The following is a 72,089-nucleotide window of genomic DNA, read 5'->3' on the forward strand; positions in this document are numbered from 1 at the left end:
CTACAGTTTCGTATGCAGGATATTTAATTTATGTGTTCACAATATTGGTAAAAATTACAAATCCTAGATTGTATGAAAATAGTATCCGACCAGCAACTGCGATCCTTTTACGTGCGTATTTTATAAACAATGCATCTAATCCTATTGTCTTTTGTCTCATTGACAAAACTTTCCGAAAGGAATGCTTGAAATTGTACAAGAAAACGGTATGTGCAAAGACATTGTATCGAATGCATCAATGATATATGTGATAATATGAGTAACAAGATACTGTAAACACATTTTGACAATATAATATAGCCATGCTGCATTTGATGTGTTTTCTTAAGGTTTATGCTTGGATAAAAAGGAAAATTGAAGGCTATATTTTGCCGATTTAACATGATTTTAAAATCTTGGAAAAGGCGAGTGCGTACCCCCACAGATACGTCTTTGTACCACAAATAAAACAAAAGGCCAATAAATTATGGTTTAATATGCGCATTTAAAGTCACAGTACATATAAAAAAAGCAAAGTGTAGCACCTTTATACATGTAGTCTGTATATATAATTATTCTGTCAACTATGCAAAAAAACAATAAACCCATCATGTATATCGCATCTCTAACTACCATATTATATTAATCAGCAAAGCCCATACCGCACAGTCAGCTATAAAAGACCCCGAAATGACAATGTAAAACAATTCAAACGAGAACACTAACGGCCTAATTTATGTACAAAAAATGAACGAAAAACAAATATGTAACACATAAACAAACGACAACCACTGAATTACAGGCTCCTGACTTGGCACAGGCGCATACATACATCATTAGTAATTACAAAATGCACAGAAATAAGTTTAGGCTTTGTTGTTTATACCATATCATACTTTTATTGTAAACTATATATCGGTACATGGATTAAATAGTCTTAATCACAGATTAGTTAAGGATAGCTGATTTTTGTTTTATTCCATAAAAACATAGTACATTAATTTATCAATTGCGTGTTTTATTTTGTTATGTGTAGTGTGCATTAGTTGTTTTTATTTATTATTTGTTATCCGTATTGTCTTGACATGATACTTTTCTTGGTCAGTCAGGGCAGTCAGGTGACTATACTTCCAAGTGATCATTCTGCTCTCACATGATTATTCTGCTTTCACGTCCTGACTGTTCTGCTTTCAAAGAAGAGGCGAAAGATACCAGAGGGACATTCAAACTCATAAGTGACCATTCTGTTTTTATCGTAACTATTCTATTTACATTAGCATTTTCTACTATTGATCGCTGGTAGATATTTTCCAGGAAACTAGCCGAACCTGAATTACGGTTGAATTCTCCCACAACCTGCTCATCTTAAGTATATATACAAGTATATATAAAAAAAAGAAGATGTGGTATAATTGCCAACGAGACAACTCTCCGCACGAGACCAAATGACACAGAAACTAACGACAATAAGGTCACCGTACGGCCGTCAACAATGAACAAAACCCATACCGCATAGTCAGCTATAACAGGGCCCGAAATGACAAACATAAAACAATTCAAACGAGAAAACTTACGGTCTAATTTATGTACAAAATAATGAATGAAAAAAAAATAGGATACACAGAAACAAACGTCAACAACTGAATTACAGGCTCCTGACTTGGGACAGGCACATACATAATGTGGCGGGTTTAAACATGGTTGTGAGCGCTCAACCCTCCCTTTAACCTGGGACAGTGATGTAACAGTAGAACATAAGAACAAACTATAAAAATCAGTTGAAATAGTCTTAACTCATCAGATGGATACAAATAGGAATACATGTACATCTATTAAAAACACAGAGTGTAGCACCTTTATACATGTAGTCTGTATATATAATTATTCTGTCAACTATGCAAAAAAACAATAAACCCATCATGTATATCGCATCTCTAACTACCATATTATATTAATCAGTATGCATTTGTATCCAGAAACAATCTTACACAGTATGGTTTGTTATGATCATGTTTAACTATTAAGTTTGGAATATCTGGGAAATACTTTGAAGAGAAAAATATTTCACGATGACATTCCCGTCATCTAATTCGGATCAATACTTCCGTTCCCCATTTAACCAATCAATTGATCTGTAGTGCATTTTTTAGAACATTACATTCAAAGTAAAAAATACTTTTACAGTGTAGTGTGCTACGTTGAGGACAAATTATAACCAAATTATAGAAAACTTCATCGGCTCTAACTCTAAATATGGACAATTTTATGTAAAAATTCAACAGCTTCAAGCGTACGCATTTTGACATTTTTCAACTTGACCAAATCACTACTTTACCTTAAAATTCATGACACCATTTTTTCAGTGTAATTTCAACCCTACTTGCTATTTTATGCATAACAAATGAAGAAATAAATTGGGAAGGTGTTCGAAATTTTATTTGTAAGTAATACACTGTCCATACAAGGGACTATATTTGTGTACCGGGCAAATTGGTCACTGGTCAAAAGATATCACTAAAAACCGACATCTTCTCCAAACAACACACCAAAACGTGTTTAAACGAAACAAGATTAGAAAACAAAAACAACAAAAACTTCAAACAATAATGCGCTACAACGATGCTTAAGAAAAATTAAAATACAACTGTATGTCAATAGTCCAATTTCACATGTAAGAACATTTTCTCTGAACCAAAGGTATGAGTAAAACCGAACAATACAACACAACAACAATGTAACATAATTGATTTCATTTGCAAACGGAATTGAGCAATTATTCAAACGTGAAGAAAACAATGTGAATTTTGGAAAATAAAAAATATTACACACTTCACTAGTCATCAATTTTCCTTGTTTTTTCAAGTAGGTATTCTTTCAAAGAATAGCTAGCAATAATGTCACCGAGAAGTGTATAAGGGTCTAGATGGGGTTTACACAATAGAGAATAATGTGTAAAAAGTGCAGAATAAAGGGCAAAACAAATACAAAATAGCAAAAAATCGACAAAAAAAAAATAAAGAAAAAATAGAGTAGAAAGGGGTGCTAAAATACAAAGAATGGAGAATAATAGCAAAAAATACAGAAAAAAATTCCAAAATATTAAAGAATGAAGAAATAAGGGAACCCCATCCAGACCCTCTTGTTTATTGATTTTGCAAAGACATATGTGGGACATATTTCATATTACATCATAAATTGTTTTGTATATATATATATATATAACTCATGCACCAAATGGGTATACATCAGATTCTTCAATTTGATTATTATCAACAGAAATGACTTAATTACTTTGATCATTTATTTTCAACTATCAACTGAATGTGAGACACCGTTCGTTGAAAATAAGTACATTTTCATTCAACGTTCTTTGGTGGATAGTTGTCTCATTGGCAATCATACCACATCTATAAAAAAGAAGATGTGGTATGATTGCCAATGAGACAACTCTCCACAAGAGACCAAATGACACAGAACTTAACAACTATAGGTCACCGTACGGCCTTCAACAATGAGCAAAGCCCATACCGCACAGTCAGCTATAAAAGACCCCGAAATGACAATGTAAAATAATTCAAACGAGAACACTAACGGCCTAATTTATGTACAAAAAATGAACGAAAAACAAATATGTAACACATAAACAAACGACAACCACTGAATTACAGGCTCCTGACTTGGCACAGGCGCATACATACATCATTAGTAATTACAAAATGCACAGAAATAAGTTTAGGCTTTGTTGTTTATACCATATCATACTTTTATTGTAAACTATATATCGGTACATGGATTAAATAGTCTTAATCACAGATTAGTTAAGGATAGCTGATTTTTGTTTTATTCCATAAAAACATAGTACACTAATTTATCAATTGCGTGTTTTATTTTGTTATGTGTAGTGTGCATTAGTTGTTTTTATTTATTATTTGTTATCCGTATTGTCTTGACATGATACTTTTCTTGGTCAGTCAGGTCAGTCAGGGCAGTCAGGTGACTATACTTCCACGTGATCATTCTGCTCTCACATGATTATTCTGCTTTCACGTCCTGACTGTTCTGCTTTCAAAGAAGAGGCGAAAGATACCAGAGGGACATTCAGACTCATAAGTGACCATTCTGTTTTTATCGTAACTATTCTATTTACATTAGCATTTTCTACTATTGATCGCTGGTAGATATTTTCCAGGAAACTAGCCGAACCTGAATTACGGTTGAATTCTCCCACAACCTGCTCATCTTAAGTATATATACAAGTATATATAAAAAAAAGAAGATGTGGTATAATTGCCAACGAGACAACTCTCCGCACGAGACCAAATGACACAGAAACTAACGACAATAAGGTCACCGTACGGCCGTCAACAATGAACAAAACCCATACCGCATAGTCAGCTATAACAGGGCCCGAAATGACAAACATAAAACAATTCAAACGAGAAAACTTACGGTCTAATTTATGTACAAAATAATGAATGAAAAAAAAAATATGATACACAGAAACAAACGACAACAACTGAATTACAGGCTCCTGACTTGGGACAGGCACATACATAATGTGGCGGGTTTAAACATGGTTGTGAGCGCTCAACCCTCCCTATAACCTGGGACAGTGATGTAACAGTAGAACATAAGAACAAACTATAAAAATCAGTTGAAATAGTCTTAACTCATCAGATGGATACAAATAGGAATACATGTACATCTATTAAAAACACAGAGTGGACGTGGACGGGTACTTATACATCTCCACAACAAAAAGACACTAAGTACAGATCTGAGAGTACTCGCAGTTACTGGCAGATAGTTCAAAGCCGATAACAAATAAAACAAATCATGTATCTAAGACTAAAATATCAATCAGTACACATCCAACATCCAATGGATTTAGTGTAAGGACGTCATTAACAGTCAGAGAAAAACATGACCTTGTGCAATGTCAAACTATAGGTATCGACAGATTGTAGTACCGTGAAAGTATTTTTCTTGCGACAAAAGAATTATTAGAATTAAATGTACAAACTTCAACTGTTCGATAAATCACATAGATAATAAACGTAGCAGCAACTGTATAAAAAGATGACAAACTTCGTCGTTACTATGAGCACCTTTGATACTGAGACATTTTTAAAAATCCCGTTTTATACATTATCTTAAATCCCACCCCAAAACGCTTAAACCTTTTTCTTGTCCCATTTACATACAACAAACTTTATAAATAGTAAAAACTGTAGAACTATTTATACGGGTTCTTTATATGTAAATCGTACACTCTAATGCAATGTCTTTGTAACGATTATGTTCATTGGACGATGACAACTTTTTTGAAGGGTTACGCGTAGCTAGGTAAACTCAATTTGCGACAGTAAAATCTACGTTTTACGAAGACCAAGCTTAAAAAACAATACAGTTATCTCCTAAGTCACCAGGGGGAGGGGGAAGCTTATTTCTTATAAAATGAAATAAATACAATACTGATCTATATTCGGTGATGTTAATTACCTTTATTTTTCATTATTGCATATTTGAGAGAGAGATAGATCATGACTTTCATTTTCAAACAGTTATTTATGTAACATTTTACATTTTTCTACTTTATTTGTGATCAGCGTATCACTGCCAAGTCATTTTACTTTTGTTATATATTTTCAGAAAAAATAAAACATGTTAAAAATTCTTTTAATTAATATTGGTTCTTTTCTGCATTAATTTATTATCTGCATGCAAAAATAAATCCCTGTCAATCGATGTCATTTTTCATTGAATACACTATCTAAAGGACGTGTAGGGATATGATTGATTTAGCAGTTATTTATCAACTTTCACTTGAAAATTAGAAAAAAAAATAAAATAAGAAAACACTTATTTGCATATGTAGAAGTATATATAACTATATACAAACACAAAAAAGTGAGATTGCTCTCTATTCAGGTATGACTGTAATGCTACATACGATTTCTTAGTGCTATATAATGTAAAACAAATAACGGAACAGTTGCAAACTATGATCTAATAAACGGGTGAATTGATAATGATAATATTTTTATCTTCATCTGCTCTAAACAATATTAATATGAGATATTAGATTTGAAGTGATAATGATACTTGTAGCTATTTTGACATAATCGAATGCGAAACGATTTATCACCAAATTTGAAACACGACAGTGTCACTGATTGTAAAGGAAGTGCCTGCTCGTCTTGTGCATATGATTTTTACCAACGGGTGTTATTGTCTCCTTGTTATTTCCTTCTTTTGTTGCAAATGTTTAAGATATCCTTGGTGGTTTTCGTGCTTGTGCCATGATTGGGAGATCGTAATTTCGAAACCCAAAACAATTACCGTTGATATTCAAATATAAGTCGATCCGACTTTAAGTCGGTTGCCCTTTTCGGCTTCAAAATCTAAGGGTTCAGTCTTGACCCTCGTATAAGTCAGACAAAATTTGGGCATTTTTTTTGCAGCTGACAATAACTGACCGCCGGTAAAATCAATGCAAAAACCAGGTATTATATTCATTTTCTGCATGAATGTTTGTTAGGTTTGAATTTAATTGATGTTCATCATGATAATTATATTGCTGTTAATAATAAAGATGTATTCATTTCTTGTTTTGTTCACTGTTTGATTAGCCATGTGTTGTTTACGTAGTGCATCAATGATTTTGTAGAGTATGACTAACAACCTATTGTTAGAGAAAAGCGAATATAAGCCAATATGAACCTGAAAATTTAAAAGTCAAACAACACTTACTGAAAATGTTTTTCACAGCATGCATAATTCAGTATTAAATGAGCATGTACACTTCATAATTCTTATTATATTGTGATGATTAAAGGATTAAAGAAATAAAGTGAAGCCAATCAACTTATTAAAATAACTCCAACTCTTTAGTGTCACCTGTTTACCTATCACTGATATTATTCACACCTTTAGTGAATACAACTCTTTGTCTCTTAATTAAGGGTTACCAATGGATTATATTGGCTTGTCAATCAATTCTGTAATTCTTGTTTACATGAAGAATATTTTGATCTTGGGAATGAATCTTAAAATTATTTTTGATTATTATATTATTGATAAGTATTGTATTGATATCATGATATAACAATAATGACACAATAACTCGGTTGCATACATCCTTTTACATATTTGGTACATTGTTATCTCCTTTTTATTTTTGGTTCTTGGCTCTTCTTTTGGGTTTATACACAAACCATGTTACCATGAAAAATCAATACACAAAACGGAAACAGTGGGAAATTCAACACAAATTGGCAGAATATGATTAAAAAAGGATAAATAAAACATAAAGACAGTATTGTAGTCATTTATTTTCAACAAAAAACTTTCTTTGGAGAGTTTTAAAGTAGGTTTAGCTACAACCAACATAGTTTTCCTCTGGAAATTCACATCTGACCACATTTCTCGGGCTTTATTTATTCCTCTCGTCACTGGATCTCGCTTATTTGTCGGTACCCCTCTCTGGAATCTGAATTTTACTCCCAAACTTCCGACTTATGCTCGAGTTCCTACGGGGTAATTACATCACATTTGTGTTGGATGCTGTTCCACTAACCATTCAAGAGTAAAATCATACATTTGAGTCGATTCGGAATCGGAGTAAGTTGTACTTGAAGAATTGATCTGGACAATAAATTTGTGAAATGGCATGTCAGTACACTACAAAGAAAACTTGATATAAAATTGGAAGTTTTGATATGATTGTCAACGAGACATCTATCCAACCGAGTCCAAAATGAAGCAGGTTTAAGCAACTATAGATAAACGTACGGCTTCAACAATGAGCAAAACGTATCTAAATAAAACAAGATTAAAAAAAAACAACCAACCAAAACCTCAAACGCTACAACGTTGCTTAAGCAAAATAAAATTACGAATACATGTCAATAGTTCAATTCCCCATGTCAGAGCATGGTCACTGAACGAAAGTTATGACTAAAACCGACCAATACACCAGAACAACAATGTAACATAAATCATTTCATTGACAAATGAAAAAGAGCAATTGATTAAGCGTGACGAAAACAATGTGAATTTTAGAAATAAACAATATTACCATCTTCACTTGTCCTCGATTTTTCCTGTGTTTTCAAGTAGGTATTCTTTCAAAGAATGGCAATCGAAAAATGTCATCGAGAATTGCTCGAGGGCCTGGATGAGATTTACAGAATAGAAACATAATGTTTAAAAGTGCAGAATAAAGGATAGCAAACAATTGGCAATAAAAAAAAAATTATTAAAGAATAGAGATTAATGGGGTGCTAAAATACAAAGAATGGAGAACAATGGACAAAAAAATAAAGAAGAGAGACAAAATATCAAAAAAATTAAAGAACAAAGAAATAAGGGACCCCAACATGACAAATTGTGAAACAATTCAAACGACAAACCGTCAACAACCATTGAAATGCATTGTCTTGAATTTGGACAGACACATATGGAATGTGGCGGAGCTAAAATGCTCGTAAGCGCCCAATCCTTTCCCCTAAATTTCGTAGGAACAATTGTCAATATACACACAATCTTAGTTTGTATATTATCGTCGGTCATAACAAAATATTCGGTTCTTGTTTTTATCATTTGGCGTGCCTCTGTCGATCTCACAAAATATTTGTTTTTTATGCCTTTTGATAATTTTTATATCCGATACAGCTACACTTTTTCAACTGTCGGTGCATGCAAATTCTTTATATTTCTTTGATTGACTACAATTGTTATTGGATGATGATGATGATGGATGGCTGCTTAACGTCCAGCGTTAAATTGATATGCTATTTAGGACGAGAACATGCTAATGTAATATGAATATTAACACTGCTTTGTACTAGACCGACACGCTGAGCCGGATTTTCAACGTGCTAGTTCACAAGGTAACAGTCCGCAGGAAGGCATACACTTTACCCGGACACATTATTCTGATTCCGCGACGACCAGTCTTTGCTCTTACTCCTAATGCCGCGTGCTTAGCGGAGAAGCTGCAAATACCAATTTTAAATCCTTTGGTTTGACCCGGCCGGGATTCGCCACGACCTCCCGAACTCGTGGCGAACACGCTACCACGAGACCATGCACCGAGACGGTTTAATTGCTATTTGAAGATATAAACAAATCATTCAAAGAGAGGCGAAGGATACCAAAGGGACATTCAAACTCATAAGTCGAAAAAAAACTGGCAAGGCCATGGCTAAAAAAAATACTAACAGAAAAACAACAGTACACAAAACACAACATAGAAAACCAAAGACCGAGCAACACGAACCCCACCAAAAACTGGGGGTGATCTCAGATGTTCCGGAAGGGTAGGCAAGTCCTGCTCCACATATGGCACCCGTCGTGCTGCTTATGTTACTACAAACCCGGTGATAAGTCTAGTTCGGTAGGTCACATAGGTTCTAGGAAAAGGGAACTGGATTGTAGTTACGCCAATTGGAACATATCCGTTGTCATCTGTGAAACAGATATTCCATAACGGTCAACCAACTCGTGATGGCGTCCGTATGTTGCCAACACTTTTGGCAAAACCCAAAAGGTCGAATTTCATTTTTGTCGTTCTTGTATCTAGTATCCATGATATTGTCTATTCCCGTAACCATTAGCTGTATGATTACAACCGCTGTTTCGTACATTGGATATATATATTAGATATAAGAAGATGTGGTATGAGCGCCAATGAGACAACTCTCCATCCAAGTCAAAATTTATAAAAGTAAACCATTATAGGTAAAAGTACGGTCTTCAACACGGAGCTTTGGCTCATACCGAACAGCAAGCTATAAAGGGCCCCAAAAATTACTAGTGTAAAACCATTCAAACGGGAAAATCGTCGGTCTAATTTATATAAAAAACGAGAAACGAGAAACACTTATGAACCACTTTAACAAACGACAACTACTGAACATCAGATTCCCGACTTAGGACAGGTGCATTTTTGCGATATTGGTCAAAATGATAAATTCATAGATGTATCAACACAGTATTCGATCAGTGACATCTACCTATACTGCGGGGATATTTTGTCAGCAAATGCATTCAATCCTATCGTGTTTTGTCTTGCGATACAACTTTTCGACAGGAATGCTGGATTTTGTATTTGAAATTATGTTGTAAGAACATATCTCGACGGAATGAAACTGTTCAAGTTTCTTTCAATGACAACTTATATGTATTTGAGCTCTGCATTAAAGGATTAAGAAACCGATATATTATAGCAAAATTAACATATCATACTCTTATTGGTTGTATATCTTGCTATATTTTGTCTTGCTTGCTTACTATTGACAACATTGAAATATTAGTATGAATGAAAAAAAAAGATGTGCGGTAATTGTTAACTAGGCAGTTTAATTTTTTAAATATTACATTAGCAATGACAGGTCATAATTATAAAACATGTATTGTATCCTTCTTTGATAGAAATAATGCATATGCTGATTGTATGAGGTGTGCAAATACAAAATAAAGAATCATAAAAAAGAATAATAGACAGCACTAGTTTAGCAAATTCTAAAGTTTACATGTAACGCAAGTCATCAACGATTTATCATCACAGCGGCTCTTTTAGTCTCATTAAAGTATGAGAAAATGTATCAACTCTGAATACATTATAAAAAGTATGAAGAATTAGTATCCTGTATATAAGTAAAAAAGGAAATAAACAATGTACTTTGTATTCTTTTCTCTCATTTTTGCTTATGTGTTTGGTCTATATGCCATTTTGTTTTTCTCTGTTGACATATTTGTTTGTTTTTATAGTGATTAAGATTATAACACAATGTTGACTGATGTACCACTATTTTTAACTTTTTTACCTGTTGTATCTGTTTGTTTTGTTCTCACATTGTTGTCAATATAATGGAATTTCATGCAACTGTCATACAAGTGAGAGGATTTTGCTAGCTATAAAACCAGGTTCAATCCACCATTTTCCACATAAGAAAATGCCTGTACAAAGTCAGAAATATGACAGTTGTTTTTTATGGCAAGCCGTTCTCGTCAAAACTATGTTTAAACCATTTTTTCGAAAAAAATACACACTGAGAATTTAAAAAATCACACTGAGATTTAAAAACCTTAAATAACACACTGAGAAATTGAAATTACACACTGAGAAATCGAAATTACACACTGAGATTTTATAATTACACACTGAGATTTAAAAATATGAAAAACACACACTGAGAATTTAAAATTACACACTGAGATTTTAAAAAGACACACTGAGATGAAATAAATTGGAAAACACACACTGAGAATTGTTAATTACACAATGAGATTTCAAAAATACACACTGAGATTAATATTCAAATTACTAATGAATATTCATGAGATGAATAATTCAACAGATTAATATCTTGGTCTCCCGAACTCTTGTCATTATAATGAAATGCGGTTCCTACAACCAACATTCGTAATAAATTTCAAGACTTAACAAATTTTTTTGCTAACTCGTATTCATTAGTTTGTTTGCCTATAATTCAGATTATTACTAACAGTATATCGGGATTTTTGCTTAAAACTGTTTAAGCATGGTGCCTTTTCAAAAGTCTTTCAACTGTTACCCTGATTTCGCAAGGTATTTTTTTATATTTTTGTTACGTATATATGCTATAATAGGCACTTGGGGAAAAATCACTGCATTGTTTGTATTTTTGCAGATTGTTCCAATGTTTTCTTATAATTTTAATAAAGTTTTTCACCATTTGGTTATATTTTGTAATGAGAATAAGTGGGTATTTTTCTTGTTCTATTGGTCTTTAATAACGTAGTTTTTCTATACGTTGTATTTTTAATGTTTTTTATAAAACATTTAGCGCCAAATTGAAGGACTAAAAAGTTCTGTCCCCTAGTTGTTTTAAGCTTGTAATAGATTCAGATTAATTATGCTAATTAGATATGTGCGCACAAATCTCAGTGTGTAATTTTAAATTCTCAGTGTGTGTTTTTCAGTTTATTTCATCTCAGTGTGTCTTTTGGAAATCTCATTGTGTAATTTTCAATTCTCAGTGTGTGTTTTTCATTTTTTGTAATCTCAGTGCGTTTTTATGAAATCTCAGTGTGTAAATTTTAATTCTCAGTGTGTGTTTTTAGGTTTTTTAATCTCAGTGTGTTTTTTTTTAATTCTCAGTGTGTAAATTTTTCGAAAAATGGTTTAAACATAGTTTTGACGAGAACGGCTTGCCATAGTTTTCCATTCGTTTGATGTGTTTCAGCTTTTTGATTTTGCCATTTGATAAGGGACTTTCTGTTTTGAGTTTTCCTTGGAGTTTGGTATTTTTGTTACTTTATTTTTTATTCAATGTCGGACAGCTACTATATAACTAAATACGTTCACAAGCTGCAAGTATTACTTTTTGCAAGATTTGTTGCATATGTATGAATAATTTATAAAAAAAAGAAAAATCATTGTTGCTTGAAAACACCAAGTGATTGGTATCAAACGCGATCCAGCTATAACATCTTGTTTTCTTATAGTGCAGACGCTTTAAAGTACATGTTGGTGTTAACCTGCCTTTTATAAAAATAAATCATACAAACTCTTTATTGTCATAGTACTTTATACGAGGGTGGTAAAGGGTTATTTTCGTGCAACGTGTTTTGCCATTTTTATTTCACGTGCAGCCGTGAAAAAGTTTCGTTATTCACCGTGTTTCGTGAAATCAGTAAAAAGATCAACGTGCAAGAAATTTTTAATTGTTCGTTCATCGTCAAATGGCAATTTTATTTCGCGTTCTTCCGAGCAGATACCCCCCCCCCCCTTACGCCCCTCTTATATCTTTAGCACTTGACAAAACATAAACAAAAACAACAGCCATATCTTTCTAAGTGTTTCAAGATTATACACTTCCTCAATTTTACTGACATTATATACCTACATCTACGATATAGGGTTGAGGGTATATGTCATTTTATCAATAACATTCAATTCTATAAATTATATCTTTCAGTTTATCTTTTGTCTTATAATAATTTCTCAATGTAAAAAAAAATGAATTTCGTTTTCAATTTTTGTATGATCTATCGTTTTTTTTAATTGTATTCCCTTTTCTATTGCTAAATAATGATCGCTTATTCTTAATTTTATAATCAGCTGTATTAATTTCAATTTAGAACAATGAAGATAATTTTCTTTTGAAATATCTATAAATATTCATTTTGCTATTGTATTTTTTGATTCTCCAGAACTTCCATGTAATATTTACGTCACACTACCACCAAATTGTTGGCTACGTTGTAGGCTTGTACAAATACAAATCGCTTTGCGATTACCTAGAATTTGTTAACATCCTTTGTTTTGCTTACACATTGTTGTCAATATAATGGAATTTTATGCGACTGTCATATAAGTGAGAAGTTTAGCTAGCTATAAAACCAGGTTTAATCCACCATTGTCTACATAAGGAAATGCCTGTACCGATTCAGGAATATGACAGTTGTTTTCCATTCGTTTGATGTGTTTGAGCTTTTGATTTTGCCATTTGATAAGGGACTTTCCGTTTTGAATTTTCGTAGGAGTTCGGTATTTTGGTATTTTACTTTTTACATGTGCATATTACTAACTGATCGATAATGAGGTCGCCTTTAGTTACATGGCCGTAAGGATAATATTTGAACTTTGATGTGGTCGATGCCACTACTTGTGAAGGTATCCTCCCCTAGGGTTTCACCAGCTCAGAAGTCAGCACTTTTTTATTGATATGAGTTAGTGTTGATATGGTCATAATTATAAGTTAACTGTTTACAACATTTGAATGCTAAGTCTTTACTACCATAGGAATATATTACCTTAACTTTTGGCAAAACCTTTCGGAACTTTTATACTCCTCAATTTCCTACTTTATTTGATCTTTTTTTTAACTTTTTTTATTGGAGCGTCACTGATGCATCTATTGTCAACGAAACCCGCATATGGCGTACACAATTGTAATCCTAGTATCCATGATTAATTTATGTCGATGTTCCAAAGTCTCATATTGTAGGTGCATTATATTGTATATTCACGTCTGATGTAATTGACGTATCATTAAACATTAAAGTTATACTGTTTTGTTTATATAACAAATTATAGGTTGTTCTATGTTATCAAAAAAGGGGGTTTAACGGAGTTTGAACACTAGATAGGTTGATAACATCAATATCTCTGTTAATGTATTCTGTTTTCAAATAACGCATAATATGGTCTTCATGTTTAAAGATACGCGGAACAGCCTAGTGTGACAAAAACACTGTTTTGATACGCGTACACTCATATTGTGTCGATTTCTCCGGCGCAGAGATCATATCCGTTCCGTTCCATACTATGTAACACTACACTCAGTCATATTAAGTGTAGTATTGCGGAGCATGTAAGGAACGGATATGAACTCTGCGCCAGAGATTGACGTATTGATTGAGATGTGTAAACGCCATACGATTTGAGTATAGGGTATATTGATAAATTATCACTGCTGAGATACTCGAAAGTTGAAATCATCACATTCGTCATAAATTCTAATTTGAAGTTATCCGTCTGTGTCAATATCGGGGAAAAGATTAAGATATGGAGCAGTAGTATCCTTAATCTAAAGTTTACTGGGTTATTTGTGATCCAATCATACACTGAAAGGTTGGTTATTGGGTGACAGGTCATCATCGATATATCTTGAAATGAAATTAAAGAAAACTTGAAAAACGGTTTTTCTTTTTGTCTTTTAGAGGGTTTCCGATCGATTCTGCTTCATATGAGTATACACACAAATCATCCAGTAGAGGTGCACAAGTAGTACCTATTGGAACAAATACTGTCGTTTGCAATATCATTCCATCAAATTCAACATATATATATATATATATATATATATATATATATATATATATATATATATATATATATATATATATATATATATATATATATATATATAAGTGCCTATAAATAGCAGCACATGACATACAAATCTATGGGAGTGTGGATTAATCAGTACAGAGATTAATTCAATTACACAAATAAAATTATAGATTGCCTAACAATGTAATTTTAACACACTATTTAGTATGTAAATATAAGAATGTTTAAAATATTTACAAAATGATGAAAATAAACGCAATATTTCGCTAGACTAACTAGCTTTATCAAGCGTGCATCTATCCAGGTGAAATCGGATGTAGATGATAAGAAACTTTTGCAGCTCAATGTATATGTTGAACCTGAATTTAGCTGCCTTGAAAATAATACATAATTTGGATGAAGTTCAAGATTTTTACAAAATTTGTAGTTGAAGTTAGCAACGTCCATTGGCCAATATTACAGGATAAAAAGGACGATGCTGTGTACTAAATTATTCTTTATCTTTCCTGTATCTTTTCTCATCTTTTTCGTTAAGACCATCAGGTTCTAAAGTGTGGAGTTGGTGGATCCAAAAATTTTCTCTTCTCCTTCTCTCCGTGGTGTCCCACTCGGTGTTGACTTCTATGATTTGGAAAGTAACATTATCAAAAGAATGTTTCGTTGAACGAAGATGTCTTGTGAGAGGACAGTTTTTGTTGGTTTTGTACCATGAACGATGGTTATTGAGCCGAATATTAAATTTGTCCATTGTTTCTCCCACATACTGAATGCCACAAGTGTCATATGTTAATATATAAATTGAGTTCTCCGTTTTACAGTTGGAATTTGAGTAGATGGTATAATTTTGTTTAGTAACGGAGCTGATGAAAGAACTGCTTGTATTGGCAGCTTTACAACACAAGCAGTTCCTTCGACCACATTGTTTGTAGCAACCGGGAGATGGAGTAGGCTGCTTTGCTAATACAGATGTCATTGATGATATTGATTTCAAATGGACAGATTCACAAGAACATCTTAATGAATTTCTAGGACACTGTAACTCCTTCCACCATTCAATAAAATTTACATATGAATCATCTATGGAGAAAATAAACTTCCTCGACACTACGAGTTACATCAAGAACGGAACCATTATAACGGACCTTCATACCAAACAAACGGACAAACATCAATTCCTTTCTCCCAAAAGTTGCCATCCTAAACACTGCTCCCGTGGCATTCCATTCAGCCAGGCATTGCGAATCAAGAGAATATGCTCTACTGAAAATACGCAAAACGCTAGACTTGGACAACTACGTAAACATCTAGTTGTTCGAGGATACAATAACAACATCATTGATAGCGCTTTCGAAAGAGCAAACAAAACTAGTCGCCAAGAACTTCTAGAGTACAAAGATAAGAATAAAGCAGCTAACAGAACACCCCTTGTACTCACTTACCATCCTGATTTTAAAAATGTGTCTTCCATTGTTCAGAAGCATTGGAAAATTATAGAAAATGATTCAAATCTGAAAAAAATATTTTCCTCACCACCAGTCATGGCCTTCAGAAGACCTAAAAACATCCGTGACAAATTAGTGACATCTGTATTAGCAAAGCAGCCTACTCCATCTCCCGGTTGCTACAAACAATGTGGTCGAAGGAACTGCTTGTGTTGTAAAGCTGCCAATACAAGCAGTTCTTTCATCAGCTCCGTTACTAAACAAAATTATACCATCTACTCAAATTCCAACTGTAAAACGGAGAACTCAATTTATATATTAACATGTGACACTTGTGGCATTCAGTATGTGGGAGAAACAATGGACAAATTTAATATTCGGCTCAATAACCATCGTTCATGGTACAAAACCAACAAAAACTGTCCTCTCACAAGACATCTTCGTTCAACGAAACATTCTTTTGATAATGTTACTTTCCAAATCATAGAAGTCAACACCGAGTGGGACACCACGGCGAGAAGGAGAAGAGAAAATTTTTGGATCCACCAACTCCACACTTTAGAACCTGATGGTCTTAACGAAAAAGATGAGAAAAGATACAGGAAAGATAAAGAATAATTTAGTACACAGCATCGTCCTTTTTATCCTGTAATATTGGCCAATGGACGTTGCTAACTTCAACTACAAATTTTGTAAAAATCTTGAACTTCATCCAAATTATGTATTATTTTCAAGGCAGCTAAATTCAGGTTCAACATATACATTGAGCTGCAAAAGTTTCTTATCATCTACATCCGATTTCACCTGGATAGATGCACGCTTGATAAAGCTAGTTAGTCTAGCGAAATATTGCGTTTATTTTCATCATTTTGTAAATATTTTAAACATTCTTATATTTACATACTAAATAGTGTGTTAAAATTACATTGTTAGGCAATCTATATATATATATATATATATATTGTTGATCAAGAGTTAAGTATTTGTATGATATCATATTCGGTGTATTTGTTATTAGAATAAGTGTCTTTTTTTCTCAAAGTAAGATATTTTACAACCTAGAACAAGGAGTTTGTATCTTTGATTCCCACTTTTATACAAAACGCTCTGATTAAAGAGACGATGTAGTCAATTTCTCAACTGCTGGTGGACTCATAGGCCCCGCTTTGGTACTGGCATGAAAATACGGATTTTGTGCTATCTATATTTACTGTTACAAAATTTGGAAATTGGTTTGAATTAAGGAATATATCTCCCTCATGCAAAGCTCTGATTTGGCTATACTATTTTGTCCTTTTTTCGTTTATAGCTCTTCATCTTTTTAATAAGCTTTGGATTTTCAAATATTTGGCATCAAGCATCACTGAAGAGACATTGATTGTCGAAATGCTTATCTGGTGCAGAAAAATTGGTACCGTTAATGTTATTGGATTATGTGGAATAGTAGTATAAAAACTCATCAAAGATACCAGGCTTAGAATTTTTTCTGCTGTTTTATTTCTGTTATTTATTTACTATCAATCTATAACAGTCTTTTAAAAAGCGAACATCCTTAAGTTATTTAAGGAATTACTGTAATATTTTTTCTGTCTATGAAAAAAAAAAACATCGTAGCGGGTTATTAAAAAATGTGCAGCTTATTTTTGAGGTTATTTCGAATGGACAAAATCAATATTACAGTCAGTCCTTATAATTTAATTCTAAATTCCATTTGTAAGGAGTAAATCATAAAAAAACGGTCACATGACAAAATTATGTCTATGAGCAGATTAACGAAAAACTTTTAGCCAATCAGAAGACGTGTCACATCCAAAATTAAATTATTTATCAATGGTATTTTTATTTGTTAAACGGGAGGTAATCAAATCTGAATCATGTTTCATGGCCAATAAGAAATGCATTAAACATCCGATACATACATTAAAGATGTAGTTAAGTTAGGTTTAGGGATTTTTGTCAGATGTTCGGACTCCTTGGGTTTTTCCTACGATACAGGGTAAAAATATTTTGCCCCATAACACCCATTTTACTTTTCATAAAAGACTTCAATAGCTGATATAAGGTCATTTACCAAACTTTACGCAGATTCTAGATTTCTTTTCTTTAATCATACGATTTGAGACCCAAATAATGCCAAGGCAAATATAAGGTAAAAGTCCGAGTCAGCCTTTTTCCCGAAATTTAAAAAAAAAAACCATTAATATCTCGAAAAGGAGTTTCATTACTTTTCAAAATTTTTAGCTTATTTTGTTCCTTGACTAGTGCTCTTCTTACTTTTAGATTCAATCTTAAATTCCAGATTTTTTTTTTATTTCACCCGACTACATTCTTAACTTAACCGTTAAGTATAAATTATATGATAATGTCTGACATCCGAGCGTCTCTAGTATACCTGGTATTACCTTTCAAATTGGGAAATCCGATTACAGTTGAATGAAAAGAAAGTGCTTCGTAACAAAAACCGTCTTGTCGTTTCAAATAAACTCATCATAGATACCAGGATTAAATTTTGTATTTACGCCAGACGCGCGTTTCGTCTAAAAAAGACTCATCAGTGACGCTCGAATCCAAAAACTTAAAAAGGCCAAATAAAGTACGCAGTTGAAGAGCATTGAGGACCAAAATTCCTAAAAGTTTTTCCAAAAATTGTCAAAGGGTAATCAATAAACAACTATTTGCATTCCCATACTGAATGAACAACAGAATCATATCTTGTTGATTGCCCAAATATTTTGTCTTGAATAGCATCATTTGTTATAATTATAAAAAAATAATGATTTGAAAAAAAACCGGTCTGTTAAAATGAGATAACATACTAGTAATAAAAAAGTTACCATTCGAGGTCAACTCATTATGGGAAAACATTCCGTTCTAGAAAAATAGTTTTTAATAAAAACAGATACACCAAATTTATCCAAACGGAACGATGTTTTTTAAATATGTGCTTGAGATTGATTTGTTATTAAAAGTAGTGTCTTAATCTGAACTTCCAATAAATTCAACAATGAAAAAAAAACGAAAAAAAAGAGAAAGTTGCAAGCGGATAAACAATATCTTAAATATACGTTTTAGTCCATTAGGGTTTTTCTACTCGCAGTGATGTTCCGATTAGGCATAACTTTCTGCGATTATATTCGTATTCAATATTTTTTACTTTGTAATTAGAGTGGTCTTCCCTTTGTTTTGATTCGAGTGCAAGTGATGAGTTTTTGGTACACGAAACGTACGTCATGTGTACTAGATTATAACCCTGATATCTGTGATTGTTCTTGGTCGATTATTTTGTGGGCTTAGTATTAACCGGTTGATTTTAAATATATTTTCAGGAGGTGCATCATCGTCTATGGTTTTTAAAAACATGTATTACAACCACAATTATCATTATTTCACATTTTACACAATTGTGTATACAACTTGATGGTATAAAGGTAACATGTTCACCTCTTTGTGGAGGAGTTCAGTGGTTCTGTCAGTGAAATAGCCAAATCAAATACTTAAAATGGTATTTGTTGCTTCTCCATTTGTCATACATCACGAAGAATTTATTAGTAAGGGCAAGGACTGAAAGCTTTTGGTTGAGAACAGTGTATTTTGTTGAACAGCATATCTCTCTATTGACTGTAACCCTATGGGCCAGCACTTAAAAAATCCGCCTCAACATGTCGGTATAGCACAAAGTACAGATATTGATTTTAAAAGACATATTCTCCCAGATATGCATTTAAAATATACTACTCAGCGTTTAGCACGAATTACCAAAAACATGATTTAATGTATAGGATATAAGATTAAGTTATCAACAACTTTTGATATCTAACTATGCAAAATATACTGAGGTAAAAATACTGTCAACCGAAGGCCTCGCGACACACTTTTTCGCGTGCGGAGATCAGCCTGACATGTTTATTCAATAGCTACGCTAAAGTCCAAAGAGAATAAACAGGAATAAATCGATTCATGCAAGTAGGTGGGCAGTGAATATGTTTTGACAAATTTGACACGCCTGCGAATTAGGTAGAGTTTTTAAATGTGTCATGGAATGTATCGTACACATGCTCCAGGATAGATGTTGATCATATTTCTTTAGTATAGAAACGGCTTGCAATCTCATACACGTGTTTCGGATTTTACTTTCCCATTCTTTTCGGACGTAACTGCGTATATTTACATGATAGACAGTCAAGTAGAAACTACCCCCCCCCCCCCAGTTTCAATCCCATTGCCGACATCAAAAGACATCTTTATACAACCTGATAAAAAATTCTAATTTTTACCAAGTTTTGTTTTTTCTATATTTGAATTAAGTGACTTAAGTACTTAACATACAGTAAAAATCATCAAGAACAATGGTTATATCATAAAATAAACTTCCAATTAAAACACAACACTAAACTATGTATAAAAATATATTAATTTGTCGTTGGATATACTATAGGATGGGTGTATTGTAATGTGATTGATCTAACGACAATATATATGAACTTGTTACTTGAAGACTTGAAAACAAAAGTAAAATTTACATATGTGGAAGTTCAAACAACTATATGAAGACTGGAGAAGACTTTATTCAGGTATGTATTTTATGCAAAATAAGATATCTTAGTGCTATATTAAAGATAACATATAAACGAATAATACAATAATATGATTGGATACATGAGTGAATGGAAACAATGGTATAAAACGGGTGCCACATGTGGAGAAGATCTGCTAACCCTTTCTCGGAGCATCTGAGATCACCCCCTGTTTATGTTAGGGTTTGTGTTGCGCAACCTTTAGTTTTCTTTGTTGTGTTTGGTGTACTGTTTGTCTTTTCGTCGTTTTCGTTTTATGCGGTGGCATTGTCAGTTTGTTTTCGCCTGAGTATGAATATTAGACCTGTTGGTGACCTTCTGCTGTTGTCTGTTCTATGGTCGGGTTGTTGTCTCTTTGACACATTCCCCATTTCCATTCTCAGTTTTATTCTTTGGTATCTTTTGCCTCTCTTTTACATCATCTGCACTAAACATTCATAATATGGGATGTTAGATGTTAGATGTGAGGTAAAAATAGATTCAATTAACTATTTTAACATCATCGTATCAAACCTACCACCGGATTTCTACTTGAAATGAGGAACATGAAGGCTGCCACTAGGAGAATTCATGTGTTCAATTAAGTTTTTGTTGAGTTGCTCACTGTTTGGTTTCTGTTTATTTTTTTTGGTTTCTGTTTGTTTTGTTTTTGTCCATCATCATGGAGGTTACCAAAGGTCTAAGTACTTTATCTACAGTGTGCACTAGTCTATCTACACTCACCGGGTGGTAGGAGGACTGCCATTTTTTTCTTGCTGAAGGTTAGTGGTTCTTTCCGTGTCCTCCTGCTTCTTCCACCAATAAAAAACAGACCTCCACGATATATACAGAAGTGCTGAAATTTGTCAGGCAATCAATATATGGTATTGTTTGCCTTTCTTCGACATTATTGTTTAATTGTTCCCTTGTTATCTTTTTCCCTTTCCCTTAGCAACTTTTCAGAATAGAAAGAGAATGTAATGAGGTCACGGAAAATAGCGATAAACACTGTATATAGTTACTAGAATAGCGTATATGCACGTCGTATTTCTTGTGCATGTACATTTTCCTTTTCTGTTGTTATTTTGATGTGGGTGATGTTTCAATGAAGGTATTATGGATGAACAACTGCATTAAATCATTATTTGTTTTCATTTCGTGAAATATTGGCATAATACGACGAAAGTAGGACGTCATAGCATTTTACATATTTACTAAATAAATTCATTAATATTTTATTTTATGTTATGTATTTTCTTTTATTAAGAGCAAATTAGAAGTGGTTTTCAAAAAACGTCATTGTCTTTGGTCAAAAATGGGTCTTAATGCCCTTTCTCATTTGTCATACACATTCACGTGAATACCCAAGGATAACCTTCTTTTATGTTAAAATGATAAAGTGATCTGTTTAACTTTTAAAATGCTTTCTGACTCATACCATATGCTATTAAAAAGATGTTTAGGCAATAACATATCATCCAGCCAGAATTTGTTTTGCATATCAACTAAAAAGCCTTTTTGAGATTTAAATTGTTTTTCTTCGGTTGATGTAATCATGAAAGGAGAAAATTTCTGAATCTCTTGCATTTGATTCTTTATAACATTTCGATAAAAATTTGGTAGCAATAAGTCAGTGTTCAGTATTTATAGACTTATATTTCCAGTAGAAATCTTATTAACGTACTTTGTGTTTGCTTGTTTGCTTGTTTGTGTTTAGAAAGTATGGCAACGCCCCTTTTAGGTTACTGTCATGCGTACGTAATTATAAGCCTTGAATTCTTGATGAGTGTTTGCAACCAATAGATCAATGTCACTGATGGTGGACGTGGTATCATGCTTATTAGCTACCTGAATGTATACTTTTGGGTTGAAGATAAATGTATCTATATAAGTTTAATCTAAAGAATTGTATATTTTCCTGTTTCAAAATATAAAAATTAACTTTTCTCATAATGCTATTAATTTCTGAAAGCAAAAAGAAAGATTTTTGCCTTCAATATTTGTTTGGCATAAGATATTGCTCATTGATATTTTATCCTCCCCTTTTCTATTAATAAATTGTGTTCGCTTTTTCCTAATTGCGTTAGAAGTTTCTAAAATCAAAATTTATAGCAAAAACATAATTTTCTTCTGAAATATTTGACTTTCACATGTTTGTAAATATTTAATGTGCTAATGTCCTCTATATTTTTTTTTATACTAAGCGGGTACCAAACACTTTGACTAAAATACATTTGTCTCGTTTAATTTTAAAAATATTTTGACAAAGCATTCATTTGGACATATTGACAAAGATAATAAAAAATTAAGAAATTTTAATCACACAATTTACACTTTATATTAGGAATAATTTTATTGGATATATAGCAGTTTAACAAACACTAAATTTGATCATTGAGAAGCTTAATTTCTCTTTACTTATAGTGTGTGATTAAAACGTTCAGCTGAATTTTAAAGAATTTACGCCCTAAAGAGTTCTGTACCTCTTTAATTTTTCATACAAGTGGTTCAATTTTAATTCTTTTTGTTATCGTATTGTGTATCTTTTTTAATGAAAACTTTTGGAATGTTTTTAAATCCTGACAAGGAATAAATGTTTTGGCTGTCGACATCATGTTCGGTTGTTAATTTCAGGCAAGAATGTTATGACGGTCTACATTTTATGGCTGCAGAAATTTGTTATAGAAGCTTATGAATGCCTAATGCCAACTGTATGCTTTTGTTGAAATGGTGATTGTATCTATGCATTGAACATTCTACCTTAGATCGTGATTTTGACAATTTATATTAGATATTGAATAAAACCACTTATTATTATCGACCCCACTGCTTTCTATGTTAAATTCTCCAATACCAATCATTCATAGGTCTTAAGTTCAAATAAAGTGACAGTCATTCCATGTGAAAGCAATCCATTCTGGTTATTCTTGCAGGAAAAATCAAGACACCTTTAATTAAATAAAAGAGCGCACGGGTAAGTTTAAACTACAAAAACAGGTATTTCAGATCTGAAAAACAGGCAAAATATGTTCTCCTGTATCAATTTAAACAATATTTGTTAATTATCAAATTCAATTATTCTACAATGATCCCCAGTCCTTCAACTTTCAGTTGATACCAAATCACCCACATGGTTTACATATATTGAAAATGACAGCTATGCGTAGGAACTAATTTGTTTGATATATGTACTACTTTCTTGTATGTTCTTTATTACCGGGTCCAAATATTGATTCCATACCATTTTTTCAGCTTTATTTGTTATTAACGTGGTTTTGATTGAAAAATTTATTTAAATGCATGGATTGATTGATATCTTAAATGTTTTCCACCAAGTGTATAGAAATGAAGCTAACTCACAATTCGATGTATTATGTCCACTCAATCTTACCAATTTTCCACAAACCAACCTAGATCCCAGGGTATTCGGACTGTTATCTTTCCAACAAGCACGATTAAATCAGTCTAGTATCAAACATGGTTAATAATCATATCAGATGTCCCTTCGGTATCTTTCGCCTCTCTTTATCAGATAACATTTACTCGTCTGAACTTTGTATGTGTTTATTGCCATTTGATGTAAAACAGCCACCCATCCATATGATACGCGTTATTTAGCTCGTGACATAAATGGTTCGTAAATCACGTATTGGCTGCTGTTTTAATTATGAACTATAAAAACCGTGCTAAGATACTCTTTCAAGTTAATGGAAAGATCGTTTTTGGGAAAAGGCAGTCATCTTTTGTGTTTCAAAGTTTTGTTCCCAATCCTTTTATGCCGCATTTGCTTGTAAAGATGCACAATATACTGTCAAATATTTGTGGTAAAAAATAAAAAAATGACCAGAGGGAGGTAAAAATATTCTTGACACAACCGAAATGAAAAAAAAACCAAAACAGACGGCATCAGAATATGCAAAAAGAATTCAGTTAGAGGTTAGTTATGGCATACTGCATACTGCAAATTAAAAATAAGTTCAAGGTTTCATTCTAAACTGGCATTTATTACTAAAGACGCTTTGATATCGCCTGACTCTCTTCTATTTTTACATCGTTTATAAAGGTCGAATACATTTCACGATTAAACTTTTATGGGATTTTTGCTAGATCCAAAATGCATAGCATATCGGCACAGAAACAAAAATACATGCATAAAGGAAACAGTAGTATACCGCTGTTCAAAATTCACAATTTGATTAAGCAAAAACAAATCCGGGTAACAAACTAAAACCCAGGGAAACAACGGAACAACAGTAACACTGAACTGCAACAAAAGCAAACACCAACATAAATAGAAACGGATTGTCATACAAGAGAAGTATTTAAAAGCCGTAAAATCGTTTTAATCTGCCAAAATGTTACTGTAATATATAGAGACCTAGTAAGATATCCGACAGTAATTCTCTTGTTGTTCCAATGGAAATTATCTTTAACAGATAATTCCTAGAATTGGTTAGTATATACTAAAATTAGATTTGAACGCGCGTCTACCGTACGAGATTATAATCATCTAATCCCTGATGGTTAAGGATGTTCGCTACTCTGTTTCAAAATAACAAGATTTTTAAAAGACTGTTATAAATTGATAATTTATAAATAAAAGAACTAAAAAAGCAGAACAAAATGAAGGATCTGTGTGCTTGTTTTCGAGATATAAGCCATCGAAAATTTGGCGGGAAATTATTCTCTCTAGATTTTTTCTACATTTAACATTGGCACCTGTTTTCTTTCTAAAACTATGAAAAAATAATAAGGATTTTTTTCATATTTTCAAATATGGCTTTTTAAACTATATGTATTAAAATTATGAGAAGAAAAGTGGGGGTTAGCAGGCAAATTTTTTTAATGGCACTACATGGATAAAACCAGAGGATTCCGAACATCTGGCATAAATTCAAAAACAAGAGGAGCGACCATCCTTAATAAAGTTAATTTTGTGGATATGTCTATAATACACATTAGTATTCCACTTTTATTCCGGAATTCACACTAACAGTGTTTCTGAAGGGTAAGTTGTGCATTTAGCACAAAAATGTATTTAATCTGCTTCACGTTGAATTGGAAAGATTATGCTTTTCCCCAACATCGAAACTTTTCTAATTATAGTACAAGTATACAAGCTATAAACACTCCTTTACAAGTAATCTTTTATGGAACGCCTGCGATAGTAGTTCTACCCGCTTGCGATAGTAGAATGACATTATGTTTCCAGGTTTGTTGGTCCGTCTGTTCGTCTGTTCGTCAGTTCATCTCGTCGTCTGTTCGTTCGTTCGTCTGTCCGTGAAACATCAGTTTGAATTTTTTGGTTAGTTAAGCATGACGTTGTAATCACAGAAACCTGATACGAAGTTCATTATGATGTGAACTTTTATAATTGATGCCAAAAAAAAAAACGGTTTCCCCCCTATTTCATGGTTCACTGAACATATGAAATAAGTACATTATCATGTTAACATTTTTTCGCAAAGTGGATTTACTATAACGTTGTAGTCACATCATTTTGAAACTTTCTACATATGTTCATTATGATTTGATCTACCCTATATATATGTATATATACGAAATTAAGGGATTGACCACATTTTCACACACAGTTCACTGAACAAAGAACTAGTAAGAGTGCAAATGGGGTATAGTGTCATATGGACACACATTCTTATATTCAACTAATTTTTAAACCTTAAATGTGGAGATTTTATTTTCCCTGTGTAGAAAAAAAAGTTTTTAGTTTCTGCTCAAAAGAACCTTATGTATTCCCATACTTACTTAATAACAATATATTGTGTTGTTCAATTTTCTGTTGTCATTCCAGAAAAGAAAATGATTGTGCCCTAACAATATGCTTTTTCACAAACGGAAGAGAAAAGATACATTTGTAATAAGAATGCATAAGAAAAATTGCCCATTTATCGATTGTTATCTTCAAAGTTAAGCATTCAAAAATTTAAGATTTAAATGGAAAGAAATTCGTTCCAAGAAAAAATGAGTAAAAAACAATATATACTAAATTTTACAAAAAAACAGGAAGATTTTGAACATGTGCTGGAGATTAACTTGTAATTACGACAAACTTAGGAGTGGTCATATTGCTCTGCACTTCCAAAACATTTAGAAAAGGAAATAAAATAATTTTATCTATCAATCATCAGTTAAGCAATAATCAAAAGCATTTTATTAACAAAGAGCAGGAAAAAGGAAACATTTCTAGCGGAAAAACAATATCTTTATATAGAATACAAGAAATAGGTTTAGGTCGATGAGTTTTTTTTACTTAAGGAAAAAAGGCCGTAGTCAAATTTTGAAAAACGGTTGGATTTTAAATGTTCATTATTTGTTTACAGCTGCTTTGATTCGAGCGGAAATAATGAGTTTTATGTAGACGAAATGCTTTTCTGGCGTATTCAATAATTAAAATGATATATTTGAAAGTTATTTAATCGATTATTTTCATTTTTAAATATTGGCTGGTTTATTTCAAATATATTTAAGTTTGTTGTATAATGTCTGGATTTCAAAATGTTTTGTGATTCAAAATATATCATTCTTTTACATCTTAAATCGCCTTCGTGGTATACAGGTAACATGAAGGTATGCCAGACCAAATACTTAGACCTGGTACTTGTTACTTCTCCACTTTGCTTAAATCATGAAGTATGTAGCAATTAGAGAAAGGTCTAAAATTGTTTGCTTTAACAAAATGTGTTTTGTTGTTTGATATGTCTCTTTTTAGACATTAACTTTGTTAACAAGAATTTGAAAAGTTTGAGTTATCAATAACATTTAATATCATAAAACATAAAGGTATAAATAATGTCAATCAAAGTCATCGCGAACATTTTTGCCCTCGGGGTATTCAAACTTATAATTAAATTCAATACGAATGCCGAAGTCTAGTATGAAATGTATATAAAAGACTAAAACAAGAGCAATCGATTGATATCAGAGAAAGTGCAAATAGAATGAATGGACAAAATTGATCGCCAATGGCTAATCAGTTAGGGCAAGTAGTTTCTCGTGATAAAATGTATGGTATTGACCCTCATTGTTAAATGCTGCCCAAATGTCTGCAGTGTAGAATAAGTTTAAAACTCTTTTTAGATGGGCATTGGGTTTCACTTTCAAAATTGCGTTTAAAACAGTATTCACCCATATATGCTTGTATATGACTAAAAATTTTACCCACAGTAGGTTTTGCCATATTGACTTTAGTTTTGTTATAAACAATATGTGTTCATTGGATGCACCAAGGGCGTGTAGTGATATGAATAATCTTACTGTTGTATATTAAAACTTTCTACTTGAACATTATATCACTTAAGGATAAATTATCTATCATCTGTAGAAATACATACAACTATATGCACAGAGACAACAAAGATTATTCAGGTATGTGTTTAATGTCAAATACGATTTCATTGGTTAATCATATATAGATATAACGTATTAAGACAATGATTGATAATTTCTTGACCTTACTGAGATAGTCATAATTTAGTTTTTTTCTCGAAATATATTATAAAAGAGCCATTCTCTATAAGAAAAATAAGAAAGAATATCCGGAATTTCCGAATTGATCAGTATTTTACCCGACTTTGAGCACTGATAGGTATTTCGTTGAGATAAGTTTTTATTGGTAAAGGAAGCCCGAGTGCCCGGAGAGAACCACCCACCTGCGACAGGAAAACTGACGATCGAAGTCAATTAAGATTGGAGTCGAACGCACCTGCCACGTGCGGAGCTCGAATTTACAACCTCAGTGTTGACAAACTAGTGATACATACGTTGAACTACTTTAACAACTCGGTCAATGAGGCCCTCCGAATTTCAAGATGGTGTATAGAAAGTCTAGTTCGCCGACTGGTCTATGGCAAAGGTTGTGTTGCCATACTTTCATGGAAGCAGATGTTCAAATCCAGCGTGCTTACTTCGAGCTTGGGAATCGTGGATTCAATCACCGCCTGCTCAGACCTGAACTTTGTTGTAGCTCCTACGCTAGAAACGCGGCAATTATGAGTAAGAGCAAAGATGTGTCGGCTCAGAGTCAGAGTAATGGGTAGCGGAATGATATTATGTCTTTCTGAGAACAGTTGTGAACTTTCATCTTGTGAACTAGCACGTAAAATATCTAGCTTAGCATCGGTGTCTATCGTAAATCAGGTACTTATTTAATTAACATTTACAGGTTCTTGTCCTTGATAGACATTTGATACTTTCTACTGACGTTTTACACAAAATCATCATTGTGTGTTTCATGTACAAAAATAACAATTTTGCATTCGCTAACAATATATGAATTGTAACTTTGATTTAAGGCAAATATCATACCCCATTGAACTAACAGTTATTTTGTTTACGTTGTTGAAATAAAAAGATATTAAACAGCTGTATACTTTTTTCCTATATAATTTTCAGAATGGCATCAAATTTTACAAACGGAACTTCTTTAAGATTGAGTGAAATTGAATACCAGGAATTTCTGGACAGAGGGATTCCAGCTACAATCTTCCTGCTATTTTTGTCAGTCGTAGGAACAATTGGCAATATACACACAATCTTGGTATATTTGTTATCACCGATCATGGCAAAATATTCCGTTCGAGTTTTTATCATTTGGCTTGCCTTTATCGATCTAACAGCATGTTTGTTTTGTATGCCTTTTGAGATTTTTGATATTAGATACAACTACACATTTTCATCTGTAGGTGCTTGCAAATTCTTTAGATTTCTAAATCACATTGTAACAGTTGCCTCCGGCTGTTTATTGACTTCAATTGCTATTGAGAGATATAGGAGTATTATCAAAAACTTGCCCGTACTATTTGCTAATTCACAGAGATCGACTGTCATATCTGCCAGTCTGGTAGGATTATCTATGATATTGTCAATTCCTGCAATTATATTGTATGGTCTGAACGAAAAAGAAACATCTATGTTCGGCCGGACCACAAAGGATTGTAGAATTTTATCAGAATATCACAGTATACTTAATGTAGGAGTTTATTACAGTATATTAGTAATTATAGGTTCAGTTGGCACTGTCATGTGCATCGTTTCATATGGAAGAATACTGTGTAAAATTTGTACTCGGAAAGATTGGAGGGAATCGTTAGGAAAGAAAACAGATTCGTCTTCCAATTTATCTTCGGAGACTACCAAAGTAATATCTACTATTCAAAACGGGGAGGAAAAAATAATGAAAGTACACATTGAAAAGAAAAAGGCTACTCGTTCATCACACAATCTTGGAAATGCGATTCAACTAACAACAAGCCTCATGATAGCAACCGCTATTTCCTATATAGGATATATGTTGCATGTTTTCACAGATATAGTCAAAATGCTAAATCCTAAGATGTATCAAAATATTGTCCGACAAGTATCCCAAATTCTATTGCGCGGATATTTTGTTAACAATGCAGCCAATCCCATCGTATTTTGTCTTTTGGATAGAACTTTTCGACAGGAATGCTTGAAATTGTATGGAAAAACATTTTGGAAGAAACATTAATCGCCGGCATACCACTGATGTTACTTTCAAACACAACTTGATAAAAAGTGTTTTTTAACATTTGTTTATGAGAGAATGGCAAAAAAGGGTATAATATTTTGCGAATGGCGTACGTGCGATTCTCATTGCTTGAACTTTCATGTATGCCAATTGGTATGTCATGTTAAATATTCACATATTACAGCTCCGAATGGAGCAAAATATGAGGAAGACAGCGGAATAAAACAATACAAGCTGACTTAATAAAATTGACTGAACATTATCTCATGCCTTTAAAGTTTGACAATCACATAATTATGTTGTTCAAGGGAGTCTGCTGTATAAGTAACTATATCATATCAGTATGTATGGAAGTATTATTGTAACATATATTAGTATGGGGAAAGTGTTTTGAGTTAATTCTTACATGTTTATGCCCATGTCTGAAAAGTGTATTAAATTTTACAAAAAATTTTCAAAGATACAAAGATTTGGCTTGAAAAATAAGCTATGACAAAACTGTAATACAAACAGGATATCACATCAAGCGTTTTAGTGTGATTACGTTTATGGAGCCCGTGAAATTAAATACCACCCATGTAAATTCATTGATCTTTTTAATACATTGATTCTTTGGTTATCAATTTAACAGAGTAGTAAAATACCTGAAATTTTGTTTAAATAGAATAAAACATAACTAAAGATGTATAACAATACAGTTATGAACAATTATGGTCCTACTTCCTGTCGAGATTTATATATTGTCATTGCAAAAGATCATCTCTTAAAGCCAGTTTATGACGTCTTTACACTAAATCGGTTGGATGTGTACTGACTGACACTTGTTTGGAACACTTAAGATATTTACTAGTTGTGGTTGACTTTGAACTAGCATTCAGTAACTGAGAGTTATCTCACATTGGTACTTTGTGTGTCTTCTGTCATTTTTATACTTGTGTTTAGTGTTGCGTGTCGATCTGAATAGTAAATCCCTTTCCAACTGTTTAAGCTGTTTCTTCGTACGTAATGTAAATGTTTGTCGTTGTTGGCTGTCTGTCAGATCTGTTTTCGTTAGCTATTAAATCATACAGTTAATTTCAGGCAAGGATATTATGTCGGCCTACATTTTATAGCGACAGAAATTTGTTATACATGCTTATGAATGCATAAAGCCAAATGTAAGCTTCTGTCGAAATTGTAATTGTATCTATGCATTGCAGATTCTACCTTAGATCATGGACAAATTCTATTTTAAGAATAGTCAAGACCATGTAGAAGATGATTGATCCCGGTCTTTTCAGTCCTGCATCGATAGGGAGTTTACAAAATATGAAGACAATTACTTAGATTCGGAAGTTTGATGAAATACAAACTATATTAATTTGTATTAGATATGAAATAAAACCAATATTTAACGACCCCGTTGCTTTCTATGTTAAATTATCCAATGTAAATCATTCAAAGGCCTTAAGTTCAATTGAAGCGACAGTCATTCCATGACAGTATTGACATTCTGGTTACTCTTGCTGGAAAAATCAACACACCTTTAATTAAATACAAGAGCGCACGGACAAGTTCGGTAGTACAATAACAGGTATTTCAGACCCGAGAAACAGTTATATGTTATCCTGGTTCAATTTCGTACAATATTGTTATGATTAATACAATCGTTCAACCATGGTCCATAATGATTCCCATTCCTTCAACTTTCATTTGATACCGAAATCACCCACATGGTTTACATATATCAAAAATGACAGCTAAGCGTAGAAACAAAATAGTTTTGATTTATGGACTACTTTCTTGTATGTTCTTTATAACCGGATTTGAATTAGTGATTCCATACCATATTTTCAGCTTTATTTGTTATCAACTTGTTTTGATTCAAAAAAATATTTAAATGCATGAATTGATTGATATCTTAAATGTTTTCCACCAAATGTATGAAAATTATTCTATCTCACAATTCAATGTATTGTGTCCACTCAACCTAACCAATTTCACACAAACCCGCCTAGATCCCTAGGTATTCGGACTGTTATCTTTTCAACAAGTACGAGTTAATCAGTCTAGTACCAAACATGGTTAATATTCATATCAGATTACATTTACTCGTCCCAACTATGTATGCAATGCGACGTAAAACAGCCAACCGTCCAGATAATTCGCGTTATTTGGCTCGTGACATGAATTGTTGCAAGATACAAAAGCATAAATAACATATTGGCTGCTGTTTAAATTAAGAACTATACAAACCGTGCATAGATACTCCTTCAAGTGAATGGAAAGCTCATTTTTGGAAAAAACAGTCATCGTGTTTTAAAGCTTTGTTCCCAATCGTTTTATGTCTCATTTCCTTGCAAAGATGCACAATATGCTGTCAATTATCTGTGGTAAAAATAAAAATAATTATCAGATGGATGTCAAACAATCTTTGACAAAACCGGAATGTAAAAAAAAAAAACGGCATCAGCACATGCAAAAGATCTTAGTAAGAGGTTAGTTATAGTATGATGCAAGGCTTTGCAATAAAATGTAAGTTCAAAATTTCATTCTGAATTAACATTTACTACTGAAGACTCCAGGGGAAATTCCTTTGGTATCTTCCGACTTTCTTCTACTTTTACATTGGTTATTAAGGTCGAATACAATTCATGACAGAACTTTGATGGAATTTTTGCTAGATCCAAAATGCATAGCATATCGGTACAGGAAAAATATCATACAAGAGAAATAATTAAAAACCGTAAAACCATTTTAATCTGCCAAATGTTACTGTAAAATATATAGAGTGACCCGATAGCCCGCCCGATGACCGCCCAACCGCCCACTCATTCACCCACACGCCGCCCACCGCCCCCAGCCACCACCGTCATAGTTAAGTACCTGACAGTAATTCTCTTGTTGTTCGATTGGAAATCGTCTTCAACATACTGTTCATAAAATCAGGTTGTATATACTAAAATTGAATTTGGACGCGCGTCTAGCGTGCAAAATTGTAGTCATCGGGTCCCTGATGGTTGATACATCTTCAACATCGAAACTTTATTAATTAGAGTACTAGTATACATGCTACAAACCCCTTCTACAAGTAATCTTTTTATGGAACGCCTGCAATAGTAGTTCTGCCCTCTCCGATAATAGAATGGCATTATGTTTCTAGGTTTGTTGGTCCGTCCGTTCGTCGGTTCGTCAGTCCATCTCTTCTTCTTATTTATCGTTCGTCTGTCCGTCAAATATCAGGTTGAATTGATGATTAGTTAAGCATTACGATGTAATCACAGAAATCTGATACGTAGTACTCATGTTCATTATGATGCGAAATTTTATAAATAATGCCAAAACACGGTTTTCAACTCCTATTTCATGATTCACTGAACATGTGACATTGGTACAAACTCATGTTAAAACTTTTCGTAAAGGGAATTTACCATGACGTCACATCATTTTGAAATTTACACATGTTCATTATGATTTGATCTACTCTATATACATTCAAAATTAAAGGATTGACCACATGTTGACAGTTCAGCGAATAAAGAAATATAGTGCGAATGGGGTATGGTGTCATATGGAAACACATTCTTATATTTAACTAACTTTAAAACCTTAAATGTGGATATTTCATTTTTCCTGTGTAGAAAAAAAAATCTTGTAGATTTCAAATTCCGCTCAATAGAAACATTATTCATTCCCATACTAACTTTTAAATAATATATTTTTTTGTTCAATTTTCTGTTGTCATTCCATAAAAGAAAATGATTGTGCCCTAAAAATATGCTATTTCACAAACAAACGGAAGAAATCCGTTCTTATATTTAACTAGTTTTTAAACCTTAAATGATGAGATTTTATTTTCCGTGTGTAAAAAAAAAGTTGTTGTTTTCAAATTCTGCTCAATAGAATCTTATTTATTCCCATACTTACTTAATGCATGTGACAACATTGCCCTTTATCTATTGTTATCATTACAATTTAAAATTTAAAATTTAATTTTTGCAGAACACAAGGAAGATATTGAGCATGTGCTGGAGATTAACTTGTAATTACGACAAATTAAGGAGTGGTTTTATTGCTCTGCACTTCTGATACATTTATACGAAAATTCTGCGAAATGATGTTATCTTTTTTGGCGCCTAAACTAAGTGACGTCAAAGGTATGCCTCCGGCGTCAAACGTAAACACCGGGCGTTTTCTGGCTACTTTTCCGGCTCAAAATGTAATAAAATTCGATTAAAAGAATATATCTAGGTGCAAAATGTGAGTTTTCTGCTTATTATTGGAGAAATTACATGTCAATACATTCCAGAATTCAAAATGTCGGCTTCCTTAGTTACAGATAGGGAGGTAGAGAATTTTACGCTTATTGTCATCCAACGAAACCCATTGATACACAATAATTGCATTAGAATAACTTGTTATTACGAAAAATATAGGAGTGGTTATATTGCTCTGCACTTCCAATACATTAAGAAAAGGAAAGACAATAATGTTATCTATTAATCATCAGTTAAGAAATAATAAAAAAACATTTTATTAACCAAAAATAAAAAGCAGGAAAAAGGCAAAATTTCTAGCGGAAAACAGTATGTTAAAAATAGTTTTAGGTTGATGACATTTTTTTTTACTTAATGAAGAATGGTCGTAGTCCAAGTTTGAAAAACGTATAGATATAAAATGTTAATTATTTTTTAACGGCTGGTTTGATTCGAGCGTTAAATAATGATTTCATGTAGACGAAATGCTTTTCTGGCGTATTCAATAATTAACCTGATATATTTGATAGTTATTAGATCGATTATTTACTTAAATACTTAAAACCTGGTACTTATTCATGATGTTACTGCTCCACTTTGCTTAAATCACGAAGTATGTAGAAATAAGAGCAAGGTCGAAAAGTTTTTGCTTTAACAAAATGTGTTTTGTTGTTTGTTTGGCGACATGTCTCTCTTTAGACATTAACTTTGTTAACAAGCATTTTGAAAAGTTTGAGTTATCAATAACATTTAATATTATGAAACATATAGGTATAAATAAGGTCAATCAAAGTCATCGCGAACATTTTTGTCCTCGGGGTATTCAAACTTACAATTAAATTCAATATGAATGCCGAAGTCTAGTATGAAATGTATATACAGAACTATAACAAGATCAATCGATTGATAACAGAGAAAGTGCAAGGAGTATGAAAGGACAAAATTGATTGCCAATGGCGAATCAGTTAGGGGAAGTATTTTTTCTTGATAAAATGTATGGTATTGACCCTCATTGTTACGTGTTGCTTAAATGTTTTTAGTTTAGAATCAGTTAAAAACTCATTTTAGATCGGCATTGGGTTTCACTTACGAAATTGCGTTTAAAACAGTAAACAGCAATATATGATTGTATAGACTAAAAATACGACAACCATATATGACTGTATAGACTAAAAAATTCACCGAAATTAGGTTTTATATTAACTTTAGTTTTGTAATAAACAATACGTTTTCATTGGATGCACCAGGGGCGTGTAGTGATATGAATAAACTTTCTGTTGTATATAAAAACTTTCGACTTGAACATTAGATCACTTAAGGACAAATTATCCATCATCTGTAGAAGTACATACAACTTTATGTACAGAGACAACAAAGATTATTCAGGTATGTGTTTAATGTTACATACGATTTCAATGCCTTATCATATATGATTATAACGTATTATGACAATGGTTGAAAATTACTCGATACACAAGAAACATCCAGACATTCATCCATTTAACCTTTTAACCATTGAATAATACCTGTAAATTTAAACTTTGGGAAAGATTTTGATATAATAAGAAACATTTTTATTCAAAGAAAACTATTTTCTATTTTTGTATTCTGGCACATCCGATGTAAGAAGTTGTTGTGTAGGACGTACACTACCGTCAACCGATTAACTAATTTAATTTCATTCAATAATCTAATTTCAATTATCTGATATTGATCATGACAAATTACTATAATTCTACTTTTTAATTGCCCAAAACTGAACCCGAATGGAGGCAAATACATAAGAACTTCGGATGGATAGTTTGAACATATTGATGATTGTTACCATTTTAAGTTGAGGTGTCATTACATGATTTAAAATCATAAAAGAAACTTCTGACTGATATAATTCGGATAAAAAAAAATTCAACAAGGAAGTTATTTATTGATTTGTTTTTTTTCACAAATCTGTGATTGGTGTTTTCGTGTAGTTAATGCTGATTTAAAACTGATCTATTCCGATTTGATTGTCTAGCGCTTGAAATACATTTGGAAATGGGGAAACAAATTGTTGCGCCTTAAATCATCGGACATTCATTGGTCAAATCAATTTTTTAACGAAGTACAGGAACAAGGAAACCATTTTAACACTAACAAACTTGTGGTTTTATGGCTGGTTTTTAAAAGAGAGGTGAAGGATACCAAAGGGACATTCAAACTCAAAAATAAGCTGACAACGCCATGGCTAAAAATGAAACAGTCCACAAAACACAACATAGAAAACCAAAGACTGAGCTACACGAAACCCACCAAAAAATGGTGGTGATCTCAGGTGCTCCGGAAGGGTAAGCAAATCCTGCATCACATGTGAAACCTGTAGTGTTACTCATGTTAGTGATAAGTCTAATTCAGAAGTGCAGATTCGGGGAAAATGGGACGGGATTGTAGTTGCGACAATTGGAACATATTCGTCGTCATCTGTGAAACGGCCTATCTTTTAAGGTTAAGCAACTCGTGAAGGCGTCCGTAAAATTTACGTATGCTGGCGCTGCTGGAATGTTGCTACATAGGAATGGAAAGTTCACTATTGGGAAGCTGAAATCATCTCTTTTGTTGTCAAGTTTTGTTTTCAACCGACCATCATTGTCAATTTTTAGATGTCAGCCAAGATATGAGACATACTTGACTGTATCTGTTGTATCCTTTATTTCAAGTAGATGGGATAGATGTCATCAACATAGTCACCAAATTTAAATTTTTTAGTGAGAGAACATTGTCCATATGGCGGAAAGTGAAATTAAAGGACACTTCTAACTTCCGAAGAAGTTCCTGTATGAAATGAGCCTCATATGAATAAAGGAACAAGTCGACAAGAAAGGGAACAACTACAATCATATCCCTTTTTCTGCAATTATGACCAATTACACTTGCAACTGGGTTTGTACTAACATGAGCAACACGAGAATAATGCTTTGAAACACATAGATAAAGATATATGTTTATGACTCAGAAATGTTTTTACTGCAATGAAATGTATGATTTATTCCACACAACTTTCAGATCCAAGAGAATATTGTTTTACCTTTTTTCGTACGAAACTGGATGTGACATACTATGATTTGGTTGTATCACATCTAAAGAAGACTTTTTAGTTGAATAACTTGAATGTGATTTTACTTTTCATTTGTAATACTGGTTATTTCAAGCATTACCATCAAGTTTCGTCATAATCACTTCAATCAGTTCAACAGAGAAATTTAGTGTAATGTAAAACGACATCTACAGCGATTTAAGCAAATTTCTTCGAAAAATCCAAATCACAGCGCAGCTTGATAGAATATAGTGAAACCAATAAATGATCTAATATTCATCTCATCTACAGACACACAGCTGAATATGATACAAAAAATGACCCTAAGATGGTAAATACCACTAATGGACATCTTTGGCTTCATTAATACCGCTCAATTTCTCAAAATTATAACTTTTTAGGCCAATAAATAAAAATTGTTGGGTAACTATTACACATTCATGCAAGGAATGTGATACTAGAAATAAATGAGTAATTGAAGTGTTCAAGCTGAATGAACTATCCATATTAAAATGTGTTTTTGATAATCAATTCAATCAGAATATTTCATTTTTGCAATATTTTACAGAAATAGCATAAAATTTTAACAAATGAGAGACATACAAGGTCAAGGGTGCATGTGCAGCTTCTCTAAATAGGAGTATTGTTTTTCCCCTATAGACTTTGTTAAATTGGGACTTTTCAAAAAAATTATACAGGATTTATCTGTGTTTCAAATAAAGAAATACTTGGCAGGAGTAAAGTTTTATCCTGTCCAGTACTACAGACAAAATTTCATATAACATTAGATAATAACCGTCACTGGAAGTTAACTAATAAAATTTACCCCTATTTCTGTTTACAAAGCCTTAGTAACCATGTAACCTCATGTTTCCAAAATATTTTGTAGAAAAACCAAATAAAAAAAAAAGAATAATGCTTTGAAACACCAAAGGTATATGTCTATGCTGTTTTCTGCTCTTTGGTCTGGTTGTTGTTTCTTTGAAACATTCCCCATTTCCATTCTCAATTCTATGACTCAGAATTTTTTTTATTGCAATGAATTGTATGATCAATTTCCTACAACTGTCAAATTCAAGGGAATATTTTTTTCGACCCTTTTTCGTATGAAACCGATTGTGACGTACTATGATTTGGTGGTATCACACATTTATTGTGACCATGTTTAGTTGACGTACCATTACATGGATTTAAATGGTCAAACAATTATTTTGATACAAATGATAATAACCACAGATACTTTGATACTTCAATTTAACCCCTTAGCTAGAGATGCGTCACGGCGTGTTCAGTTATTAAAAGGAAAATAATGTCAACATTGAAAGTGAAACAAGGGTAAACCATTTAATTGACCTATTTAATCCACAAAAACTCATTCTTATACAGGTAAAAACGATGATTAATATATATTTTCAAACTATAATATGAAATCAAATAGACCTAGAAAAATTCAATTGCACGAGTTCGTAATCTATCTATATCTCTATTTATATTTATATCGGGTCATATGACCATCGGCAGTCTTCGGAGGGATCATCGATAGTTACTTAGATGGCGTCTAGGCTAAAATACACACGAAATGCAGATATTATCGACCCCATTCATTGTTAATTGTTTATTTTAGACTTTTTATAATTTGGATATACGTTGTAGTATGTTATAAATCAAATTTGAGAATTTTAGGCAAATCGGTGAACACGAATTTGACAGCTAATGCCCCTTTGAAAGGAGCAGAAAATCAAATCGGTTCAGAATAATTTTCTGTTTCAGCAGTAAAGTCGTCTTACTGCAGATTGTTACGCTTTGAGCTAAACATTATAAAGTAAAACCACAAAAATACTGAACTCCGAGGAAAATTCAAAACGGAAAGTCCCTAATCAAATGGCAAAATCAAAAGCTCAAACACATCAAACGAATGGATAACAACTGTCATATTTCTGACTTGGTACAGGAAAATTAGTGTCACGTGTCGGGCTTGTAAAAAAGCCTGATATTTGAAAATTGCAACTATGTACATGTTTTTTTTATTTTATATTTTCCTGTTTATGTTTAGCTTCTATATAAAACTTTTAGTAAAATCTATATTGAGATTCACATCTCTTTTGATTAAAATGTGCATGCATTAAGCTCCTTTTTACTGATTTTTAAATTTTGTTAATACATGTCTTATGTTGTATTGTTACACCACTGTCCCATGTTAGGGAAAAGGTTTGAATCCAGCAAAGATTAACCCCACCACGTTTTGTATGTGCTTGTCCCAAGTCAGTAGCCTGTAATTCAGTGGTTGTCGTTTGTTGCTGTATACCATATTTGTTTTTCGTTCATTGTTTTGTACATTAATCAGGACATCAATTTTCTCGTTTGAAGTGTTTTACATTTGTCATTTTGGAACGGTAAGGGTCATACTCATTGTTGAAGTCCGTGCGAAGACCTTTAGTAGTAAACTTCTATGTAATTTGGTTTCTGGTGTAAAGTTGTCTCACTAGCAATCATACCACATCTTCTTATTTTTATATGTAAATACATATCTCAATCGAAATATTTTCGAGGATATCAAACTACGGTATATTCTAATTAGTCATGTGAATTGTCGAATGAAAAAAATAATAATACATGCATATTCAGGACGAAAACATAAACAACAAGTTATGCAAGCAATGCATGTTGAAAGTGAGTATGAACGGAGAACGCAGACTGCCGCTGGCATATTCATTAGGGCTAGTAATGGTTGGTTATTTGTTTTTATAATGTGCCTCGTACAGACTATCATGATATACGCATATACTTTAAAATAAAAAAAACCACGTTTTTGCTACTTTATGTTTACATTCAGACAAATTATTTCTACCCTCGTAATAAATTGATTTGTGCATTTTTTCAATTTTGAATTATCAATTCATCCAAATTATTATAAGCTTAAAAGTGAGGTTTTTAAAGACAACTGCAATAACATTTTATGTGATTGAACTGTTATATTAGTTGACTTTGAATGTGATAAATGGGATTCAAGTCAATTAAGATTTGAGTAGAACGCACCTGACAAGTGCGGAGCTTGAATTCACAACATCAGTATTGACAAGCTAGTGATACAGAAGTTGAACTACTATGACAACTCGGTCACCGAGGCCCTCGGAATTTCCAGATGATGAATAGAAAGTCTACATTGCTGACTATAAACTAAGGGATAGGTGTGTTTGGATAAGAAACCCCGACGGCCGGAGGCCGGAGGGGTTTCTCATCCAGACACGCCGTATCCAGAAGTCTATAACTAACTTACACCCGATGCTAAACCCTATATTTGTTTACATTGAATATTAATTGAAAAAGAACGGAAAACATTTTTATTGACAATATTAAACCATGATTAATAAGAAAAAAATTATTTGTTTAGATGAAACCCTACTAGTAACCTTACTTTGACGATCTTTATTAAAATTTTGACAAGTGAGTGGATTTTACAAATGTCAAAGTTGCCGTTTTGCATATTCCCGTTAAATCCATGTGCTTTTATGGATCAGCAGGTCAAGGTTGACCACATCATGCATTCTTATTACTTATAGGTTAGACAATACTTGGTCATGTTTTATGAATATTAAAAGCCCGATGCGTAGCCGAGGGTTTTAAATGTCATAAAACATGACCAAGTATTGTTTGACCAATTTAGAACATATTTAAACCTTCAAATGACATAAAAAAAAATCATCCTTTCTTATTGTAATAATCAGCCCTTCATATGAGTTCACTTTAATAGTTAACGTGGTTAATTAAGTCATATGTTAAATGGTAATTTAATAGCACTGAAATAGTTTTTTTTATGACAAATAGGATGATTTGTTCAAAAATGGAGTTTTTTTCTGCTTCAGGTAAATTTTGATACCTTTTTATATCTCAAATTCCTTTTTTATATCTCAAAAAACTTTTGAAAAGCACATAATTACCTTTTCGAAAGCTGTATATTTGTATATTAATTATAAAACTTAATAAATAGATAAAATCACTATCCTTCCAACATCAAATGTTTACTTTTCTATTGACGAATGTACTGGTTTTCACAAATTGCCTTTGCCTTATAGGTCAACAGTCATTGTTTCTTACAAATCATTGACTTTAAGGTTTCGTTTAAAAAATTGATTAAATATCATTCAACCTACACCTTTAACCCCTTTTCATTTGTTGTGTGTTGTATATATGTACAATTATATATCTTTTGCAATATTCAAAACTCAACTTAAGATGTTTTATAATTGTATTATCTTGTTCTTATTTAACATGTTTAAAATAATTTGACAAAACAAATTACTTATGATTTTTTTTGCTGTTTTCCTATGGAAATTTCCTCAGGGGTTTGTAATACACTTCGTTAGTGCAGTTAAGAGTTCACTTTCATAATTAATCTACAATGAAAAGTCATTCATGTATAGAATTTTATAGTGCATGGAAAGCCATATACTATGAAAAATAGAAGGCAAAATACCTTTTATCCATTGGACGAGAAGGGGTGAGTATGTTCTAACAAAAATATACATCATGCTTTTGTATGTAATTGTCAATATGGACGGGTATAAGACGGCTGACATTTTGAGTCACGCGTTGGATTTGGTAGAAGAGACTAAAGATAAAGGCAATATTTATAATCGAAAGTACTTACATGTATCAGCTTAATGTAGGTAATCGTAAATGTATTTTACATGTAAAAAGCACCCCACCCCCTCTTCTCAACATTAAATAATCATTCGTATTCGATCATTCTGATGGATATGTGTGTCTGGATTAGAAACCCAACGACGGACACGCTTAACATACAAAAATAGAGATTGCATATGTAGGAACACCCCTTTTTGGTGGGGAGGGGGGGGGGGACCGAGGGTTGGAACCCCATAATGGGGGCATATGACTGGAACCCCCCACCCCTCATTTATCCTGGGTTGGGAACCCCCTTTTAAAAACGGTTGGATCCGGCCCTTGGTGCCATCATTAATCTGCAACAATCCAAACAATATTGATATTTATTTTATGATTAAGACTAAGTCCAAATGAAAACTAGAAGTTTTTAATGTATAATTTAAATACAAAATCTTTACAAGTATGTTCTTTAAGACATTGCCATATGGGATTAAAATTTTAGTTTCAAGCAAAGGAGTATTCAAATGATTTTTTTTTTATTTAAAATAGATGCTAAATATTATTTTCGCTGTTGGAATTTCCTGAAATATGTTTTTTTTTAATATGTCTTGAAACAACTTGTAGTAAACACTATTAGTAATCTGTCATGTTCATGCTATTAAAAAAATAATTTCTATTGTTATGAATAACAATGGACTGTGTTTTCGGGGTGTAGAAAAAAGCAGGGGTTTCCAGAAACCCCGCTCGTCACACCATGTGGTCACAATCCATTGTTATTCGTAACAATAGATCTATTCAATTTATACTTGTTTCAGAAATAGAAACTATGAAGTATAACAATAGAACTAGGGTGTAAGTCTTCCTGAGAACTGTTTTGAACTTTCATCTTGTAAAGTAGCACGTAAAATATCTGGCCTATCATCCGTCTATCTATAGTAAATGAAGATACTTATTTAATTCACATCTACACGTTCTCGTCTTGATGAACATTTGATATTTTCTGCTGATGTTAAACACAAAATCTTTATTGTGTGTTTCATATACAAATATAACAATTTTACATTCGCTAAAAATATATGAAATCCAACTTTGATTTAAGGAAAATATCATACCCCATTGAACTAACAACTCTTTTATTATGTTGTTGAAATGAAAATGAAATGAAAACAGCTGTATACTTTTTTCCCTATATGATTTTCAGAATGGCTTCAAATTTTACAAACGGAACTTCTATAAGATTGAGTGAAATTGAATACCAAGGATTTCTGGACAGAGGGATTATAGCTACAATATTCCTGTTATTTCTGGCAGTCGTAGGCACAATGGGCAATATACACACTATCTTGATACAATGTTATCACCGATCATGGCAAAAGTTCCGTTTGAGTTTTTATCATTTGGCCTGCATTTATCGATCTAACAGCATGTTCGTTTTGTATGCTTTTCGAGATTTTTTATATTAGATAAATCTACACATTTTCATCTGTCGGTGCTTGAAATTCTTTAGATTTCTAAATCACAGTGTAACAGTGGCATCCGGCTGCTTATTGACTTCAATTGCTATTGAGAGATATAAGATAATTGTCAAAAACTTGCCCGTACTATTCGCTAAATCACAAAGGTCGAATGTCATATCTGCCTGTCTGGTAGGATTATCTATGATATTGTCAATTCCTGCAATTATATTTTATGGTCTGCACGAAAAAGAAACAGATCTTTTTGGCCTAACCGCGAAGGATTGTAAAATTTGATCAGAGTATCACAGAATACTTAATGTAGGAGTTTATTACAGTATATTAGTATTTATAGGTTCAGTTGGCACTGTCATTTGCATCGTTTCATATGGAAGAATACTGTGTAAAATTTGTACTCGGAAAGATTGGAGGGAATCATTAGGAAAGTAACCAGATTCGTCTTCCAATCTGCCTTTGGACCCCACCCAGGTAATATCTACTATTCAAAACTGAGAGGAAAAAATGATAAGATTACACGTTGGAATTTCTTATAGTGAAAAGAAAAAGGCTACTCGTTCATCAAACAATCTTGGAAATGTTATTCGACCAGCAATAACCCATATGAAAGCAACCGTTTATAAATAAGGATATAAGTTGTATGTTTTTACAATAATGACCAAAATGCTAAATCCTAAGATGTATCAAAATATAGTCCGACAAGTATCCCAAATTCTATTACGCGGATATTATGTCAACAATGCAGCCAATCCCATCGTATTTTGTCTTTTGGATAGAACTTTTCGACAGGAATGCTTGAAATTGTATGGACATTTTTTTTGGAGTAACATTTATCGCCGGCATAACGCTGATGTTACTTTCTAGCAAACACAACTTAATAAAAAGTAATTTATACATTTGTTGATGAGAGAATGGCAAAAAGGGTATAATATTTTCAGAATGGCGTATGTGCGACTCTCATTGCTTGAACTTTCATGTATGCCAATTGGTATTGCATGTTAGATATTCACATCTTACAGCTACGAATAAAACAAAATGTAAGGAAGCGTAATTAAACAATACAAGCTGACTAAAAAAAAATTGACTGAGGATTAGCTCATGCCTTTAAAGGTTGACAATCCCATATGTTGTTCAAGGGAGTCTGTAGTATAGGTAACTATATCAAACCAGTATGTATGGAAGTATTATTGTAATATATATTAGTTTAGGGAAAGTGTTTTGATTTAATTCTTACATGTATATGCCCGTGTCTGAAAAATGTATTCACAAAAATACCAAACTCTGAGGTAAACTCAAAAAGGGGGAAGTCAATTAAACCTGACAAAACTACATGATACCTTGCATCATCCAATAAAATGACTGCAAATTACCACCACATTCCTGACTTGCTACAGGATGCTTGAGATTTCAATGAGCGTAATGTTAATATAACAATTAAATTATCAGTTCAGGGATTTCTTAAGAACAAATAACTTGAAACCTTTTTACTAAATTCTTTCAAAGATACAAAGATTTCGCTTGAAAAATTTGATTGTAGCTATGGAAACTGTATTACAAACAGGATATCACACCCTGCGTTTTAACGTGATTAAGTTTATAGAGCCCGTGAATTTAGATACCATCCATGTAATTCATTGATTATTTGAATACGTTTATTCTGTGGTTATCAATTTAACAATGTAGTAAGATACCTGAAATTTTGTTTAAATAGAATAAAACATAACTAAAGATGTATAACAATACAGTAATGGACACTTATGGTCCTACTTCCTGTCGATATTTATATATTGTCATTGCAAAAGGTCATCTTTTAAAGCCAGTTTATGACGTCTGTACACTAAATCGGTTGGATGTGTACTGACTGACACTTGTTTGGAACACTTAAGATATTTACTAGTTGCTGTTGACTTTGAATTAGCATTCAGTAACTGAGAGTTCTCTTAGATTGGTACTTTGTGTGTCTTCTGTCATTTTTGTAGTTGTGATTAGTACTGCGTGTCGATCTGAATAGTAAATCCCTTCCCAACTGTTTAAGCTGTTTCTTCGTACGTTATGTCAATGTTTGTCGTTGCTAGCTGTCTGTCAGATCTGTTTTCGTAAACTATTTTATCATACAGTTAATTTCATGCAAGGATATTATGTCGGCCTACGTTTTATAGCGACAGAAATTTGTTATACATGCTTATGAATGACTAAAGCCAACTGTATGCTTTTGTTGAAATTGTAATTGTATCTATGCATTGAAGATTCTACATTAGATCATGGACAAAATCTGTTTTGAGAATAGTCAAGACCATGTAGAAGATGATTGATCTCGGTCTTTTCAGTCCTGCATCGATAGGGAGATTACAAAATATGAAGACAATTACTTAGATTCTGAAGTTTAATAAAATACAAACTCAGATATGGAATAAAACCACTTATCAACGACCCCATTGGTTTCTATGTTAAATTAGCCAATGTCAATCATTCATAGACCTTAAGTTCAATTGAAGTGACAGTCATTCCATGTCAAAACAATACATTCTGGTTACTCTTGCTGGAAAAATCAACACACCTTTAATCAAATACAAGAGCGCACGGACAAGTTCGGAAGTACAATAACAGGTATTTCAGACCTGAAAAACAGTTATATGTTATCCTGGTTCAATTTTGTACAATATTGTTATTATTAATACAATCATTCAAACAGGGTTCTACAATGATCCCCAATCCTTCAACTTTCATTTGATACCAAAATCACCCACATGGTTTACATATATTAAAAATGACAGCTATGCGTAGGAACTAATTTGTTTGATATATGGACTACTTTATTGTACTACCTGGTTTGAATTAGTGATTCCATACCATATTTTCAGATTTATTTGTTATCAACGTGGTTTGATTAAACAAATATTTAGATGTACGGATTGACTGATATCTTAAATGATTTCCACCAAATGTATGAAAATGATGCTACCTCACAATTCAATGAATTATGTCCACTCAACCTAACCAATTTCACACAAACCCGCCTAGATCCCTGGGTATTCGGACTGTTATCTTTTCAACAAGCACGATTAAATCAGTCTAGTACCAAACATGGTTAATATTCATATCAGATTACATTTACCCGTCCCAACTATGTATGCAATGTTTGCTACTCGACGTAAAACAACCAACCGTCCATATGATTCGCGTTATTTGGCTCGTGACATGAATTGTTGCAAGATACAAAAGCATAAATGACATATTGGCTGCTGTTTAAATTAAATAAGAACTATACAAACCGTGCATAGATACTCCTTCAAGTGAATGGAAAGCTCATTATTGGGAAAAAGCAGTCATCGTGGTTTAAAGCTTTGTTCCCAATCGTTTTATGCCTCATTTCCTTGCAAAGATGCACAATAAGCTGTCAATTATCTGTGGTAAAAATAAAAAAAAAATACCAGAGAGACGTCAAACAATCCTTGACAAAACCGAAATGTAAAAAAAACAAAAAAAAAAAAACGGCATCAGCCCATGCAAAAGATCTTAGTAAGAGGTAAGTTATGGTATGCTGCAAGGCTTTGAAATCGAAATAAAAAGTAAGTTCAAGATTTCATTCTGAATAAACATTAACTACTAAAGACTCCAGTGGAAATTCCCTTGGTATCCTCCGACTTTCTTCTACTTTTACATCGGTTATAAAGGTCGAATACAATTCACGACAGCACTTTGATGGAATTTTTGCTAGATCCAAAATGCATAGAATATCGGTAGAGGAAAAAATATCATACAAGAGAAATAATTAAAAGCCGTAAAACCGTTTTAATGCTAAATGTTACTGTAAATTATATAGAGTGACCCGATAGCCCGCACGATGATCGACCAACCGCCCACCCATTCGCCCGCACGCCGCCCGCCGCCCCAGCCACCACCGTCCTAGCTACGTACCTGATAGTAATTCTCTTGTTGTTCCATTGGAAATCGTCTTCAACAGACTGTTCATAAAATTGGGTAGTATATACTAAAATTATATTTGGAGGTGCGTCTAGCATGCGAAATTATAATCATCGGGTTCCTGATGGTTGATACAACTTCAACATCGAAACTGTACTTATTGTAGTACTAGTATACAGGCTACAAACCCCTTCTACAAGTAATCTTTTTTATGGAACGCCTGCGATAGTAGTTCTGCCCGCTCCGATAGTAGAATGGCATTATGTTTCCAGGTATGTTGGTCCGTCCGTTCGCTTTTTCGTCAGTTCATCTCTTTTATTCTATCGTTTGTCTGTCAGTCTAATATCAGTTTGAACTTTTGATTAGTTAAGCATTACGTTGTAATCACAGAAACCTGATACGTAGTACACATGTTCATTATGATGCGAACTGTACAAAATAATGCCAAAACACGGTTTTCAACTCCTATTTCATGATTCACTGAACATGTGACATTGGTACAAACTCATGTTAAAACTTTTGGTAAAGGGAATTCACCATGACGTCACTTCAATTTGAAATTTACTACACGTGTTCATTATGATTTGATCTACTCTATATAAATTAAAATTTTAGGGACTGACCACATTTTGACAGTTCACCGAACAAAGAAATATAGTGCGAGTGGGGTATGGTGTCATATGGAAACACATTCTTATAACTTTAAAACCTTAAATGTGGATATTTCATTTTCCCTGTGTAGAAAAAAAAATCTTGTCGTTTTCAAATTCTGCTCAATAGAAACCTTATTCATTCCCATACTAACTTTAAAATAATATACTATTTTGTTCAATTTTCTGTTGTCATTCCAGAAAAGAAAATGATTGTGCCCAAAAAATATGCTATTTCACAAACGGAAGAGAACAGAAAAATTTGTATTAGAATGCATATTACAAAATTGCCCTTTATCTATTGTTATAACAATTTAAAATTCAAAATTTAATTCGAAAGAAATCCGTTCTTATATTTAACTAGTTTTTTTTCACCTTAAATGATGAGATTTCATTTTCCGTGTGTAGAAAAAAAAGTTGTTGTTTTCAAATTCTACTCAATAGAAACATGAGAAATCTTATTTATTCTCATACTTACTTAATGCATATGACAAAATTGCCCTTTATCTATTGTTATCATAACAATTTAAAATTAAAAATTTAATTTTTGCAGAACACAAGGAAGATTATGAGCATGTGCTGGAGATTAACTTGTAATTACGACAAATTTAGAAGTGGTTTTATTGCTCTTCACTTCTGATACATTTATACAAAAATTCTGCAAAATGATGTTATCTTCTTTGGCGCCTAAACTAAGTGACGTCATAGGTATGCTTCCAGCGTCAAACGTAAACACCGGGCGTTTTCTGGCTTCTTTCCGCCTCAAAATAATAAAATTTGATTAAAAGAACGTGAAGAAGATGTATAGGTGCAAAATGTGAGTTTTTTGCTTATTATTGGAGAAATTACATCAATACATTCCAGAATTCAAAAAATGTCTGCTTCTTTTGTTATAGACAGGGAGATAGAGAATTTTACGCTTTTTGTCATCCAACCAAACCCATTGATACAAAATAATTAGAATAACTTGTAATTACGAAAAATGTAGGAGTGGTTATATTGCTCTGCATTTCGAATACATTAAGAAAAGGAAAGACAATGATGTTATGTATAAATCATCAGTTAAGAAATAATAAAAACCATTTTATTAACAAACAATAAAACACGAAAAAGGTCAAATTTCTAGCGGAAAAACAATATGTCAAGAATAGTTTTAGGTGGATGACTTTTTTTTTTCTTAAGGAAGAATGGCCGTAGTCCAAATTTGAAAAACGTATGGATATAAAAAGTTAATTATTTTTTAACAGCTGGTTTGATTCGAGCGAAAATAATGAGTTTCATTAAGACGAAATGCTTTTCTGGCGTATTCAATAATTAACCTGATATATTTGATAGTTATTAGATCGATTATTTACCTAAATACTTAAAACCTTGTACTTGTTTATGTTGTTACTGCTCCACTTTGCTTAAATCATGAAGTATGTAGAAATAAGAGCAGGTCGAAAAGTTTTTGCATTAACAAAATGTGTTTTGTTGTTTGTTTGGCGACATGTCTCTCTTTAGACATTAACTTTGTTAACGAGCATTTTGAAAAGTTTGAGTTTTCAATAACATTTAATATCATAAAACATATAGGTATAAATATGGTCAATCAAAGTCATCGCGAACATTTTGTCCTCGTGGTATTCAAACTTACAATTAAATTCAATATGAATGCCGAAGTCTAGTATGAAATGTATATACAGAACTATAACAAGATCAATCGATTGATAACAGAGAAAGTGCAAGGAGTATGAATGGACCAAATTGATTGCCAATGGCGAATCAGTTAGGGCAAGTAGTTTCTTGATATAATGTATGGTATTGACCCTCATTGTCAAGTGTAGCTCAAATGTCTTCAGTCAGGAATCAGTTTAAAACTCTTTTTAGTTGGGCTTTGGGTTTCACTAACGAAATTGTGTTTAAAACAGTAAACAGCAATATATGATTGTATAGACTGAAAATACGACAACTATATATGATTGTATAGACTAAAAATAGGACACCCATATATGATTGTATAAAAGACTATACATTTTACCCACATTATTTTTTCCAATATTGACTTTAGTTTTGTAATAAACTATATTTTTTCATTGGATACACCAAGGGCGTGAAGTGATATGAATAAATTTACTGTTGTGTATAAACACTTTTGACTTGAACATTAGATCACTTAAGGATAAATTATCTATTATCTGTAGAAGTACATACAACTATATGCACAGAGACAACAAAGATTATTCAGGTATGTGTTTAATGCCACATACGATTTCAATGCATTATTATATATGATTATAACGTATTATGACAATGGTTGAAAATTACGCGGTACACAAGAAACATCAAGACATCAATTCATTTAACTTTTTAACCATTGAATAATACCTGTAAATTAAAACTTTGGGAAAGATTTTGATATAAAAAGACACATTTCAAAGAAAACTATTTTCTATTTGTATTCTGGCACAGACACAACACCTTCTGATGTAGAGCAAGAAGTTGTTGTGAAGGACGTACAATACCGTCAACTGATTAACAACCTGTATTTTATTCAATAATTTAATTTCAATTATCAGATATTAATCATGACAAATTACGATAATTCTATTTTTTAATTGCCCAAAACTGAACCCGAATGGACGCAAATATATCAGGACTTCGAATGGATATTTTGTTCATATTGTTGATTGTTACCATTTTAAGTCGAGGTATCATTACATGGATTAAAATCATAAAATAAAATTCTGACCGATGTAATTCGGATAAAAAAAATTCAACAAGGAAGTTATTTATTATTTTTATTTCACAAATCTGTGATTGACGTTTGCCTGTAGTTAATACTGATTTGAATCTGATCTATTCAGATTTGATTGTCTAGCGCTTGTAATACATTTCGAAATGGGGAAACAATTTATTGCGCTTTAAATCAGCGGACATTAATTGGTCAAATTAATTTGTTAACGAAGTACAGGAAAAAGGAAACCATTTTAACACTTACAAACTTGTGGTATTATGGGTGAAGGATACCAAAGGGACATTCAAACTCATAAGTCGAAAATAAACTGACAACGCCATGGCCAAAAAAAGACAAACTGACAAACAACAGTCCACAAAACACAACATAGAAAACAAGGACTGAGCTACACGAAACCCACCAAAAATGGGGGTGATCTCAGGTGCTCCTGAATGGTAAGTAGATTCTGCTCTACATGTGACACCCGTCGTGTTATTCATGTTAGTGATAAATCTAATTCAAAAGTTCACATTCGGTGAAAAGGGGACGGGATTGTAATTGCGACAATTAGAACATGTAGAACATATCCGTCCTTTTCTGTGAAACGGCGTTTATATTAAGGTTAACCAACTCGTGTAGGCGTCCGTAAAATGTACGTATGCTGGCGCTGCTGGAATGTTGCTACATAGGAATGGAAAGTTCACAATTGGGAAGCTGACATCATCTCTTTTGTCGTAAAGTTTTTCTTTCAACCGATCATCATTGTCAATTTCTAGATGTCAGCCAAAATATGAGACAGACTTAACTGTATCTGTTGTATCCTATATCTAAAGTAGATGGAATAGATAACTATAACGTATTATGACAATGGTTGAAAATTACCCTGTAAACAAGAAACACCAAGAAATTCATCCATTCAACTATTAAACTTTTGAATCTATCTTGCAAATTAAAACTTGGGACAAGGAAGAAAATTATTTTTAATATTTAACATTAACTTATTGCATTTTATTGAATAAAGTACAATCAAAAGTGTCTATGTTATCATATGCGAATTAGGCTATACGAACATATGTGAATCAGGTGATGAGAACATATGTGTATCAGTTCATAAGAACATATGTGAATCAGTTTAGAAGAACATATGTGAAACAAGTTATAAGAACATATGTTAATCAATTACAAACACAATAAACTCACTCGATCCTATAGATGAAAGTAAAATATCAAAGGCCGCTGATTTAAAAATTGAATTAATCATTCAGTGGTACACGAGACAAAAATACTCTCGAGTTCTACTCGAAAAACAAAAATTGTGCACGTAGCTTTCATTCATTAATGTTTTTTGCTATTAAAATCAAAAGCATAAAAGGTTTTGTTTACAATTTTCAGGATGGCATTACATTTAACAAAAGAAACTGATACCAGTTTGAGTGAAATAGAATACAAAAGATTTCTGGACCAAGGGATTCCAGCTACAATATGCCTTAGTTTCTTGTGTATCGTAGGAACAATTGGAAATATACACATGATATTAATATTCAAGATATCGCCGGTCATGGCAAAATATTCGATTCGAGTTTTCATCATTTGGCTTTCATTAACTGATCTTATAGCATGTTTGTTTTGTATGCCATTAGAGATTTATAATATTCGATACAGCTACACCACATCTATCAGTGGTTGCAAATTCTTCATTTTTCTTTTTCATGTGGTTGCCTTGGCCTCAAGTGGATTTTGGACTACGATTGCTGTTGAAAGATATAGAATTATTGTAAAAAAAGTGCCAATGTTCTTAAACTCTCAGAGGTCGAATAATGTCATATCTGCTGTCCTGGTAGGAGTATCTGTGGCATTGTCAATTCCTGTCGTAATATTTTTTGGTCCAAACGAAATAAAAACAGTTTTCCCTGGTCTCACCGGAAAGGATTGCACTGTTTTATCCCAGAATGTAAATATACATAATGCAGGAATTTACTACATCATAATACTTAGTACTCTTTGTTCAGTTTTCGCCGTTGTGTGCATCGTATCATACGGACGAGTACTGTGGGACATTTGTAATGGGATAAAAATTAGGAAATCATTAAGAGGAAATTCAAATTCGTCTTTCAATTCACCTACGCATATAAGATTCGGGAATACCCATGTAAACTCATCTATTCAAAATGAGGAGATACTAACAATTCACGTACCAGCCGAAAAGGGTCACAGGACGAACGCATCGTACAATCTTGAAAACTCACTTCGACTTACAGTCAGTCTCATGATAGCAACCACTGTTTCGTATATAGCATATATGTTGTTTGTTTGCATGATAATGATAAAACTGCTGAATCCTAAGTTATATAAAACCACTATCCAACCGGTAACAGCTATCCTTCTGCGTGGATATTTTGGTAGCAATACGTCAAATGCTTTCGTATTTTGCCTTTTTGATAGAACTTTTCGACAGGAATGTTTGAAATTGTATTGGAAAATATGGTCTAAAATCATTTCTCGACGGCTTGAAACTGTTTGAGTTTTCTATCTAAAACGACTTATATCATACAGTGAACTCTGCATAAAATTTTTTGAGGAACTGAGATATTACTGCAAATTTAATGCACACGCATAGTACTTGCATGTTAGGCTTTACTTTATTTTGCTTGACAACCATTTATAAAATTGCAATATGATTATAAGTAAAAAAAAATATAAATAGTTTGAAAGACTATCAAATGGTATAAAAGTGAAAGGAATTGTACAATGTGTGTTTGTTCAATACTTGATAAAGCTCTTTAGTTTTCTATGATGTGTTTTGTAAACTGTTGTTTGTCTTTTCGTAGTTTTTCGTTTCTTGCCATGGCGTTGTCAGTTTGTCTTTGACTGATACGTTTGAATGTCCCTTCGATATCTTCCGCCTGTCTTTGATAAATGATAGGTAACTGATGACCTGTTTAAGCTGAAATTCGTATATTCGTTTTGCATAGGTATGAATAATTCATTGGAAAAAGGAACAATCAGTTTAGCTCTGCTTCAAATCACTGAGTGCTTGGTATCCAACGTGATTTAGCTTTTACATTAAAACGTCTTTTTGTTATAGTACAGGCGCGTTCAGCTATCATCAAATCTTTGATATCATAAAACTATGTTTCTCTTGCATAAAGTAAAATCACAAAAATACTGAACTCCGAGGAAAATTCAAAAAGGAAAGTCCCTAATCAAATGGCTAAATCAAAAGCTCAAACACATCAAACGAATGGATAACAACTGTCATATTCCTGACTTGGTACAGGCATTTTCTTATGTAGAAAATGGTGGATTGAACTGGTTTTATAGCTAGCTAAACCTCTCACTTGTATGAAAGTTGCATCAAATTCCATTAAATTGACAACGATGCGTGAACAAAACAAACAGACACAATAGGTAAAAATGTCAAAAATAGGGGTACAACAGTCAACATTGTATTATCATCTTAATCACTATAAAAATAAACAAATGTAACAAAGAAGCACAACAAACTTACATCAAATTTAACATCCTCATTTTGCTTTTTATCATACAATTTTATTATCTATGTAAAATCCACCCATTAAGGATGGAAGGTTTTGATATGACAACACGTATATAAAACAATGTTAAGTTAATATGCAAAGAGTACCATGTACTAACTTCTATTTACTAATTATGAGATATGGTATGATTGCCAATATTACAACTATCCACCAAAGTTCCAAAGAAGTGGATGAAAGCAACTATGGACAGCAGTACGGCCTTTAACAATAAGAAAAACCCATACGGTATAGTCGGCTATAAAAGGCCACAACATGAAAAATATTTATTCCATTCAATTGAGAAAACTAACGGCCTGATTTATATTGACAGTTTAAACAAGTAACCAAACTTGTTTTCCTAAATGTATTATATACGATGGAGATATTTGTCATTCTAATATGACGTTCTTTAAACGAACCAGTGGTAAATCACGAATATTTTGTATGTCAGCTGATCGGCATGATTGGCTATTCCAATCATACTCCCACGTCGTATGTATTTCTAGAATTTGTTACCTGATGTCAATCGGTGTAAATGACGTCACTGAACTATCGACTCTAACTTTAATGTACGAAAGCCAAGAAGGATCATTCAAAATTCAAAATTCAAAATTTTGATAATTCAAAACTCTTACATTAATCTATCATGTTTCCCTGCGTTTACGAAAGCCAACAAAGATGGCACTTTAATATTTTATACTGAAAGCTATGTTATAAAGTTAGTTAAGAACACGAATCCATTAAAACAAGGACAATGGTCCGTAAAACCTTCATAGGGATGCATCCAACTTTACCCTTTGAAACCCTTGGTAGCACAGCGTCATAGCAAGTAGCAACCTTCTATCAAGAAAATAGGGAAGAAAACCCAAGCCATATACTATCGTTTCGTATCGTATATATATTCAATGTGCAGGCACAGCTGGAATATCGCTTCACTGAAATGGAAATTCACAATGGAAAAAATAAAATCATCGCTTTTTCGTAAAGTTTTAGATGTCAACCGACCTCTTTGTCGATTTCTGAGTGTACAGACTGTACTGTACTGTACTGTACGCGTCGCCAGGTAAACTCAATTTCCGACAGTAAAACTACTGATGGACGTCTGCAAAGCTTCAAATACAACACAGTTATCTCTAAGATGGTCATCCCTTGTCTTCTTCCGATCGGCAGTAAAACGTTTGTCAATTCAAGTCCTTTTTGCTGTGCGGGACGCATAGATTCGCAGTTTCGCCCGGTCATATTGGGAACGTTTAATCCGATGATTCGTGCAGAGAGAATGTCACGATCTCTGCACATCAAAAACCTAGCTTGCAACAACTTTTGAGGGGCCTTGTTGCAAATTTTTGTCCTACCCAATATATCAGTATTTCCAGTGGCATTCCAAATTTCTCGCCCTTTATCCCGGTCGACCGTCCATTACAGAACCTAGCTTTTGTATTAATTGTTATTTTTCTCTCGTCATAAATATGCATGAAATATTTGCCGCTTGAGGTTAAGCAAAAATCAACCAATCTCTTATTATAACCCGGTTTTCCAAAGGAAGAATCTAGTTATCAAAATAGCACATACAACAGACAGATTGTTTGTATCCTTTATCAAATTTTGATAATTTTATGTTGCTATATCAACAAAATTCGAGTCAAGTTTTTGACAATTTTCATTTATGATGTTTAGGAGTCACGGTCTATGATTGAACAAAATATGACACTTTTGTCATTAACTTATGTAATTCAATTTATACATTCAGAAAAGATATATATACATTATTTGTCGTATTGTATATGTCATGTGTGTTGTATATTTGAATTCAATTTATACATTCAGAAAAGATATATATACATTATTTGTCGTGTTGTATATGTCATGTGTGTTGTACATTTGAATTAAGTCATTTTTATCATATTTGCTTTGTCCAATAAAATATTTGAAATTGATTATAAATATATAACTATATAAAATCGAATGAAGTCTTGAGATCGCCCAGAATTGATGAATATTATAGAAAAGTCCAAACAAAGCACAAAACTCAAATAAAATAGTTTCATAAAACTGTCACAAGTACAAACTTTACTAAAAATAGATGCAAACAATAAACACTGTAAATATACTATTTCTACAGTTGAACTCGACAATCCATTAGATTATTGACCTAAATTTATTTGAGAATGGAGATCGATATGATATACTAGAATTGTTATCCTAAATATAAGATACATAAGAAAAAATGCATAAAAGGCAGAACTAATAGATTGTAATAAAGTTTGTATTTCTCCCCTCTGGACACTCGCACCCAGTAACACAATAGAGGCGAAGAAAAGGGCGATCACACAATTAAATTTCAAATAAACATGAATACACCAAATATTACAATAACTAAGTGCATTTCAAAATACTTGATTATGTATATTATTTATAATAGTTTATCTATACCTAAAGATATAATGGTAATGTTGAACACACGAAAGTTGTAAGTCATTCTCCTGTTTTTAAACAGTGTCCCAGATTACCACAACTATGACTGATGGTGAATATTATAATCTGTTTCACGCATAAATTAAAGCTGATAAAATGAAAACTATGTCAAATGTTTAAAATTACTAGAACCGATTGTGATATATTAGTAAGACACATGTATTTTTGAATGTTTTCATGAAAATAAATAATGTTTCAAATTGTAAAACTAATTACATTTTAAGATTTTAAGAACCTGCAAGATCTCCAATCACATGCGCTTAGAGGATTGGACCCTTTTTTAAAATTTCATTTTTGTAATTTATTTAAAATTGGAATACAGGGGCATGGGCCATACAATACTCTTGTTGTTAAATCAAACGATGATAGCAAGCATATGTTAATAAGTGGGGAAATAAGTAAAATAACTGAAGAAATTAAGAACTTTTACTTAAATTTAATAAAAAATGAAAAAAATAAAAAAGGGGGCATTCCCCAAGCGAATGTGACTCCAATATGATAGGCATTGGTCACTTATAGTCTTTGTACCCTATTTTCGATGTAAAGTTTTTCTACTAGCGTAGGATCCAGGGGAAAAAGGGGAGAGGGGGCAAAACTATGTCCCCTTCCCATTTTAAACCAAAAATTGAAACTTAAAACTGAAAATGAAAGAGGACAATGCCTAACTTTTAGACTATACCACTACATAGAAAATAGGTTTTCTTTACTTGTCGATCACTTTCAGAAGTTTGCACCCCCATTTTTTTTCCACATACACACTTTTTTCAGTCTACTCCATTCTTATAAATGATAAAAAATAAAAAAATAAAATTGATATCCTGGAACATTGCAAAACATTTTTGCCCTTTACAAAGGCGATTTCGAGTTAAATAAATAACAGAAATAAATTAATAAATAATCATTTAAGAAAAATAGTTGAAATTCTATAACACAATCTAATATAGTACGTCAAAATTATGTAAGCACGTCCTGTACAATGCAAAAATATTTGTCTTTTCGGACACAATGCGAAATCCTTAATTTCTTACAGTATAAAATTTACAATTTGTTCCCTGTGTGAATAAAAAACAATCGCTACGGTCTCCATTCTTCGCCTGCCTATTCTCTAATTTTACACCTGACAATAATTCTAATTCACTACACCGAAAAGAGGACGCAATATATTTTTTTTTGTTTTATAAATGAAGATGGTGCACAATTTGCCACAACAAGGTTCACCTGCAATTTATATCAATGTAAACAATTTTAATATATGAAATTTGAATTAAGCACCAGATTTAAGCTTCATAATATCTGAAAACATTCTGTTTTAAGTGAAATATGTAATAAGCCCCGTTTATGGATTCAAACTGCCCCCCTCCCCCGAAAAAAAAATAAAGGTAAATTTTACGTCAAAATAAAGTCCTCTAATTCCTAATGCCAATGAGCGTCAACCCCCTCCCAATGTGACACCGAAGCCTTGATCTGCGTCTGACCTTTTACCTTCATAAATGTTCAAATCAGTTAAGCGTGAGGTAATTTTTGAACTTGAACTACTTGCGCCCAATTTTTCGACTAATACATGGTATACATGTACGTTAATTGTGCATTGCAAGTTACTTCTTTATCGCTCGAGAATAGTCCAATTATTTACTGATACATCACTGAGTGACTAAGTGTATTCTACGGGGAAAATGTAAACATTTCAGCTTTACACGGGAAACTCTACCCTAAAATTTACGACAAAAGGGACGATTTTTTGAACGGCAGTGTTCCTTTGTCACTATCTTACGGTGTTTATATATCACAACTCGTTCGCTATGCCCGTATCTGTTGTGACGTTTTGGATTTCAATGAACGTAATCTATGTATTACCTTTTAATTTTTAAGTCAGGGATTTCTTTACCACAAATTACTTAAAACCTATACTAAATTCTTCCATAGATATAAAGATTGGGTTTGGAAGTTTAGTTGTACCTGTAGAAAACATATTTTTAACGGGATAGCACATCGTATTTTGTAATTCAGTGGTTGTCGGTTGTTGCTGTATATCATATTTGTTTTTCGTTCATTATTTTGTACATAAATAAGGCCGATAGTTTTCTCGTTCGAATTGTTTTACATCTGTCATTTCTGGGCCTTTTATAGCTGACTATGCGGTATGGGTTTTACTCATTATTTAAGGCCGTACAGTGACCTATAGCTGCTAATTTTTATGTCATTTGGTCTCTTGTGGAGAGTTGTCTCATTGAATTGGCAATCATACCACATCTTCTTATTTTTATATTATTATAATTCTTAAGCTATGAACTGACGAAAAACATGAAACATTTGAATAAGGATGAAATTACACTCGATATCCCGGTCTCCCGGAGTATAAGTGATAACAAGAAATTTTTCATTTGTCTGACATAATGTCATATACAATGTATCCTTTCAAAACTTTTATTGTTTGTCTGTGCACAATTATATTATTAATCTACGGTATATATCAGATCATGTGATAAGATTGAGATAATATTTGTTGTGTTTGGATTTCAACTGTAATAAACCAGGATTATCTTTCTTGATTTGCAAGTTCTGAATTTTGAATTTTGAATTCTGAATTCTGAATTATGAATGATCCTTCTCGGCTTTCGTAGTAATGTAAGAACATAAGCATCATACGGGAAAATAAAAAGTTATCAAAATATTGAAACCAAAACAATTGGAAGCCTATTTTCTTAAATAAACGTAAGATTTATCCAATGTGTTCAGTAATCAAGTAATTAAACCATTAAGGTTTTTATTATTTTCTTACATACTATTGATACATATCCAACCTCGTTCATTGAAAGCGCTATTTTGAAGCAACAAATATCAATATAAGTAGAAACACACACAATGATTCCATTTTCATTATTATTTAACTTTATCCTAACGTGTCTTAGTATATTGTTTTAAATCGGTCAGTTATTCAGTTTTCTTCGTCTTTTACGTCAATATTAATATTGTGATCAATAATGTGAACAGCAAATGTTTGCCTACAACTAAAGCGCTTCGAGAAAAAAAAACAAATGCCGTCTTTGTCCTATTAGAATAATAATAATTCGTGGGAGCTTGAATTAAAATGATTTTACCACGAGTTTGGCACTAAATGCCAATACGTAATTCCTTTTTATTGGTCGTGGTAAAATATCAAGCAAAAAAGACCAACCCTTGGTAAAATATTAAGCAAAAAAGGACAACCCGTGGTAAAAAGTAAAATAACATAAATACCGAACTCTGAGGAAAATTCAAATCGGAAAGTACGTAGTCCACTACCCATACGATCACTTGTAATTGCTTACATATACTAAATAACGTACATGTAATCAATTAAATTAAGCAAGGAAATGATGTCTGCCTCAATTCTATGGCGGCAGTATTTTGTCAGATACATTCTTATGAAACACTAAGGCGTACTTTGTAAAACGGTGAAGTGATCTATGTAATGAAGAAGGTACCTTGTGTCGTTGATGTGTCACCAGGGGCATCATAATTGATTCAAAGCTTATTATTCTTGTCTTTTAAAAAAATATTTAGAGAATTTAATCGACTCCAATTACCTGTCAGTGACTGCAAGTACTCTAAGATATATACTTAGTGTCTTTTTTGTTGTTGGAATGTCAACAGTTGACATCATGAGTCAGGGTTTGGCGCAAACACCTGTATGTGACTGTCCCATGTCAGGAGCATGTATTTCAGTGCTTGTCGTTGGTTGCTGCATATCATATTTTGTTTTTTCGTTCTTTGTTTTGTACATAAGATTGCCGTCAGATTTCTGGCTTGAGTTGTTTTACATTTGTCATTTGCAGGCCTTTGATAGCTGACTATGCGGTATAGGTTTTGCAGGAGCAAGCACGGGGACCTTTAGTTGTTAAATTCTATGTCATTTGGTCTCTGGTGGAGAGTTATCTTATTGGCAGTTATACCACATCTTCTTATTTTTATATTGAAATTTAGATGACAGACGGACTCAATTAATTTTGCCATTTATTTCAGATATTGTTATCCCTAGCTTTATTAATAAAATGTCTAAAAATGCTCGAATTAATTATATTAAGTGTTTCTAATCAATTATGTGGAAATGATGAATTCTCAAAATTAATTTATTTATGTTCACTCAACCTTAACAATTTCAAACACATCCGTCTAAATCACGGGGTATTCGGAGTCATGACTGTCAATGATATGTTGTCTTAATGTGGATAGTAATCACGAAATCGAAAAATGTAAACTAAGACAACAGTATGTTAACATAAATAGTTAACAAAACATACAATTCAAGTCAACAGCCAAAAAACTCAGAGAATCGCATGAATTCTATAGAAGAGGGAGACCGAATGCATCGACAGGACAATTGTCTCTTTCAATGCTTGCATCACCCGATATGTAAATCCACACTAGATCAAAATTTCACAGCGGCACAATCTACCAGATTATAGATAGGTCGACTATAGTGTAGCATAAGAACTAAGGTTGCGAAAACATTTCGCTAGTAAGTTGAGACTCAGTATTAATGTTTTGACAACAAATTCGCTATGGCGACCGTAAAATGCATATATTGTGAATTTCAGTCTTTCTTCTTTATAAATCTGTTTTTAGCTTTAGGAGCACACATCCTAGCTCAAATGAAGTCCATACAGTGTAAACATGTACGAGTGTATCACATTAACTGAGACGAATTAACGTCATACAATAGATCAGGGGGTATGATATAGTTGATAAATTCAGAGTTGAAAATTAAAAAGTTAAAGTCATCACGCTTGTCATATATTTTATTTTGAAGTCATCCATCTGCGCCAATATCGTTGAAAAGAGCAAGATGTGAAGTTGACCTTCTAGTTTCGGTAGTAACCTTAATCTTTAGTTACATGTAATGTTGGTTATTGAGTGACAGGACATCATCAATGTATCTAAAAATGAAATAAAGAACTTTGAAAGATGGTTTTTTTTTTGTCTTTGGGTAGGTTCACAGATAAAGCCCCAAACAACATCGTTTGTGTGTGTAAATCACATTTATTTACATACACTGCTTGATAAATGAATTGACAATTCACTTGGAAACTCAACATATACCACCACGACAGGTACTAAAGAGGAAATCCTAGATAATCATAGGTCTGTTCTATGTTCCGTTTGGAATTTCGACCAAAGATGAAGAACTGGAACTTCCATCACTGTACTGAATACCTAAACTAGATAAGTGTCCTTAGAAACAATGGTATATTGCTGGGTCTTCCAAGTGCTCCACGAAACCTCTTTCTAAATTATGAACATCAATTTTATTAGCAATCAAAGCCGGGCTTCAAAGTTATTGTGAAACTACTTAGTCTAGAGGTGGCGTGAATCAGCTGTGAATACTAAAAAATTCCAAAGATCTTGTAGAGTACATACAATCTAAGACTCTTTCATCTTGCAATAGTCATGATAGTATTAACACATTTGACTTTTCTACACTTTACACTAGTATTCCAAACTAAACGACACTATGAAAGAGTTGGTCCTGCTTGGTTTCATAAAAAAGAATGGCCAACGTAGAAACAAGTATCTTGTCTAACGGAGGGATATCTCCTACTTTGTGAAAATCACTCTGATCCAAACAAAAAATTCTCTGAAACTGATTTTAAGATTCTTGGTATCTTGATTGACAACATATTCATTACGTTTGGAGGACGTGTTTTTGCAATAAGCAATCGGCATTCCATCGGAACCAATTGTGCCCCTCTTCTTGCCGGCTTGTTCCTTTATTCATTTGAGGTTGACTTCATACAGGAAAGTCTTAGGAAGAAAGAAAAGAAGTTAGTAGTGTCCTCTTACTTTACTTTCCGCTGTATAAATGATGTTCTCAAACTAGATAATTCAAAATTTTGCGAAACACATCTGTTCAATCGAACTTGAGATGAAGGATACAATAAATACAGCTAATTGTGCGTCATATCTTCACGCATATCTAGAAATTGAAAAAGAAAAGAGATGATTTCAGCTTCCCAACTGTTAACTTTCCATGTAGCAACATTCCAGCAGCGCCTGCAGTAAATATCTCCCAGTTGATACGATATTCCAAGGCTTGTGTTTCCTATCATGATTTCATTGATGGAGGGTTGCTGCTCACAAGGAAGCTATTCAACCAAGAGTTCAAAGTTGAAATCATCCCTTCGTAAATTTTACGGACGCCATCATGAGGTGGTTGACCGTTATGGAATATCCGTTTCACAGATGATAGCGGATATGTTCCAAAAGTCGTATCTACAAAACCGTCCCCTTTTCCCGAATGCGAACTACCGAATTAGTCTTATTACTGGGTTTGTGCTTACATGCGAAACACGACGGGTGCCAGGGAGCAGGGTCTGCTTACCCTTCCGGAACACCTGAGATTACCCCAAGTTTTTGGTGGGGTTCGTGATGCTCAGACGTTAGTTTTCTATGTTGTGTTCTGTGTACTATTGTTTGTCTGTTGGTCTTTTTTTTCTTTTTCAACCATGGAGTTGTCAGTTTATTTTCGACTTAATAGTTTGAATATCCCATTGGTATCTTTCGCATTCTTTTATATAATTGAGAACGGAAGTGGTGAATTTGTCAAACCACCCGACAAATGAGCAGAAAACAGACCAAGGCCACCAAAGGGGTCTTCAACGAAGCGAGACAATACAGCATAAATGTTTGAAATCTATCTAATTTGAGTACAAAAAGTACTCATTGAAACACCAACTGTCGATTGTAATATCAACCCACCAAACACAATAAATATGTTGTCGGTAAAGTAGTCCAGCTTTTTTATTGAATTTGTTGCTGAGGTCAGTGTGGTTTTTAAAAAGTCGAATACTTCATAAGCTAAAAAAATGATTGTGTATGTACGATTCTTTTTTTTTTAGAAAAAAAATCTGTATGATGAGACGATATAATCGATCTTCCAATGAGCTCGGGGAATAGTATTGTAAACACTCAACAAAAATACTAGGCGTATAGTTTTATATGCCAGACTTGTGTATCTTTTACATGAGATTCATGAGTGACGTTCGAATTGAGACCGTTGACTATAATTATGAAGTTCAAGAGAATTGAAAGTTAAGAGTAGAAAAATCTGAAGTTTTCTAGTCACTGCAAATAATAAAGATTGTGATCGAATATTTTGAAAGAGATTTTTTCGATTTTAAAAATCTAGATCTACTTGGCACCGCTGGTTTTATAAACCTCTTCTGAATGTTATTTTTATTAGCTTTTCTCATTACTTGGCGTCCGTCGTCAAGCCGACCTGGCTTAAAATAGAACATATCGGTAAAATGTAAGTTTCGCCTATTATTTTGAAAACTGCTATGAATAGAGAAAATCTGACAAGGGCAAAATGTTCAAAATATTGAGTTCTACCTATTGTTCATTTACGTCAAAACTACAAGACAACTTCTTGAAGAAGTTATTGCCCTTAGATGAAGAAATTTACCATTTTTTTGGTAAATTTTTGCCTATTGTCTCCAAAATTAGAATAAATAGACAGAGACTTTGAAAACAAAAATAGTCAGCAAGACAAGATCTACAAATAAGTCAAAATTGCCGAAAACTTTAGTCGACTCCTAATTTGAGTGATTGTCCAAAATGACGATTTTATATCATAAAATTATATTACATGTTTTAGAATTATTGTGTTCAATCCTTATAGTGTTCTTTTTTCTGATACATAGTAGACTTCACAGTTCTGTTATTTTGATTTGACATTTTCTACCGGAGCAGAAAGGTCAACAAAAGCAACGAACACTCCTCGCGGTTAATAAATCCTATGAAATCTTGATACTGATTCAGTAGACGTATCTTTTTAATTTAAAATAATTGTTATCATAAATTAAACAACTTTATATATAAAAAATGATCAGCAAGACTAGATTTACAAATAAGTCAACATGACCAAAATAGTTAGTCGACGTCTTATTGAAGTTACTGCCCTTTAATGACGATTTTTTCGATTTTTACCTATTACCTTGAAAACTGTGATAGATAGGACAGAAACTTTAGATAGCACAAACGATCAGCAAGACAAGATCCTCAAATAAGCCATAATGGCTGAAATCTTCAGTCAACTCATTATTGTTGTTATTGCCCTTTAAAATTTTTGACACTTTTTGTCTATTATCTTGTAAACTGTAATATAAGATCTACAAATATACCAACATGACTGAAAATGTCAGTTAACTCTTAACAAAGTTATTCTCCTTTAATGAAGATTTTTGCTAAAAAAGTGGCCATTGTTGAAGATGCAGGTGAGCGACACAGCCTCCCAAGAGCCTCTAGTTGTAGAAAGGATGGTGGGGAAAACTTCAGAAAGATGTTTAGTAATAGAGTCTGAAAACTCGGCTATATATTGTTCTTTATAATGGTTATTTGGTAGTTTGCGTAACAAGTATAAAGACGGGAGATTGTTATCGTTACTAAAGGAGAATAGAACATATAAATAAATGTGATTTTAAAAAATCTCCTCTATCGAGCATGATGTGCGTATAAGTAAACTTATTAAGGTAAATTGATTTTGTTAACATGCCTTTAATATACCGTATTCATGTTGATGCAGATATCCTGCCATGCCACATTACTTTTACTTTACGTATGTATCTGTTAAATTTTATACACGTATAATATATTTGTAATTATTAAAATAAGAAGATGTGGTATGATTGCCAATAAGACAACTCTCCATAAGAGACCAAATGACACAGAAATTAACAACTATAGGTCACTGTACGGCCTTCAACAATGAACAAAGCCTAATTTTTGTACAAAATAATGAACAAAAAACAAGTTTGTTACACAGCAACAAACGACAACCACTGAATTGCAGGCTCCTGACTTGGGACTGGCACATACAGAATGTGGCGGGGTTAAATCAATGTAATGTTCAGTTATTTGTTAATGGGATTTATATTTGTTGAAAGTGATATAATCAAATATAAACCTGTTTACTCATTCTTTAACATCTGAAATCGCCTTGTAAATAGCAAATATTTTTGCTCGCGAGGTAAATCAAAGAAATATATTCATATCAATTCTGAAGTCCAATAGGAAATATAACATATATATATACAGGACTAAAACAAGAAGAGTCGAATAAAAAGGATGCTCAATGAGTGGAAATTATTACATTCGATTGCCACTGACGAATAAGTTACAGCACTTATCATACCTTGTATTAAGAATTATCCAATGAAATGATAGTACTTAGTTTACTTCACTATATGCATCGAAAGCAAGTCATCTTCGGATTCACACATCGACTATTATATGTGTTCAACTCCTTTTTTGGTATAGTTGCCCATTTGATAACTTGTGTACTTGCAAAATAATATAAACCTGTATGAAAGGACATCAATGCGGTAAAGTTCATAAAATCTAGACTGAGCAACAGACAGATGATCAAAAATTATTTTAGGGATTTATTCTCTATAATTTATTTTGCAAATTATTTTCTCTTCGTTTAACCCCATCCAAACCTCCATTTCTGTGAGACTTTGAAAAAACCACAATATAACAATTCAGATTTCTATGATAAGTACATAGGTAAAAAAATTCTTGTTACTGCTGGCGCTTCGCAGTGTTAACTCGCTAATATATGTCCCAGTCATTCTTGTTATTGCTGGCGCTTCGCAGTGTTTACTCGCTAATATATGTCCAGTCATACACTACCTATATAATATACATATATATATATATATTCTATAGTGAATCACCGCAAAAACCTGCGTTCTCTATGACAATTAACCAAACGCTATTTCCCCCTTAATCCCAGTGTACAATTTGAATATGCATCTTGCAGTATTTTATATTTATTTCATTGACTGTACTTTTGTCTAAAACACATCTAAACCATATGTCGTGGTGCTAAAAACATGCTGGTACTGCATTTCAATGCAGAAAGATAGGCGTTAAGTTTAGAGACATTTAAAGATCATCATATAGTTCACACTACAATTCACCCTTGAATAACTAATTTCTCATTTTCTCATTTTGCCTCTTTTAGGGTTGTCTCATCGACATGTATACCGTATTTCCATTCTATTTCTATTAAGGGAAGCATTGATACAAAATGATACCACATTTGAACTTGTCAATATCCAATATTCGTTTCACAAATCTTGCTTTAATACAGAATTAAAAAGAAAAATATGATTTGCTGATTATTTGACGGCCTATTGTTATGACTTTGGTGATTGTGTTTATTTGTATAATTATTTTTAACTTGAAATTACTTTTCAGCTTTTCTTTCAAATCTGTTCAAATCTGTGTTTCAAATTTTTGGCTATGGAAATTGAACAAGTATATGTTAGATATAAAGTTTCCAAAAAGTTAAATATAGAAGAAATAAATGTACTTTGATATAATGTGTGCAATGATTTACAAACTGATTTGGCTTATAGTGGTCTTTACACACAAAAATAATGTAAAATGTGACTGCACGTAATGGATTGACTTTACTATTGATATCATCTTAAATATTATATAATACGGATAAAAAACCCCAATCCTAGTCAATTAAGATTGGTGTCGAACACACCTGCCACGTGCGGGATTCGAACTCACATCCGCAGTGTTGACAGGCTAGTGATACAGAAGTTCTACTTCAAAGACCACTTGGTCACCGGGACCCTTTATAGTTTTGACGCACACTTGCAATTTGTTTTTCGTTTTTTTATATCATGGCAATTTCAGTTTGTCTAAAACTTATGAGTTTTAAATTTAATCTTGTGTCTCATTTTTGTTCATCATCTCCTCTTTCCTTGTTTCAAAATCTTCCTTAATCAAACTAAACATGCTAAATGGATAATTTTCCTATCCCATAAAAATGCAATTTATTACTAAAAAAAATTGCGTTTTAAATCTAACATAGTTTATTTTCGATTTTAGATTCCTTCCGTCAATTTAGTTCAAACATTTGTTTATTTTATTATTATTAAAGGGGAACAAAAGATAATTGGAAAGTTTTTGTTTGATATCACAAAAGTTTCTTATCTAAATTGATAAGTAAAACTATCTATGCTGCCAACTTCACATATGTCGATATCAATAATAATTTTAGTTAAAAAAAAAGAACACTTCTTATTTTCTTTAAATATGCAGGAAAAAGATCTGATAAATTCAATTATCAGATATAACTCTCCAACTGATGACGCTTGACGACATTCCTACTTTTTAAGTGGCTAAAACTGAGAATCGACGTGCCAAGTTGACTTTTTATCGTCTTCTGTGTTATGATATAAAGAAATAATTCTTCGTATTTTGTTTTCAACAACAAGAATCAATAACACATTGAGTTTTTGTTTTAGACATTTTTATTTTGCACAACGAAAAACGAACGGAAGCAACTAAAAATTGACACGGACAAATACTTATTTATATATTTTTGTAGAAATCATAACATGGATTTAAATTGTGAAATAAAGTCACTTTCTGATATAGATAATGCAACAATACAATAAACTTTAATAAGGAAGCTATTGCAAGGATTGTTTGCATTGTTTGTTTTACTTTTTTTCTGAATTTACTGCATATTTTAACTAGTTTTTCCCGATTACATTGCCTGGCACTTCAAATTCACTTATAGCTTAAAGAATCGCGAAAACAATTTGATATCTTTTAAATCACCGGACACGAATTGTTCGAAAACACTCTTTTAACGAAGAACAGGAAAAAAAATTTTCATTGGATATTTTTTTTTAAAAGGCGTGTAGTCATACGATTGATAAATCAGTTATATCAATATTTTTGAAATATAGACACAACAAATAGGGTAAACACATTGTCATATGAAGTAGCATATACAGCTGTAAGCATCCAGAAAAAAAAAAAAGAATTTAAAAGTTCTATTCAGGTATGTTTGTAATGCTAAATTCGATTTCCTAGTCCTATATCAAAAATTACAAATAATCGAGCAGTAACATATGTGATTGAATTAAACTCATCATAAATACCAGGATTAAAATTGTGTACAACAAAAGACTCATCAGTGACGATCAAATAAAAAAAATTAAAAGTGAAAAATAAAATAAGAAGTTTAATAGCATTGAGGACTCAAAATTCCGAATTACTGAGCGAATAAATATTGATTACACCTTTATGTAAAGGATATAAGCCGATAACAGTCCATTCTGTAAAATATTGGACAGGTCTGAGGCCGCAGAATGGACTGTTAGAGGCTAATATCTTACTTAAAAACATTGTTTAAAAGGTGACAAAATGCAAGCAAATTCAAACTTTTAGTAAGATTTATTTTCATCAAGTGTGAAAATTGTTTTGTGAATAAACTTGCTTCACATTAAAATTTATCCTACATGTTGGCCCCTTTAAACAGTAGCTCAACTTAAACAATAGACAAAAAGAAAGTACAGCTGAAGGTAAACAACATGTAATATGTATTGCTACATGAAGATAAAGATACAGCGTATGCGTATCATGATTTTTGCGTGCGCAAGGACTACTCTAAATAATTTCCTTGAATAACTTTACATGCGTTTTGTGTTTCAAAATGGATAAAGACGATGAAAGTATATTCTTAATGCAAAAAACGAAGAAAGTGATGTCGTTATCAGTGATTGTGTTGTTTCAAACTTTGGATTAAAATCAAATGTGTATTTATATATATTCGATTTCAGTCTGGACAACAAAAAGGATATAGTTAAAGCAGCTAATAATGGCAAGTTTTATATTTATTATATTTCAAAATGTAGTCCTCTCCTATTAGTTTCTTGTTTCTTTTGGGGTTTTATTTCTTACTAGGTGAATGAGAAAAAAAAGAAAAACATGTGAAGACAGGTTCACATTGAACCATATTGAGTGCACCGCATTCGATTTTATTTCAAATATATAATTAATATGAACAAATGAAAAATAATTTTAAATTGTTTTGTTGTTCATCGGAATTTTCAAGAGATGTTATTGTTTACCAAAACGGTACCACCTGAATATCACCACTTTTTTCTGTTTTTTTTTCTGCAAGGTCGTGTCGCTCTTTTTTCGTTTATTTGTGTATTGATGTCCCTTGTGGTATTTTTTAATGTTACCGAATCATAATTTTGTCTCTCGATTTCCTTTTGCAAAAAAAACTCTCTAATTTTCTTTTATAATATAAAACGATCACTACTAACAAAGTGCGAATCGGGCACACGATTGATTTGTTTATTCTGCTTCCCATATTCATTGTTGTTCATAAGCGAATTGTTGCATTATATTCATATTCAAGCAACAATATGAGACTTAAAAAACAACAACTTGTAAATCAACGCCGAATTGAAAATTATAAAAACTATTGAAGTCCCCTAGTTCATGAAGCAAGTTCTAGTTTTGCACTTTGTACACAGGGTGAGGTTTAGGTTGTTTATGGTCCTTGTATTGCCGCATGAGCTATCAAACGTTAGAAGCATTACGTTATTTGTTTTTCATTTTAATTGTAGCTGAAAATGATGTCAGGAAGAATAAGAGCAACACCAGAGGTCAATTTTGAAACCAAAGACGGACGAGGATAAATCTTTTGAACAAAGAAATACATAAAAGCAAAAAAAAAAAATAAGACTTATAACAAGCTTTATCAACCAACTGAATTAGTGCTAAAGGAGACAACCCAAAACATGAGAAAAATGGCTGTGATATAAGTATTGGTAGTGTTAAAATCAATTTGAAAGGGATTTTTTTCTCGAGAAACCGTTTTGATGAGTGAAAAAATTATTGTATTGGAGAGTGACACTAATAAAAGTTTTTTTTTGTAATTGTCATTTGTTCTTTGGTTGTATTTTTTTCCACATGAAGATAATTTTTCTTCTTTTGTGATTGGACTATAATTTACCCGTAAGAATCAGTTATGCTACCTTCAGTTGTCCAATATTTTTAAGAAAGAGGAGGGCTATTCTTAAAAATATTGGACGGTTAAAGGTAACATAATGGTTTCTTACAGGTAAATGATAGTCCAATCACTGAAATAAAGAACGGGCACAACAATAGAATGACGTCACAACAATGTTCTAACTTTTAACAAACATAATACACAATATGAAATTGAATTGATTTATAAACTAAACTAACTATGATCTTTAATATCATTGTAAAGGAATTATCACAATAATGTTATTTAAAGTAATCTAGGCGACGCTGTTACTAATGTAGGAAAACAAACATGCATATTAGTCTTATTCACATGTTCATTTCGATAAGTCCCCTTGGTATCTTTTGCCTCTTTTATATATCAGAGCCATGACTAAATCTAGTTAAAAATGAAAAACGAAATCATTTTCTATGAGTATGCAGGAACAGGAGACAATATTATGAATTTATCAGTAATTAATGACAAAGCTTATTGATTTAAAACGAGCTTTAGTTTTCTCTAAACTTAACAAGAATGGACACAAATATATTTGGACTATGGATACATATCTTGTACATATAGTGAAGAAATGTTGATTGTTACTATTTTAAGAATGTTCAGTTGAGGTATCATTACATGTAATAAAATCGTAAAATAAAATTTCTGTCTGAAATAGATATACAAAAAAAAAAAAACAGATACTTTAATAGGAAGTTATTACAACTTTTTTATGGCACATCTGTTCTTGATGATTTCCTAAAGTAAAAGCTTATTTGGAACTGATCTTTTCAAAGTTCATTGTCATGCACTTGAAATACAATTGAAAATGGGGAAACAATGTGTTATGCTTTAAATTGGCGGACTTTAAGTGGTCAAAATCTTTTTTTAACGAAATAAAGGAACAAGGAAATAATTTTAACAATAAGTTTCGGTCGATTCATTGTTTTTTGTTTCCAAGTACTGACATGGTTATATCAAATACATCTAACTTATAATCTGGCTGACAAAATTAAGAACATCCTACTTAAAAATTCCTATTGAAACTGGGCGTTGGCATACTATTCCTGCGGAGGACCTAAAATGTAATTTATGTAAAGAAAAGGTAGGAGACGAATTTCACTATCTTTTTATCTGTAAATCTCTTCATCTGTATAATATCAGAGAAAAAATGATTCCTAGTTATTATACGAAATATCCAAGTAAGCAGAAATTAGCAGTCATTTTATC

General features: G+C 32.5%; 4 protein-coding genes across 5 annotated transcripts in view; all 4 read left to right on the plus strand.

Moving 5' to 3' along the window:
* LOC127723723 (cholecystokinin receptor type A-like) overlaps window positions 1–313 on the plus strand; it is a 14,140-nt gene extending 13,827 nt beyond the window's left edge. The window contains exon 2 of the mRNA XM_052230472.1: window positions 1–313. This exon is cut by the window's left edge and continues 908 nt beyond it. Coding sequence (XP_052086432.1) covers window positions 1–242 — 242 coding nt within the window. The 3' untranslated portion in view covers window positions 243–313.
* A 27,846-nt stretch (window positions 314–28,159) lies between these two features.
* Window positions 28,160–54,649, plus strand: LOC127723728 (cholecystokinin receptor type A-like). 2 transcript variants are annotated; one of them, XM_052230478.1, is made up of 2 exons: window positions 28,160–28,208; window positions 52,413–54,649. In XM_052230478.1, the coding sequence occupies exon 2, from the start codon at window positions 52,414–52,416 to the stop codon at window positions 53,539–53,541; it is 1,128 nt and encodes a 375-aa protein (XP_052086438.1). In that variant the 5' UTR covers window positions 28,160–28,208; window position 52,413; the 3' UTR covers window positions 53,542–54,649. The 2 variants fall into 2 exon arrangements, with proteins under 2 accessions (XP_052086438.1, XP_052086437.1); XM_052230477.1 differs by lacking the exon at window positions 28,160–28,208 and adding an exon at window positions 50,395–50,531.
* LOC127723948 (high-affinity lysophosphatidic acid receptor-like) lies at window positions 29,236–30,330 on the plus strand. Its single transcript, XM_052230663.1, has one exon. The coding sequence runs from the start codon at window positions 29,236–29,238 to the stop codon at window positions 30,328–30,330; it is 1,095 nt and encodes a 364-aa protein (XP_052086623.1).
* A 15,539-nt stretch (window positions 54,650–70,188) lies between the features above and the next one.
* The window catches only part of LOC127723726 (5-hydroxytryptamine receptor 2B-like), an 8,514-nt gene continuing 6,613 nt past the window's right edge, over window positions 70,189–72,089 (plus strand). Inside the window, exon 1 of the mRNA XM_052230475.1 lies at window positions 70,189–71,964. The gene's annotated coding sequence lies outside the window, so the exon portion shown is untranslated. The remainder of the gene's footprint in view (window positions 71,965–72,089) is intronic.

Source organism: Mytilus californianus, unplaced genomic scaffold (assembly GCF_021869535.1).
Source record: "Mytilus californianus isolate M0D057914Y unplaced genomic scaffold, xbMytCali1.0.p SCAF_13, whole genome shotgun sequence".
NCBI classification, from domain to species: Eukaryota; Metazoa; Mollusca; class Bivalvia; order Mytilida; family Mytilidae; genus Mytilus; species Mytilus californianus.

What these genes read in the sequence shown, in the direction of transcription:
- LOC127723728 (XM_052230478.1), top strand. Translation starts at nt 52,414, where the DNA reads ATGGCATTACATTTAACAAAAGAAACTGATACCAGTTTGAGTGAAATA.
- LOC127723948 (XM_052230663.1), top strand. Translation starts at nt 29,236, where the DNA reads ATGGCATCAAATTTTACAAACGGAACTTCTTTAAGATTGAGTGAAATT.